We start from the raw sequence: 72,089 nt of genomic DNA, 5'->3' as shown, positions 1-72,089 counted from the left end.
GGAGAACATGCAAGGTCGAGGCTGGGAAATTACGGTTTAATGATAAAAGCCTCTGATAGCTGATGGGTTTTTTTTTTTCTACTTCTAAAACAACAAAGGGATTTTTCTGTGTTGTTTTCACTATTTTTGTGGGTCTCTTAATTTACAAACAAAACCCACAAAACCTCTGTTGTTTATGTCCTGTAGTTTATAATGTCAAGTTGACCAATTCTTTAACATTTCCCTTTGAGTTTGTGACATAGTAATTATTAGCACAAAACCCCAATCTGTTCTTTTAATTATATAAATTCTCAAAGAATTAATCCACCCATCCGTGGTCACTGTCTGGAAGTCGATGACTAGCATACTGAAATAAAGTAACTTGTCCAGTCACAATTACTAGGATATGATCATTTAAAAAAGACCAATTTAGCTGACAAGGAACAAAAATAAAACATTAAACATATTTTACAAAACAAAAGTGTTGTGATGACATAAATGAAAAAGAAAACTGTAAAGGTGAACTTTTTATGCTGGTTATTAGCTGAGGGCAGACTGTTTTATAAAAACTAGCTAAGTTGACTCAAATGTGAAGCAACAGAGCAGATTTGGGGGAAAATCAAATCCCTCTAACAATGTAAAGTAAATTGATCATAATATCATGTTATATAAATTGTAAGTGTATTGGGGTGGATGAGGTAAAATGTACAGTGTACATATGCTTATGGACAGAATAAGTTAATTTCATCATAACATCACCTTCTCAATTCTTCTTTTTTGTCCATCTAAAGACTGGCTGACTTGCAGGCTGAACAATCAATGCATATAAATGTCAATATTTCTGAAAAGTTTATTTATCTTAGTAACTCAATTCACTATTCACTTTTTATTCATTGCTTTCAGCCCAATTTATGTTCACAGCTATTTCACAGCTGTTGACTTCTTTTTTTGTTTTCACAATGAAAGCAACTGTCAGGTTGGGAAATGTGCTATGCAAATATGTTTGGGTGTATTGATTGATTCAATAAATTAGAATATTATCAAAATATTTATTCTTGTAACTTAATGCACTAAGTGAAACACAATTACACATATTGATAACACAAGATAATTAGTTCTGTCAATTATGGCTACTAAAAACAATGCCTAGAACATTACATATTGCAATATGGCAGATCAATAAATAAATCCTATTTAATACAAAAAACTCACAGAATAAACATGGATCCTATGATGAGTGAGAATGAAATCAGAGTAATGCATAAGTATTACATTCTCAGCACAAGAGGAAATTGGAGAACATTCAGAAGCTCATCAGCTGCCTTTTGCACATGAAAACCCAGTGGCCTTTTTGGCATCCTGTGTTGTCCTCTTAACAGCTGCTTAGTTTTTATTCTTTTAGCAGTAAATGCACTCACACAAATGTGATGAAAGTGTTAATTCCAGGAAATTATATGAATGAAATATGTCTTTAACACCACTACTGAAAGTAGGTGGGGAAGATGTTCAGCTGGTGAACTCAATAAAGACACAAGGAGAGTGTTTCACAGTTGGTGTGCAGTAAGTTGCTAATCTCAACTTGTTATATGATTGAGATTAAAGTGATGTTTGAGGAGCTGAGGCAATACATAACTGAACAGTGGCAGTGGCATAGTTTCAGACAAAAAAGGTTGTGCTTCCTAGGACATGACATATGTTTGTGATTCTGAAACAACCTAAAACTTAAAAGTTTGAAATGATTGATTGATAACAATTAATTTGGGATATACTCTGCAGGTCTAAAAATGCGTTTGAGTTGTTTGTATTTTTAACCACCTCTAAAAATACCCAATGAGACAGAACCATAAAGCCAGATACTCAGAAGAACTGACTGCATTTTATTGTTCAAATTTAGCAGCAAAACTATTTCTGTGGCATTATGTTTATCTAATGAGGCTTGCCTTTGGGCGCCACATGAGAACTGACCTTGGGGCGTTTTTCCTTAACCAAGCACTCACTGATCAGTAGAGATGAAAACAGTATCTTTTTTGTTATATTTTAAAATTAATGCTTCCAAATCCAGATAACTAGAATCGGGGTGGGAAAAGGACTGGAGCCACAGCCACTCTTATAGACAAAGGAAACCTTTATTATGCCTCTTATGCAAGGTTTCGGCCGGAGGTATTTCAAGGAACTGAAGACTAACTTTGGTTATTCTGAAAATCCTTTTTTTCTTTAAGATGATCACCAGGAACTCTTTTAAAGTCTGCTCTGTCTTCCTTTTGTTTCACTCCAGCATTTTCTTCTTCAATTCACAAAAACATAACAAAAAGAAAAGAAAAATTGTAAAGTACTAATGCATAAAAATGAGATTTAAAATTGTATGTCTAAAAACTAATCCACCCAGTTTAAATGATCTAATCTTTGCACTTTTGTAATTGTTGCTCATAGAATTTGGATCAGCAAGGAGTTACATGTGTTTAAATGGGAAGATCATGTTGTACGTGCAACAACCTTAAACAAAAAAATGTAGAAATTGTTAACAAATTTAATTGTTAAGAGAGAGATTCATTGTGTAGCTATTTTACAATTGTTATGCATGTATTAAAAATGCATAGCAATGTTACTTCTGACATGAGAACATGTGCTTACATCTACATCTGACACCAAATATTTACATGCAGTATATTTTACTTAAGTTACCAATTTCCAAAATGTTCTTTTTTCTGAGAACCAGATAAAACAATGGTACCAGTGCTACAATGGTCAAACAATGGAAAGACAATGCTGAGTTAACATTTTGCTATCTCTGGCAAACTCTGAAAATTACAAACAGTGGGGTTACTATTCCTTTAAAACAGTCTGGGAAAGTCCATATGACAACATCATGGCCTCATAAGCTTCTGGTGTGTAAAAGTGTGTAACATTTCCAGATGTCCATCTGTGGAAATATTATATAAATATAAACTTCTCCGAAAAATCCAGTAATTTTATTGCTTGGGATGGCTGGATTTTGTCATCACTGGTTTTGTCACCTGGTGATGAGCTGGTTTTGGTCCAAGTTATGTATATCAACTCTAGAACAGCACAGACCTTGTGAACACACTGGCTGAAGCTGATAAGAGAGTGTCACTATCCATAGTATTTCTGTAACAAGAGCACATATTGAAAAAGCAATATGAAACTTCACAGCATGGTTTGCAAATGAACACAGGATAAAGACATTAACTTTTGAGACATGTCATGTGATCTAATAAAAATGCATACAATTAAATAGTGAGTCCATAATAAAAAATGTGACATTTGCGAAGCTTGCAAGCCTGAAAAAAAGATCACCTATAAAGTATAGAAGTCAAAATTAGATTTGTATGTAGAGTTCATGTTTTCCAGGAGGAAGAGTTATTCTATTACTTCAACAAATAAATGCTGTGTGAGGAAAGAACATTGTGTGAAAACACTAAGGGAACATCAGCAGGAAGCTAAAGCTTCAACTTGGAAAATGACCCCTAACCGACCGCCAAATTATTTACAAAGTGGTTTAAAGACAACAGGCCAATGTCTTGGAGAGGCGGTCAGAAAGCCCTGATCTCAGCTTCATAGAAAAGTCTGCAGAGCTAGAAAAGTGACCCAGAAAAGACTGATTCAGTTACAGCAGTTCTGTGAGCAGGAAATTCAAGTGAATTTAAAAGGGTCTTATACTGATTACTTATGTAATGTATGCTAACATCTGTATTTTAATAAAGGTCTAGAAAATGGATGGATTGACTTACCCATGCCTCTTCTGTTCACATGGAGGTGGGGTGTCCATGTAAAAACATTACAATGTTTGCTAAATGGTCACTTCTACTTCAACAATTAAGTGTTCCCTGCTGGTAGGGGATATCACAAGGATTTCTCCATCATTAAGTTCGCATGTTCTCCCTGTGCATGTGAGGGTTCTTACCAAAAAAAAAGGACTGTCAGGTTAACTGGACTCTCTAAATTCTCATTAGGTATGGGTGTGTCCAGGGTGTACCCAGCCTCTGGCCATTGACCACTGGAGATAGGCACCATCATCCCTTCGACCCCACAAGTATAAATGAGTAGAAAATGAATGGATGGAAATATATGGATATACAGTTCTGGAAAAAAATAAAGAGACCCCTTAAAATGATCAGTTTCTCTGATTTTACTTTTTGTAGGTATGTTTGAGTAAAATAAACATTGTTCTTTTATTCTATGAACTACTGACAACATGTCTTCGAAATTCCAAGCAAAAGTTTAGTATTTATGTGCAAAAAATGAGAAATGGTCAAAATAAAAGTTGCGGTGCTTTCAGACCTCAAATAATGCAAAGAAAACAAGTTCATATTCATTTAGAAACAACAATACTAATGTTTTAACTCAGGAAAAGTTCAGAACATACATAATATTTGATGGAATAATCATGAGCTTTTCGATGGGATTCAGTGCAGTGATCTCTTCATTTTTTCCATATATTTACATAACATTACAATCTTTGTCAAAATCAAGAAAAAAAATACGTCAATGACATTTAGAGAATGCCAGCCAAGTATGCAAAGGACAAGCACGACTGATTTTATTGAGTCAGAGTCAGAGCAGTGAAGATGGGAAGACATATTTCTGCCTGGGGTTTACCTGTCCTTTGTGTAGTCATTGTACTGATGTGGGGGATGTAATTGTGCCATTTGTTGCCATCTGAGAGGCAGAAATTGCCTGAGGCGACGGGGGAACCTTGCCACCCACTCAACCACAGAAGACAGTGTGATGTCAGGCCTCTCCCACCAGTACCGATGACAAAGCCGGAAATTGCAATAAATGTGTAAATAAAACCAAACAAATATACATAATATTGCTTAACAAAGGGCACTTCTCTCAGAAAATGGTCACTGTACTTACAGCTGCCTTCTGACTTCCATCAGTGCCTTTTTCATTTAACTGCTATTACAAAAAGTACATAATTTTTGCTCCTTTAGATGTTTATTTCTTGACTTAATAATCCAGCTGACTCCCCTCTGATTGTGGTGTCTGGGAGAAAGTTATGAAATTGGATTTTAACATGTGATTGTTATTTTTCATTGTTCCCTTTAAGATATTCTTTCAGAAAGAAACCTCGGTTATTAATAGTATGGTTATTCTACACATTTTAATTTGCCATATTAAGGATTTAAAAACGAGTAGCAAAACTTGAGTTTAACATAAATGCTAAATTAGGAAACTCTGTACACATTTGGTACATAATACAAAACTATTGACAAAAAAAAACTTCAAAAAGAAAAATTGATTTATTTTCATCCTTCAAATTACAAAACAAATAAAAAAAATAGGAACGTTTAGAAGATGAAAAATTCAGTGAATCTAGAGTGACCTTTACGTGGAATAACGAGTTTCAGGCTAAAGGTCAGATCTCCCGCTAAGCTTATTTAATCATCTTTGGAACACAATTGTAGCTGGAGCCAATCAAGGACACTTAAAAGTCAGAGCCTTACTTTACTCACTGTCCACAGTATGTGCCAGCATGTTCACCTTATGTTACCTCATATGCTTGAGCATCTTAAGATTCGGGCTCACCTTTATCAGAATAAAAGGCTCATCTACAACACAGCGTGCTACTTTCGGAAATGAAGTTCATGTGGGTTCTGCTACGCAAAAGAGAGGGTGGGATTTGGATCATCCTCTCATCAGGTGGGTGATGATATGATGTCCTCCCAGCTACTGTTGCTTCTAAAGAGTAAAAAGATTAAATAGTTGCTCTGTTTCACCTATTTCCACCCCCATGTTGGAATCAGAGCAGTTGGGGACAAAAAGTAAAGCAGCATGCTGCATTTCCTATGCAGCACGCTGCTTTACTTTCCCTAATTCTGAACAGGAATATTTTTCACCATCAACAAGTCTTCTGACCCGAGGACTTTTTTAAAAACGGCAAAGGTCAATGCAAAAAATGATTTTCTATATAAAAGGATTATAAGAACAGTTTTGAGTCTGAGCTCTCTTCCTTTGTATTTGCAATGTGGAAAATGATATTATATTTACTTTGAAAAACATATGCATGTTCAATAAATGTTCACATTACTATATGCAATCATGATGTAAATTGAAAATTGTAACATAGAGCTGAACAGATGGCTATGCTCTTAAAAATGTTTTTGCACAGAATATTTCATTAAAGATGAAGTGAGGATTATTCATGTAGCCATTGTGGTTGTGATCCTTGCCCTGTTGCAGCTTAACACAGATTTAAAACCTAAGAACTGGTTGAATAGGATTCACCGTCCTTCAGTACCGTCTGATTTTAGTTCATGAAACTGTCAAATTATTTCACCAGTTTCTTGTTTTCAGTCAGGGCTTTCTGTGTACAAAATAAACACTATAGCTAAAACAGATTTAGAGTGTCGATGTCGCAAGACAATGCTAAATATTAGGAAAATCACACATCTGCCAGACCATCTGATCATGTTTGTCTGTCTATGCAGTGGTATTAGCCAGTCTCTACTCTCACATCTGTTCTACCCCTGACAGATGTCCACAAATGAGACCACAACTTGTTGGACTTGATTTTTTTTTCACTGGCTCTTTGTTTATTTTAGAAATAACATCCTGTTGTTTGTTTTTAAGGGCTTTAATGGGTTAACGACTTCTTATTGCACAGATATTCTGACTTTGCACTCTCCTACGAGGTCTCTGAGGTCAGGTGAGCAGATGCTCCTGGATCCATTAAGGAGCAGAAGATAGATAGTGATTTTTCTTTAACTGCACATGAAAAATCATCCAATTTCACATTAGAATGACAATTTGAAAAACATATTTACAAACTGTTCTTTATTCCTTACCATTTAATCGAGACAAAGTTGCAACACATCTTCATTCTTAGTTATTGTTCTTAATTTCTATCTGTGCATGTTTGCTTTTTATTAATATTTTTCTTGCATGTATTTCATAACTAACATTGACAATTGGCAAACAGCTTTTGTCTGGGATCTTCAATAGATTACTCAACAGTATAATTAAAAAGATCCCTCTTAACAATGTGGTCTAGATCTCAATGGGCTTTTACCTGGTTACATAAAAAAAGGAAAAGATAAAAATAGAAAATTTATGAAACATAAAAAGAGTGTAATATTACAAGTACAGTTCAGTATTTTAACAGTTTGCAGCAAAATGCTGTCTAACAGTCTGGTTGCTTTTCTTCCCTTGTGTGGGTGTAAGTCTGCAATTTTCAGCAAACTGTTCCTCTGGTGGCTCTGAGATGAATCTCGGACAGAAGGGACAGTCCAGTGACCTTCTCAATTTCTTCACTTTCCTCTGCTGGCTCTTCTTGTCTGCCACTTTGCAGATGGAGAGTCTTACTGATACTCAGTGTGTCTATAGACTCTCAGTTATACCCTTTCTTTATGAATGCTGTAATGATGGAGGTAAAGAGAGATATTTGTTTGTTTTATATTACCATGCAAGTTCTCTCTGACTATGAACTGTTACGTCCACCAGGCTCGTTTGATGGGGTAACATTAAAAGGAGACCACACAAGGATTTAGTAACTGAATGAAAATAGAATTTATTAAATTATATTAAAGTAATAACCCTGAAAAAAGAATACCTGAAATGAGAAACCAAAATAGATTAAAGCAGAACCTATAATTGACCAGAAATAAGCAAATGCTAAACAAACCTAACAAATCTCAACCAAAAAATATACAAACCAAACCAAATGGGGTTCTGAGGAGAGAGGAGGGAAAAGCCTCCTCACTGCTGCATGGCTGGCAGTTTTAAAGCTGCAGAACACCAATCAGGGCAACACGCATCACCTGCAGAGACCTGTCTGCAGAACCCTAAAAGGAAAAAAAAGGGCAGAGACCCACTGAAGCCGTAACAGAACATACAGTTTGTGCAACACAAGCTGAAAAGATGTAGTGGAAAAAATGTCACCAAACCACTTGCACAGATGTAAATGCTTGACATAAAGCACCCTGCAGACTTATTGGCAACTATAGCACAATGCACAAAAAGCTGTCAAACTAACTGATCTTGCACTAAAAAAAATAGCTGGTTAAGTCCAAGAATTTAGATTTTAGTTTTCATTTTTATATTGATCAGTGTGCCAAGAAGCTTTCAATTAGTCAATTCATGATGGACACAGTCTGGCAGTTATTTTATTCCCTATGCATGCTGTTGACTACTATGTGTCACAGGACTGGTATTTGTTAAACACTAGAAAGTGAGATAAAATCAACAACAAAAAATAACATCCTAGCCTGAGATCAGTGCCACAGGAAGTTTCTAAAAAGTTTTCCTGGCATTACATTTTCACGTTGTTGTTGTTGTTGGCGTGTGTGTGTGTGCGCATGGAGGTGTGTGTGTGTTTGTGTAGGTGTGTGTGCATCTCCTGTGTGTGTGCTTGTTTTGTTTTCAAAGGTCCTCCAAAGGAGTGACTCAGAAAAGAGCGGAAAGGGAGAGCTGAAAGCTCGTAAATTAAGAGAATGGGAAGTTCTTGGCAATGAATAAGCCTGACATTTTTTTTAAATAGAATAAAAAAACAAGGTAACAAGGTTATTTTGGGCTTGATACTTGGAACAAATTTGTTGACTTTGTAGATACTGCGCAGTGATTCTAAGCAACAGTCTTTAACTTTTCTTAGAAATGAATAGCTATTCAAGTCATTCAATTTACATTTATGTATAAATTATGAACTAATTGTTCTTTTTAACAACTGAACATTCAACATGTTATTTACAATTTTAGAATTAATAATCTCAATGATGCTATCATTTTGGTGTTTTAGTCTCTGTATTGTAATATAACATTTGGGAAAATGATTTATAAAAATGGGAAGGTAATAAACATTTCACATTGCTGAAGATTCTTAGAAATTTAAAGTGAGACAGGTTATTCCACAATAAAATAAAAAGTCAAACAGGGTCATTTGTCAGTTCAGTCACATGTAGGACACAATACAATAGCAGTTTGTCTATATTTAGGACCTTGACACAATTGAGCAAAAACATAAAGTGTAACATAATGTGGTGATCTGCAGTTTTATTATGCAAAGATGCAAGTAAAAAGGTTCCATGGATCACTGACATTGCTCTGCACAAAGTAAAGAGGGCAGTAAACCAGCTACATTACATAGCGTCGCATCGCTAAAGTTACATGAGCTATTTATAGCTGGAGCTACTGAGTCTAATAGACACTGTTTAGATTATTAGACCATTACTGGTTGACTCAAAGGGAATCAAGTATATATTTCTTTGTAATATACCTAACAGAATCTAGACCAACTCATCAGCTACTGTTGTAGTTGCTGGGAAAGCAGCCAGGCTGGGGAATCAGGAAGCTACTAATCAGCACATATCAGCGTTATCTACCAGATGTTAATAACATAGCAGCATGCAGAGTAAGGAGATAAACAAGTGTCATACCACTTTGTTGATTAGTGATATAACAACAATTCTGACCAATGCACAGATAAACAAATTATTAAATTTAAATGAAAATATGTCTGATTGTGTGATATGTGTGATTTTTATTTAGTCTTCTTCACTTAAGATTTTAATTTTTCAATATTTAATACTTTTTTCTTACCCATGGATGTACAAAAAACAAACAAACAATAAATGCCTGTATCTTCTGTAACTTCCCTTCTTTGATAATTATGAAGTAACACAAAAATAGATCACGTTTTGTTTGCGTTAGCCAATGTGTGTGCATCCTAATAGCTGCAAACTGTCCAAGCAGAACTCTACCAATCAAAGAGCTAGAATTTGTGCAAGGGCATTCAAACATTTGTGAAGTGGTCATGCTGGGTCTCTGTGGGACTTTGTCTGACAATGTGCATGAGTGAACCTCAGGTTGCTCATCTGTCTGATAATCCTCTGGGGCAGAGAAGTACAGCCTGCTGCAGGCCTGAGCCAGATGCTCACAGAGATTGTTAAATAATATCCACTGGAGTGTCTTGTCTTTCAGTAAAATTATCATCCACAGATATTCCCTTAAGGCTTTGCAGACAGTGCAGACCCGAGCCTAAAAATACAGAAGGTTCTGGGATTAAAATGATCCCCATTTGTAGCTGATTCATTTCATTGATTCATTTCATTTACTCCAAGAGCTGTTGTCTTCTTTGTGATCTCAGTCATTTGTTGTGCATTCAGTGTGTACAACAGAAAAAAAAATCAAACTCAAGTTATTTTTTATCTGAAAATTTAAGTTTCAGAGGCTTATTCAAAGCATTATTTCTGTTCAAATCTGGTTAATTTATAAACTCCAGAATGCTTATGCAAATCTCAAAAAGGTTTAAGCTGCACAACCTTCACATAATGACAATAAAAATACATGATTTTTCAAATTATTTGAATGTTGCATTTGTTTAACAAATACCGTAAGCATTCATTCATTCATTTCTCTCACAATGTCAACGTTAGCAGTCCAAAACAATTACTGTTTCTGCACTAAAACACTATCTCCCATCTGTTCAGCTTCCACAGAAGTGTTGTTAAGATCTGTCTTGCTCTCAAGTGCCTCTCAAGATTTCAAGTGATAGACTTTATCATCACACGAATGTAATTAGCATTTTTTTCCTTTTTTTGTTTTCTGCACAAAGACCGTCCTCTTACTGCTGACAAAATCATGCTAAAACAACTGTTGAATTGGTCTTTATCCAACTGACAGAAGATAGTCTATTCATCAGGAAGTAGGAGAGAAACAAATGACAATCTGAATTATTAAAAGCACTTTTGTGTAATGAAACAAATGTCAAACAAAGCTAAAATCAACTTGCTTCGTATCCAATTTCTCAAGAAATTTAGCCTTTTTAACACTGCTACCAAGCAATGTTACATTCTTCCTTATACTACTTAACTTTACTTCTTAAAACCACTTCATAATGTTTAACTGCTAATAAATGCAGAGTGCACCAAACTTTAATTTGAATTTACAGCGTACAGTCAGACTAAGAAAAACTATATCTTATGCGTGATGCAGTGCCTTGGAAATGTATTCATGTCCACAAAAGGTTTCCAATTTTTGTCATGGTACAGCCACCAAATTCTACTTCAATTCAAATCAACACAGCAGCACATCACAGTGCAATGAAATGAAAATGATCCATGGTTTTAAATTGTTCTTCCAAATAAAGCTGTAAGAAAACGTGTTGCAAGCTTTTGTACTCACTCTCTTAAGTCTTTATGGAAACACCTTGTGCTGAAATTATACACTTTTTTGGGATATGTCTCTAATTAACCCTTTGGAGTCTTGGGTCTAAATGGCCGTTTTGGTCTAATTTTGAATTTACCCTTATATTTTCACCATAAAAACTATTTACCTTACCTTGTTTGGTATCATTATTTTCAGAACATCCTAAACTTTGTGATTTTACAGTGTTTGTTTCATTTTGACAAAATTTATTATCACATTGGAGCAAAAAACACACACAGAAACATGACGTCATGCCCGCCACAGGGCGGGCGTCGACCTCAAAAGGCTAATTAAAAAATTGGACTAAAATATTTGCATTTTTTACAAAACAGCTCACGTTCAGCCATACCGGATGGAGATCATCTCTGGACACCAATTCATCACAGACTCTCAGTTAAATTTAGGTCCAGACTTCCTGACAAAGTTGAGCATCTGTATCTTTGATAGGTAGAGCGATCTAGTAGGGGCCTTGGACAGACTACTTCACATCTAAACAAAGGGAAATACCTTAAATTAACAAAAAACAAAAACACCAATCTATGGAAACAAGTCTAATGTACAAATGATCAAAATAATGAACCAACACATAGAGATAAACTAAAGTGGCAAGATCTAAGTAAATAAATAAGAAATGATCTAAATAGAAACTCGGATAATACCCAGAGTTGCAGATCAAAACAGGAAAATAGGGGAACCTACACAAGCATTTGTAGGTCACATTATGTTTTGACTAGACGTTGAGCATGCACACAGGTCTCTCCCTCTGACAATAGCTACATGGCTGACAGGCTTCTTCTTATGAGTACTGGTCTCCTGGCTGCATATTATGACCTCTGAATATTTTTACATAGCATATGTGGCCAGTCTCCAGCACTTGAAACTACCTTGAATATTTTTTGAAAAAGTACAGCAGTAAAATTTCAGGTCCAACAGGAGCAACAACCTGACAGAACATACCCATGGCACTACTGTACATGTGCCATATGCTAATGCTGAAATTATTTTTTTTTGTGTCACTGGAGTTGGTACAAATGCCCCTCTTTAGAAGTATTTTCCAGAACAGCAAGTTATTTTACTAGACTTAATTTGTGCTATGCAAGTCTCTAAGTCACGTGTGTTCTTTCATTTACCCAAATCAAAGTCATTATTGAGTTAATGATGAAACTTTGTGGAGCAACTACAAAAGACCTTATAAAATACGTTTGGGTGTGCATCTGTGAAACGCTGCATTTATGGTATGAAATGGAGGGGAGTGAGTTGAAGAGCAATCAGGCTGTGCTGAAGCAGATTAGAGTCATGAATAAAATATAACCATGCTGATATTCTGGACAAAAACACTTTCACACATTAAATGCGTGACAAAAACATAGAAGTTGTCCTTATATCAGCAGGACATGTTCCAGAGAAATTGCTCATACCCAAAAGGTGGAAATTTTCCGCTAAACGACACAACCGACATCAGACCCCTGGTGTCAGTTAATAGCGTTTATATGCTATTAATGTAACTATTGATTTAGAGATTTTGATCAAAAAAATATTGACATAAGACAGTTTTCAGTTTCCACGGTGTGTGATTGCAAATAGGATGATTCATCTGTCGTTGTGTGATGGAACAGAAATTGTGTCTTCTTTAAACACCTTATCAAAGATTATGCTAAACAAAGGATTAACAGTTACTTGTCTCAGTTAATGTCAGCCATTACACAGAAATAAAAAAGGTAACAGGGAAAAAAATTCTTTCAAAGCAAAGTTCAGAGGCTAAAACCACTGCGGAGCAAAATGAAAAATAAATCCCCTTTAAAATATATTAAAAAAAAGAAAGAAAAATATTTCTTTGAGATTAGTTGAAAGACTGACTGGTGTTGCAGTTTGTTTGTTTATTTGGTTTGGTTAGATACATTTTGATATATCAGGCAAGCAGAAGTAAGGATGAAGTAAATAGTTACATAACCCATTCTTACATTTGACAGGCCTTCACAATAGCACAAAAGCAAATCCATTTGTTCAAAAACATTTTCTAGAAAAAAAAAAAAAGATTTTGTTTTGACCTGAAAGAACAACTTGCGAGAAAAGGTGAACTTTCAAAGTAATAAGAAGTTTAGGGTTGTAAAAAATGTGAAGGGTAGAAAGTTTACTAAAATACAAAACAAGAAAGATGACCTTTCAGTGTATTGTGCTGGGAAAATACTACGTTTTCTTTAAAACAATAGTAAAACTAGTGTGCACATAAATTAGAACAACTTCACAATATTAAAACCTTCAACCAAACACCAAAATATAGTGCAGTGTTTATCAATGTAACCAGTTACCAATAAATCCTGCTGTGGATTTATCCAACAAAACCAAAACCAGAACCACTTTCCAGAATGAACTGTCATTTGTGCCAGTGTTCTTGAGTATGTATTTTTGGAGGTTTATCACAGCACACAACTGAGCTCAGCAATTATATTTGGAAGAACTTATGAAAAGAAACAATTGTTGATGGTGTAAATGAGTTGTTTGATTCAACTGGTTACTAATCAGACAATTCAATATTTTCTTGTATTTTCTCCACATCCTGCTTCTGTTGTTTGGCTCAGGACAGAACAGTAGGAGCAATCAAGTGTTCCCTCTGCAATGACTATGATCCATAGTCATTGCAGAGCTGCACAATAGGCATTGTGTTTACAATTGATTGAGACGCAGGGAAAAACAGAGAAATAACAAAATAGCAGCAATAATTGTAAAGCAACAGAAGCGAGATGGTGACATCCAGGAAAGATGAACAAGAAATACAGAGCCTTACAATTCATACCCATTGAATTTTGCCTCAAATTACATTGTTTCAAAATATTTGAAGCTTTTTAGTGTGATTTTTTTGTGTGGAGGTGTGCGTGTGTGTGTGACAGGCCAACAAAAAGTAACACACGATTATGAGATGAACGTTCTTTAGTTTGCTAAGGTTGCAGGCTCCTGTTTGATAGAAAATATAAGTGATCAAAAATCCTTGTAGAAACCCACCAGATAGCTAAATGGTGAAGCTGTGAAGAAATTTAAATCAGGTGAGACTTATAAAAACAGTGTAAAATAACTTTGAGGTCATTTGAGCTTTAATAGCTTATGCTTTATTTTAAACTGAACCCATAGACAAATCTGTGTCAGCTGTGTTTGCCGTCTCCTGGCCCAGATAGGCCTGTGTTGTGTCTACTCAGAGGATGTCCCACATTCACCCTGCTCTTTGTTTCCAGAATGACAAACACATTAAAACAGCAAAAATAATAGAAATGCTCTGGCATGTGGGCAACTTCATCCCACCAGTGCCTGATATATGCATATCTATATATGTAATGAGATGTGGCTTCTTTTTTTAATGATGGAAAGTAAAAATAGTGAAAGAAATAATACATTCAGATTTTATGATGTCCAGCATCAGGCAATGGTGGCTTAAAAATAAAAATCCAGTCATTACTTCCTTCAGTATGAGTCACTGCTTCTAAAACAGTGAACATAACAAAAGGCCATGCCAGGATGTGAAACAATGTTCTTTACAATCTACTTACATGTACTTTTTATTTCAATATTTTTTTTACCAGTAAACATACATTAAAAATTGGGGAAAAAATAAAATAAAACAAAAATGTATCTTTTAAATGTATGTGTCCTCTAACTGAAGACATAAAATGTCCCAGAAAATTAGGTCGGTATTCCAGTTTCCTAACAGTAATACCTCACTGACTTTATAAGGACAAAAACCCCCACTCTGATTTATGTATACTCTTATGATTTTTATTCATAAAATATACGGGGAGGTTACATTCATGTGAAACTCGGACACATACATCTTTAAACATGTTGGGGTATTTGGTACATATATTGTAAAGAAAGCAGTTTTAATCTGGTTATTTCAGGGGTAAGAATATAGTTTTTATAGCACAGTGCACGTAATGGAGCAAAGTCTCATCGACAACACTACTCTGGATTTATTTTTAAACTGTCATTTATTGTCTATCCATATGACAGCAAATATATATAATAAAAAAGAAATACATAAAAACTAAAGAGTATCCTCATGCTGTTACTAGATAACATCCATATTAAAAAGAGGTGAAAATACAAAAGACAAGGATTCTGATTTCTGAGTACACCTAGTAAGTCACCCACAACAAATGCAACACTTGAAAAAAAAATATATATATATACTGTTTTCCCTCAGTAGTTTACCATTTCTTTACTGACTGAAGTAACTCAAGATAAATTGGTTAACTCATCATTTTGTGCTCAGACATGACAACTTTCTTCAGACCCTTAACCCTCCTGTTGTCTTAAGAAATGGGGTCATTTGGACCTCACCAGCTTTTTACTCTGTGCGTGGTCCGGCGGGGTCACCCTGACACTTTTGCTAGATTTCTTTAGGTATGTTTTCAGGAACTACTGTCTTGTTTCCTGTCAAATTCTCTTAATGTCTTCAAGAAAACTTTAACCACTCTTTTACTATTGTGAGCTAAATGCCACAATTACTGAATGCAAATCACACTTTACAAATTTAGATTTTAAATCTACTGCATTTTTATTTGATTAGGGATTTCAGTAATATTTTTGTCAGTAATTATAATGTATTGACACTTAATGTTCCCATCAGTATTGACCAACCTAAATAAAAATAAAATATTTTCAATGACCATTGTTTGTGAGTCTGTGTCCTGCTGCTGCAAAAAGTAAAAGTTTTACAAAAATAACAAACCTCCACATTTTGGAATAACTACGCTTAAGAAAAATATCAATAAACTCTGCTCAATGTTCTCACTATTATACAATTGTTCCAGTTGAAAATACATGATTATCTAATATGAATTCATAAATAAGTAGTTTGGCATAACCACAGATAACAGGTGGTCATTTTGTTTATTTTGACTACAGAAACTACCAAAATTTGCATACAAGACTTTCTAGCTCACAAAGAAAGTGGGTTTACTTTAATTGGAATGTAAAGTACCTTGAGATGGCATGACTGTAAACTGAATCACAAAATTTATAAAACAAAAAACACTGATTTGAATAATTGGATGGTTTGAATAATGCATAAAATAAAATAAAAAATCAATAGAAAAACAATATCAATTTCAGTGATGTATTAAAGATGCTCCACTCTCTGTAGTAACCTGACACAGTGATCAGCTATTTTTCTTTTTGACAGCACCAGGAATAGTTTCCATAGTAGTAGCATGTAAATGAAAGGAGGAAGACAACATTTTCAAAACAAAAATACAGTTTAAAGTATTTTTTTGTCTTTTGATGAAACAAATGAAAAAGAAATATTCAATAGGTTCAATATAAAAATCTCACATTTTCTTTTCAATCTGACACTGCATGCATGCAGTAAGTACTCTTGGCACCATGCAGCATTGCACTAGTATTGCACAAATAAAAATATCCAAATTGAGACACAGTAACACCTTGACAAGAAGTGACAAAAAGGTAAGTGCTATTTCTCCTAGAACACATCCCAAAAGATGACACCAATTCATTTATCTCTATTCAGTTTCAATAAAATATTATTTGTCTATTTTATATCACCTTGACAATTTTTAAAATGACCTATACAGCAATAAATACGTATGTTGATGCAGATTTATATTAGGAAATGAGTTTTCTGACATGTCCCTCAGGAGTCTCCTCACTATATAATGCAATTCAGAGAGATACGAGTTTTCTATGGAAATTGCATGCTTGGAACAGGTGTACAGAAAACAGTCAAGCAGGTCATTTCATTCTTGCTTATTCACAGTATTGATATGGTGTCGAAGGGACAAAGATTGATATACCATATAGGTCCAGTTTTTGGTCCACTGTGGTCTGCAGTATTGGTCAAACAGACCTCCGCTGACCTTGCGCATGTGCCCTGTTGACAATATTCTGGTACATTTTGGACCTGAGAAATCGTGGGTAAGAGTCTTTCTCCATGAGACTGTAGATTTTACCCTGGACTTCATTGAGACTGGTTGGAGTTGGATCTGACAGACTCAGTTTGGTCTTCTCTCTTGTCCGGTAGTCAATGTTCACCTGTCAAGACAGTATGAGAAAAACGGATCGCTTACATCTGAATTTCAGAGAAGTAGCATTTCGAATAATAAAAAAAAAAGTTTCACAATGTTGTCAGGAATGAAAGAAACAGAACAGTTGTCAATGTTTTATGTGACCAGAAGCAACTAATTTTGTTTGCCTACCACCTTAATTTTTTTTTCTGTCCAGTGAAAAACCACAATTCAGCTTCACACACACACCCACACGCACACGCCTAGTGTGACAGTTAGGTGTGGCACCACTATGTGACCATGGACCAAAACAAAACAAAGCCATGGTTCAGCTCTTCAGAAACTGCACTTCAACTTTCCATCCTCTTTTAATGAAATATTTCAATAAGTTCAACAAACTACCAGGTCATTTTATATTAAAATATTTGTTCAAAGTTTCCTATTACAATTTGAAAAACCACTAACATTTCCTAAATACTGATATCAATGCAAGCCAATTTTATCTTTCTCAGCTTTTTATGATAATAAAACTTGCACACCAGGATTTTTTATGCTTCTGTGTAATATTATGTAAACTGCCAGAAAAGTAGTATATTATTATTTAAATGTTGCCAAATTTGTAAAGAAAATGCCTTAGAAAATTAAGCTGCAAAGCTGTACTTATTGATCGTCCATTAAAAACCTCTGTAATGCTCTTGATGTAACAACCATTAGGATTAAAGACAGCACACTTTTTTTTACCATCAAAATAAAACAGAGTGCTCAAGTTCTTAGGTTGACAGGTTGACATTTCTGAAATATAACTTTGTCTTGGCCGAAGGAAGACAGTTGTAATACAGTTTTAATGTTCTATCTATGAACATCAAAATGCAGACATAACACACCTCTCTTGGTGACTGAACCTCAATGAATTCCTTGAATATCTTGTTTGCTTTTGACACAAGTTTGGTTGAGCTCTTGATTTTTTTGTACTCCTCACAGGCCATCCAAAATTCGATGTTTTCATCGCTGAATTCAGACTTGAGGAATGTTCGAAATGCAGCAAGCCCATCTGCACATAACAAATAACACAGACAGAACAAAAAACATGTCATGAAACACATACAGTGATTAACAATCCTTTTATGTTTGTTTCTGAGGTACAGCAATAATGCTCCTGGGTCAATTTGACCCGTGGAGTGTTTAATTATGCAATAGTGTCAGAAACCAAAAAATTCCTCCAAAATATTTTTGTATCTGATTATTAACTCCAATACTAACCATTTCAGTCAATATTTGTACAATGATTTTTTTTATTTCTCACAAATAAAGGCTCAATAACGACAACTTACTCATTTACTCATTTGGACATAAAAAATTGAATTAATTTTTTTTATGTCCACTGAAAAAAACCTACAAACAACAAAACAATAATTTCCTTGAAATTAATCTTTTGTACATTTTTTTATATTACATTTAGATTTTTTTTTTCAATGGGTGATCTTTATAATTGAACTTGAGACACGTATACTCTTCAGGGTCAAATTGACCTGTTGATTAAAATCAAGAGAACTGAGTCATGCAGAGAGTATTTATGTTTTCCTCCACATATGCTGAGTGTCTACTCAGCGTGGGTGGAGTTTGCCCACGGGAACAGAAACGGTTCCCATCAAAAGTTGTATGAACACCTGCTTTCTAGCAGTTTTCTAGTGAAGTAAAGAGAATAGTGAGAAAGTGGGCTCGTGGGGGTGTGCATGTAGGGGTGTGGTGTGGTGTGTGTGGGTGTGTGTGGTGATATATGGTTCGTAGCTGCAAAGAAACATATAGAATTGGATATAATTTTTTAATCTTTTTTACTTGACTGCCAGGTCAAATTGACCCAAACAGTATCTATGTAAAAATTAGATACAAGGGGGGTTGCAAATGTGTAAAATGAATACATTTTCATTTTATATGTAGAGTACACTTATTAAGATAAATAGAAAAAGTTTCATGCACAAAAATACCTCCAACTATTTAAAAAAGAAAAAAAGTAAACTTTAAATCCGGTCAATTTGACCCGCAACATAACAGCAGGGTTAATAGATGGCTTCACTGTGATCCATAAAAAATGTAGCTTGTTTTTAGATTTTTTTTAACTGCATTTTCATGAGACAAAGTTGGTCATGCTTTAATTGTTAAAGCAGAAACAAAAAAAAAAACATGATTTGACATTTTAAATATAGTTATGTGATCAGTTAATGTTCTCACAGGTGATGCTGACAGAAGAGGAGCATGTTTTTCTACAGGCTTGTGTCATGTTGACCTTTAATTTCCACCCTGTTCATTTCTGTTGTTTGTCTGACAAAGCTAGTAAGCACAAAATGGGCTGTTTTGCTAATTGTACAGTAACACAAATGGGCATAGAAGGATAACATGAAACACGGTGTGGTCTGCTATTTAAAGTTCCACATGCGTTGTGTCAAAAGATCGTGTTTCTTCTTAGATTAGGACGACCCAACATCACATGTAAAGGTCATATTTTTAAATTAAACAAAGTGCAAAAGTGTAATCAAAAATTGCACAATACACAGAGACAGTAATGGTTTATGGCTGGTAATTTCCTGTCCTGAAAGTAAAGGTCATTACATGAGTTTGTGATCAAACGTCCAAAAGTGCTTATTTATGTCAAATCAACAGCTTGCTCTGTGTGTAGCAGTTTACTCAGAGATGCTGTCAAACTGTTACTATTGCCATTACGACCTAGTTCTCATATGATTTTAAAGTGTTCAGTAATATATTTCAGACAACAAAATCATAGTTAAATATTTAATTTCTCCACCTTAAGCCAAAGTGCCCAAGTTATTTGAGGTAAAATGCTTTTGTTAGCTAAGCATTGTATATGAACATGTTCTGATTATTTTTAAAGGTTAGATTGTAGAGCACTGATTTCACAGCTGAAGGCAGCTGAGCGGCTCAAAGGGACTAGAACAGTCAAGTTGACATAAGGACAGATGGAGAATGAGCTAAGATAGGAATACATAGCTTGTTAGAAACAGGTTATTTACTTTAAATGTGATAAAATAAACGACTGAGACTCTGCAGACACTCAATTTTATTGCAAATAAATCAAGAGTAATCATGAGCAGCTTTAAATAGAAAAGACAAAGAAAGCTCAGACAAGTACAAGAGATTCAGAAGAGACCGTTTGTTATTGTAAAGTATTCAGACAGCAACTTTGATGCAATGTGATTAAAAATGCCTGTTAACTTTGCAATGTTCTTGAGTCAAACAGGCCAGGAGTGAACTTTTTATTTATTTATTTATTTAATAAAATAAAGGCTTGCGTGATCACATTTATTATGAAACACATATGCATGTCTATGCACATGTTGTAGTGGACATCGCAAATGCTCAGTCAACTGTCCAGGACACGCAGGTGTGTCACATCATTCTGCGCCAGGGAAAATCTCTATTTTTGCCTCTGTAAAAAGTCCCATGCTTATTTTGTTTGTGTGTTAACCCAGTCTTGTGTTATGTCATAACCTCAGTCAAATGTAAATAGATTATGCCAATATAACACTTTTTTTGCTTTGGTAAGTCTGTAAACCCTTCCCAGGCACAGTCACTTTTATGAAAAGAATACAGTTGGTAAATTACATGAATTCTGTTAGCGAGGAGGATTTACAGAGGAACTCATGAGGCATAGCGAAAACAATTAAAAGTATTAAAAGTAATAAGAAAAGAAGTGATTCATCACCAGGCAGTTTGCACATAAATATATATAGGTTTCGTAGTTGGCTTGAAAAACAAAATTTTGTCACTGGTACTGCAATGCTGCACAAAAGTTGTATACAATGTATTTAGCATCAACATGCAACAATAGTTGGATATAGATTTGCCTCACAAAAAGCTGCTGGAATCAGAAAATACTAAGGTTTGTGGGTTATGGAAGCACAATTTTCTTGATGAGTTTCCAAGGAAGACATTTGGTCAATTTCATTAAATTACTTTTTTTAAAGATCTCAACTGGTTTGTTAAATTTCGACAATAAATTAATATCTATTAAGGTCCTTTTCTCACTAAAATGAAATTACACAATGTCTGTGAAAATAAGTCCTGATTCATACAGGAAACAGTTAAACTGATTGTGCTTAATCATTTATCAAATGTTTACTACAATTGATTTATTAAGTTGTAACAGATTGATCTTAGGTCTCTGATCATGTCCTTTTTCATTTGTCAGTTCAGCTGGTTTGAGGTCATGCATGCTACGTCACATTGCTTGTTAACTAAGAATAAACACATGACCTGTCAGTACAGAAGGAACTGAGATGATAAGTCTGTCCCAATTTGTGCTTGGTCCAATGGGGAAGGTCAGTGACAAGTATGACTCATTATGTAGTTAGGAGCCCTGACAACACAGAAATAAGACGCTTACATAAGAAGAGCTGGAAAGGGGGACGACTGGAGTTAACTCGTGTCAAGAGTAAACCTCACAAAGAAAAGGAGGGTATTTTAAGGTGGCCTTATTGTTATTATTATTTTTACTTTATATTTAACTTTCTTGTATGGTCAGAAATGATTCTAAGAAAAATCAATTAACAGAAACTTACATTTGTGAGCAAGAAGGTGATCAAATGACTCAGACCATCGAACAACTTCATCTGTTGATAGTCTGAAGGAGAAAAGGCCAAAGAGAACAGATTCATTAAGATGGTAACAAGGCATTATGCTTTGATTGATTTTTTGAACCAAACATGGGTCTTGACATTTTGATATAGGGATTATTACGTGATCTATCTGCTGCTCTAAATGAATCTTCCTCTCTACATGATGAAAGACCAAGACACAATAAATGACATTGAACTTTGTAGTTGAAATATAGCTGTCTTGAATACTCCTGAAACCATGTAACATTTTATGTCTACTACAATAGTTCACAGATTCTCTTTAAGTCAAGCATGGTATTTCACAAAAACAGTTCCAATACATAATCACAGAGGAACTCCAGAGACCAACAGCTCAGATGGGAAAATCTGTTGACAGGACAGTTGATGGGGAAAGAAATGAGATAAAATGAAATGAGAAACCCATTCACACTGTCAAACATGGTGGTGGCAGCATCCTCCCATGAGGATCAGTTTCCTTGACATTTAGACCAGTAGGTTGGTCAGAGCTGATTGTAAGATGAGGAGGAGAGCTAATACAAATATGAGAAGAAAATCATTTTAGTTTCCAACAAACTCAAGTAAATAAAACCTTATGCAAGGGCTTTATCTGTGGAAATACAGTATTTGGAACAAACAATTTAAAAAGTTGATGATGCAAATTGTTGGCCTAAAAAATTAGTAATCTACTCTAAACATCATACTGACATAGCAAAAACATATGTTATGTTTAAGTGGAACGGGTTTTCCTTCATTGGCCTGTAAAAGTATTTGACAAACACAGAAACAAAACGCTGTCTTTGGGGAGCGGACTCACTTCAGACATCTTGCTGTGGTCTCATGAGCAGGAGGCAGGAACTCCGAGAAGTCACTGTAGGAGTCCGACTTTTTGGAAAGACAGCCTAATCTGGTCTTCATTGTGATAAGCCTGGGGATGAAACATGTGGGTGGGTCACAAGTGACATGGAACATCATATTTCCAGTTTCCTCAAACTTATAAAATATTCCATAGGAAGCATTCAAAGTCATGGCATCTCTATATCTGGGAATTCGGGAAATAGTTTGACTGTAAAGAAAGTAAAGTAAAAAAAAAATATGTTTTCTTTCTTTCCTATTTTGTCATTTACAAAATAAGAAATCTACATCTACAGTCAGCTTAACCAAATGAGGGAATAAACAGAGCAGTTAAAAAACAAACACTAATTCATTTTTATACTAGCTGAAATAATTAATGCAATTTATTAATACGCAATTTACCTTTATGCATAACATTTTATGAAACTAACTATAGGTGTGTGAACCATTAAAAAAAAACAAAAAAACATTTATTTAAAAAATGAAATAAAAAACTATTCCCTCACTCCACCTGCGCTATAAATACACTAAGATAAACCATACCCCCTATTTCCTATAACAGCCTGCCTCAACTCATTTGTACACTGCTGCTGTCTTGTTCTGTTTGTCAGCGTTCTGCCTGTGGGACACATGGGTCACAACAGATGGGGCGTGACTATTAAGATGCTGCATCACAAGCCACAGACTTCTTTTAACACTAGGTTTATTTGAAACAAAATTAAGTCCCTTTTCTTTTTGCATTTTATTATGCCAGTTAATCTTTTTCAATTTCATCCTCATGAACTAATCTATGTTGATCTTTGTGCACACTAAATTCTCACCATATGTTTTTTGACTGCTTATCAAGGATATAAATGTCAGATACACGTAAATTTTAAAAAGACAATCTGAACATTTTAAATATATGTATCCATTTTGGACAAATTGTATTTTACTGCTTTCACAAACAGGGGTGCTTGTGAAGCTGATCAGGTTTATTTGTTTTTGCAGTCAAAAGATGTGTACTCAGAGAGACAGAAGGGAGGGTGGGCAAATTAACAGTTTGGTACATTGTGTGAACAGAAAAGAACATCAGGGTAGGCTTAAAACATAGAAATATACCAGCAGCTTGGGAAGAAATCATTGTTCAATCAAGACTGTGCTGTCAAATAAGAGTCCCTACACACCCAGCAGAGCAAAGAACTTAATAAATGATCAATTAATTTAGAGACTTAAATATGTTTTTTCTATAAGTAATACCAATGATTTAATATTTAAGAATATATGCATTTCTATTTGACTTCTACAAAGTGGTAATGGAAACTTCTTTAGAAACAGTCTTTAGAAATTAAATTGCTAAGAAACAGTAACGCTGAGCTACAATTTTGTTTGTATCAAGAATTTGACGATCAAGGCTTAGATTGTTGCTGGATCAATGCTAAATTAAAATTTAGTTAAATAAATTAGACATATTTGGGAATATATGGGAATTATTGAATACATGTCTGAATTACAATCATAAGAAAAAAATGCGTATATTTTGGCTAGGTATACTAGATCCTCAAAAATACAAAAAATACTCAAAGCAAAAACACGGGCAATCTTACTTTGCACAATGAAAAATATCTACAAACTCAGTCAAGTTGTTATTCTGCTATGTGAGAAATAGTCTTAGTTATTAGTAAAAATAAAAAAGTTGCAGCACAGTACTACAATACACACTAAAACACTACCCTTTTTTCATTTTTTTGTTGACAGATTGCAACATATTTTTAGAGAATAAACATTTTATAAAAAAGATAGTTAAAGCAATTTTCAGAGCTCAACACCAATAATGGCAATTGGTATCTTGGTTATGTGTTACTTTTAGATTGAAATCACCTATTTCTATCTAAATTATTACATCTGCCTATGATTCTTCCTGTTTTCATATTTTCAAGATCGTGTGAAGAGAGTGTTTTCATTATAGGAATAATGCCAATACTAAATTGTATGTCTTTTGCTTTATCCATCCGTGCATCTATCTTGTCACACTAAAAAAACCTGTATTTTATATATAGTTTATATGAAGTATTTATCCTTGATCATAATGCTGCTGCAGAAAAAAATGAAAGAAAGGACTACTTTGAAGCTTGGAACTTAAATTGGGAACATTGCATCAAATGTACATTTCATTACTCAGCTAAAAGCCATTTACTGAAACTAATGGGCTACACCTACCACCTAAATTCCAAAGCTTTTAAAAATTTCACTTTGTGTTCCCCACTCACTCATGAAAGAATGTTTTAATATACTTGTACATTTGACAAAACATGTGCATTTGCCTTCAGACTGGAACAACTGTACGTCGGGTTTTGGTATTAGCTAATAACATGAATTATTTGTCACCCTACTTTGTGGTCAGGATAACTGAGAGGCGTAAATATATTCCCACAAAGAACTTTAGTTTGCATCATGAAGAGTTAACCCCCTAGTTTTCCAAACTTTCCCTAACCTACTACATGTAGACCTCACAACACGCAAACCCACTGTAGTTTTTTTTTAAAATAAACCATAGCACTGATGCTGCCTGACCCAGAAACACTCATGTTATATATAATCTGTAATGGATAAAACAAGTGCAATGAACTAGAAAGGTAGGTTGCTTGCTCATCAGAATGTGTCATAATCTCAAGGCAGACTCACTTCACTGATGAATAGTTATTTTCAGAGTGCTGCAAAAACAATAGGCAGTGAATAAGTATAACAGACTATGTATAGAACATTCCCCATCAAAAATCATAGGAATGTCATGCAATGATTACAGAATAAACAAGCAACATAATAAAAATACTAGTGTATTGTGTAGTGTAAAGGGTTTTTGTTCTGAAACAAGGATGCGGAGGAGAAAAAATAGTGCTAAGTATTCCTGTTAGTAATATAATAGAAAGTGGCCATCATCAATTTAAGATGCAATTCATTTAATGTCGACATGATACAATTTTTTGAAATTCTCAGTTTTGCAAATTTGTATGAAAGTTACTTGTTTCACACCATTGCAGCTTAAAAATTAAATATTCCAGACATAAATAATATTGTGATCTAAAATATTTGTTGTCATTTTGATTTTTAGATCTACCTAATAATTAGGCAATAAACTAAGTAAAGTCCTATAAGAAACTTTTGCCTGTTTTAATAATTCTGTTTTCATGGCATGACCGTGTATATTTTCAAGACTGAAATTGTTGCACAATACCCAAATTTGCCTTGAAGAGCTTTCCATCTGCCACATAATCCACAGACAGCAGCTAGGGAAGGACAGCACAGTACTACTATTCATGTTTTCCAGCATGTTTTGAAAGAAGTCTAAACTATTGGAATGTTTTAATGGAAAGTTTTTGTAGGTTGAACATTAAAAAAAATTTTTTTTTAAATAAAATTCATATCTTGTTACCAGTAAACGGCCTAGAACGACTGCTAGCACATCTGGAAAATCATTCAAGTAAAATGACTGGTTCTACTAAACTTATGAATCCTATTTTTAAACATATTATAGGACAGTATGTGCTTTATTTAGAGGACAAGGACAGTCACAATATAGTTCATGCAGTTTAATATTTTTTATGTTTGTCAATCTCTCAATATCATAATGTGTCTCCTCTGCCTATTTTCTTGGCTTGTCTGTGTGCTAAAAAGTCAGGCTCCATCGCTCCTGAGTGTGCTGTATGCTGCAGACACGTGCTACTGAGCTATTTATAAAAATCCCTGACATATCCATGTAGTCAGGAGGAAACGGCGCATGTTCTATTCAACCATGCAGTAAGGCCGACTCCTGGAGGAAAAAATACAGTACATCTAAAAACAGCTCCAGCATTCTAATGTCTCAGACATTCACAAGCACGTGGAAAAGTATTGGTCAACATTGCCTTGTCCTCTAGTTTCTTTACATGCCCGATGAGTACACATTATGACATTATGTGTGTGTTTTAGCATCTCTCAACTTGTAGAGTCCATTTCTCCAACAAGTACTTACTTGTGAGGACCCACTGCCTATGAAGAAGGGATGTTTTTGTGTTGGGGGGGTTAGGTGTAGGAAAAAGGTGTGAATTGAGTTTAAGTTAGGTTTGAGGTTAGGCATATACTGGCAATGGTTAGGTCATTGAAATGAATAAAAAAAATGTAGTAAATGCAAAGTTCTCGTGTAGACAGGAAGACATGTGTGTGCATGTGTATGTAAGTTGGGTATTACCTAACTCAATGCAATACAGGTTTTTAGACCTCCATCCCTGTCCTCGTTTTTTAAATGCTAATGAGAAATATCCGCAAGTTCTGTTCAGTGGATGTGTATTTTTAGCTGGTATTTTGTTAAGAGTTCACAACAAATTCCCTCTGAATTCATTAGTGTGACCTAATTTAAGCAATATGCTAATTTACTCTGCAATATCTACAGCTGAAACTATTTTTTAACCAACAAGCTATATTTTCCCTCTGCAGTACAAAAGTAAGATTTATACCACAAATACAAAAGACATGACGCATGCAAGGATCCTTGAGTGCAAGTATTTCCAGTGATGTTAGTTCTCAGATATAAGGGTCTGGTTAAAAAAAAAGTGAAACAGACATGATGGAACGATTTCTCTGTCTGTGGCTGCATTAGTATTTGTACTATCAGAGTATGATCAGTGGAAATAGAGTATGATCTATTCATTGTAAATACTTTTGGGTTGTTATTGACATCCACTCAAGAAACGAGTAGAACATTAGTTTTTGTCTACCTGTCTGTCATAACCACAGCTGAAAAAGGTATGCATTTATTGATTGGTGGTTTATTTTGAAAGACTGTATTTGTTTTTCCACTTTTAGTTTGGATTCATTCTAGAATGCTCCGGGGCACAAGGTGTTCCCTAACAGTGTTGGCTAATCACTGTTCTGTCACACATACGGACATCCTCCTGAAAGATTCAAATGGAACTGAAGCGACTTGCTCGATCACTGATGAAAACCCACAGAACTGGGAAGTCTTTTCACACTGTGTGAAAACAACAGCCTATCTCTTCAACATTAGTAAAAATAAGGTGATGATTATAGACAGGAGGGGTCTCATCAAAACGCAGAGATGGAAAAAAATTAAACAAAAACGGAGTGTATTTTATTTTAAATTATGCAATATAAAATTTAAAGATGAACCATGTTTGGTGATCAAAAAAGATGAGAAAAAGCTTAAAATAAGTGATTTTTCACACTCGACATTACATTCACTGTCATATTTCCTGTTTTATTAAATGAATTTCTTTTTACACAGCAGCTTCCTGGGAGGTGCCTTTGTTTCACGATTTGCATCTCATCCACATTTTGTGGCAATTCTCCAACCATCCTAATGTCAATGTTCTCTCTTTGAATCCTATAGCTTACTCCTTTATCACCACCATTACAAATACCATTGCATCTAAAATCAAATAACAGTTGTGTGTCAGCTGTTTTTAGTGTTTTATTGAGTTAAGAGTGTGAAGACAGTTATACAGACCAATTAAAATTTATCTTCCAATTCATCATCTAAGCTTGCTTTATGTTAATTTTTAATCTATTGCTTGATAAAGGGGAGGAATTCTTTATCATTTGTGCTATTTGTGATTGTCTTTGATATACATTTATTATAAAATCATACTTGATGTCATACAAGAAAACTGAGGACATTTGTCCATTTGTCTGAATATGAGCTTGTTGCATAAGATAGAGTTGTCATTTTTCTTAACTACAACTTCCCACATCATCAGATATTAACTGTCATCTTTACATCTATTGATTAATCACTTGTTAGGCTTAGAAATTAACTCAGCTCCTCAGGACCTGTTTCTTTGCTCCCTTGCCAACCACGTGTCTCACTTTAATGTTTCTGCATGTGATTCAGATCTTTGGCTTCAGACATAATTAGCTTATTATTTTAACTATTGTGAATACGAAAAAATACATGTGATAAATGATTCTATCTACAGTAACTGCCTTGTAAAAACATTTTATAGGTTTTATGTGAACAAAAGTAATGAAAAACTATTAATATATTTAGCAAATTAATGTCCTTTTGAGAAGGCTAGGGCTGCTGCACACATGGACAGACACATACAATACTACATTCAAAATAGCTCAAAGTCTGTTAAATGTGGGATGCCAAATTTACGAAGCAGTGAATTTCACCTTAAGCTTTCAATCTATCTTCTTTCCACAAGTGAGTTTCTGCTGTTTCCAGACTAATTAAGATGCAGGGTGACTCAGATGAGAGTGACTGAGCAGTAGCTACGCATTTGTAAGACCTTGCATGTTTCTTTCCTCCCTGCTGCAAAGATGTCAGTTTTTAGACTTGAGTCACAGCACAACAACAGCGGTCTTGAACTTGCGTGTGTATATATATATGGTATGGTATATATATATACCATAAGCTTGACAGCCCACAAAAATATGAATCTAACCATCTGTTACCATCTTTAGTAACAACAAAATATGAAACAGTCTGACTGAGTTCATTTCCATTATCATAGATACTTCCATATCTTCCATGTCTGCAGAGATGGTTGAATAATGCCATTTGGGCTGCAGAGATGCTAGCTGATATTCTGGTCCATAATTGCTATTGCTTCCTAGAGAACTTACAATTAATTTCCTTTGTGCATGATTCAAATTGTTGAGTTCATTAAGTGGTTCCCACCACTTCTTGGGTTTAATCTGTATAAATCCCCCACTTGAATAGACAGTTTGCAGATTTTGCACTTGATTTCACTTAAGGACCAATAATTAATTCTTTCTTTTCTCTCTTTTACTTTGAAAATTGTTGAGGTAAACGTGTATGGCAGTATCCTGCTAGACTTACAATTGTGACATACTTTTTTTATATTTTAATTTGATAAAATGGATGTTTCTCTGTGAAATCTTTGAGGCTTGGAATATTGCTTTTATAACCATTCTTAAACTTGTCCACAACTCCATCTCTGACCTTTGTACTGTTTTTCTTGGTCTTCATAATACTGATTGTTCACTCAAGTTGTCTACCAAATCTAGATGTTCTTCACAGAACAGCTGCATTTAGAACTTCAATGAAATCACACAGGTTCTCTATTTAATAATTATGTCACTTCTTGTGACATTTGTTAGCACTTAATGTTATTTATTGGTATCTTAACAAAGTGGGCCTAACTGCAAATGCACATTAAAATGAGCTTCTTAGCTTATAACATAAATCCAAAGAATATATATAAGTGGCAGAAACAAAATTTGAGATGCAGGAAAATTAAATAGGTACATCAAAATAATGCAAATAAAAGAGCTGCATTACATGGATTTCTTGTAGTGCAATGCGGTATAGTATAGAGTAAGTAGGTATTTTTTATTTGCATACTTTTGAACTGCATAGAATGATTAATATCTCGACAATAAATCTGTTAAAAGTGTAGAGATATGTTATTTTTAACTCATGTTCTCTCTGACTCATACCATTTGCAAAATAGTGTAAGTTGCTGATTTCATCTGTCATCTCATTTTTTCCAGTGTCATGTGATAATGTGCATTGGTGTTTATAGTAAACACAGTTCTGTTGTGTTAATGTCAGCTCTGAAAAGGCTTCTGGGAATACCGACAAATTTGATGCAAAAGACTTGGGGTCAGATATGAATGAGGTTGTAATTCTAAGGTCAGATTATGGAGTTTATGTAATGTTCTTGAGGCACAATTCCTTTTTATTTTTGATACTTTGTTAACATGCTGTTTAGTTATTTTGTTGTTCGGTGAATGTATTAAAAATATCAGAGTGAAAATAGCAGTTGTGGTTGCTGGTAGGAAATAAAACTGCTGCTAAATATAGCGAGGGCAATGAGGAACAGGAGATTAAATTGGTTTTGACATTGCTGGGAACCTTGCTGATGTGGTAACAAAACTGCACCTCTGCTGTTTTCTTTTGTTAGTAAGGACATTAAAATAATGATGTTTTTTATTATTATTATTATAACTATTATTAATATTGCTAAGACTATAAAAGGTACAGCTATATAGAATGCTTAAAAAAAGATCAGACATTTTGTCAAAAATTTCAAAATAGGGTATACTGAAAGATATTATGGTATTTTCTCACCATTAATCCTTTCCTTTGACCACACCTGAACTCTTTGTCTATTCTAAAAGTCAACTTGGAATAAAACCAACTGAGGGATTTCAGCCACATAAAGACCTGATATCATTTCATCAAGTTCATTTGCAGAAAAGTTAACTCATCACATCTCACCACATCAATGTCACACTTCTGCCCCACTGGCCATTTAACTTTCTACTTACTGTACATCAGCATAATCATGCCTAGCTTAAAGCAATATATATATTATACCACTAAACCAGCACAACATTTTTCTTTGCTGCTACCAATGTCACAGTGTTGGTCATCATGCTTTTTCTGGTTTTGTTAGTAGCCTGCAGAGCTTTAAACCATCTGTTCCCTTAATGGTTTTAATTCTACATTTTGTTTATATTGGTGCAATTATTTTCCCAATTGGTTTTGTTTTCAGCTCTCACATGCCAGGTGAATTAATTACAACACTTATTGATATTTATTTTCTGTTTTGGATTCTTTTTGCATTTGCCGTTTGTCATGACAGGATATTATTCCTTCCATCTTCCTTTGACTGTAATTCTGCCATCAGTCTATCTTTCCATTTGTTCATTCCTTTACACATTTGTCTTCTATTCTTGTCCTGTTCAGAGTTTTAAAAAAGATGAAAGCGTTTTATGTAATGTAGCTCAAGATGACTTCACTATTGGTTTTTAGGAGTAGCTTCTATTTGCAGAAAAAGTCATGAATCTTTTAAGCTGTTTGGGATAATAGTTCCGTATTGGCCTTGTTAATATGAATGACTGACTGACTTTTTATTTTATTTTTTTATTCTGAGCCTTGCTAAAGTACCACCATGGGTACTTCAAATATAGCTTCAAAACCATTGCACTATTTAAATGTATTCTTAGAAAACCTTATGATAAAGCCAAGCTGTGCCAGTGGTAAAATAATATTGACCAGTCACCTGAATCTATTGTCTGCTGATAAGAAGTGTCAATATTTAAAGCAGTTCTAAGTATTGTAATCTATTGGCAGAACATTCATTATGGATTCATTATGTTGATAAGGTTTTGTTTTGGCAACCAGATGCCTGTTTCTATAATAGAGGTGGCTGCTCGTGGTAATAAATGTTTGTAGCTTTGCAGTTATGACTTGCTTCTTTTGGGCAAAAAGGTGAATGCTTTGACATGAATAGGTTTTGTCTGTCCGTGGCTTGATCAAACTATCAATAGCACTGCTAAGGCTGATGAGGGCAAGCCAATGTCTTGCTTTAACTGCTGGATAACATTTAGCTCCATGATAAAATTAGATCATGTCATTTACTGTGAGCTAAATCTGAACATGATCTGATTTAACTGGACAGAATGGGTTTTTGCATGAGCTTGCTAAATTTAACCTTAGAGGCACTGGAAGATTGGTTGGACAGCAGGGACTCAGTAGTGACAAATCACATTAATGTGTGACTATAACTGGCACAAAGATAAAGAGAGTTTAAGGTAAAGCTACATATATGTCTTAAAAATATTGAGGTCAGAACATATTATGGCACTTAATAAATTAATGCTCAGTAATTAGCAGAAACAGAAAACCACAGGTGTGCAGTGTTTTTCCAGTTAAATGGGTCTTTTGGCCAGGGTGCCAAAGTATGTTCTTATGTATGGCTTTAACTGTGCTACAAACTGAGGATAGGTCTCTTACCACTCATCCCGCCTTTAGCCATTTATGTAATCAGTTTGTGCCAGGGATTTATTTTAGATTGCAGACAGTGGCTTTACTCCAAGGGCTGCCACTAAAAGCATTTCTCTTCTAGGGGATTTACTAAGTTTGTCATGTTAATGTAAGCAGTACAGTCATTTAATATTATGTTGCCAAGCTTATGGTGCAGTTGCTCATTTACATTAACCACTGCGTTTGGTTTGAAAATTGGAACAGAACCCAAATCACAGATTTCTTGTTGGATTAACAAAACAGTCTGAATGACTGTTTTCTTAGTCATCAGTCATAGAAATAATTTTCTATATTATTTTTGGCTTTCAACACTGCTTGTCTTTGCCTATGAAGAGTTTTGACTTTTACTTTGCATATGCATAACAGTCTAGTTCATTTATAAAGTAATAATAAAGAGCCTGCGGAGAAAATGACTTTCTTTCCCTGGAAAATCTTCAGAGGTGACACAAACAGAGACTTACTTTGAAGTAAAGTTACAAATAAAAAATGTTTATCTGCACAACATTGATTATGAAGCACTTGGAAGCAGAATTAAACCAAAATGCTTATGCAACCACAAAACATTAGCAAATCATTTTTCAGGAATTTTGATACTGTTAGGATTATGAATTGCCTCTTTATTTTTAGATTTTCTTTGTTGTTAATGGGTGGGATGGGAGCTAAATGAGGGGACAGCAGTGAAATTGCATGCCAAAATAGGGCATTAATACCATTAACCTCAGCCATCAGCCATCAGAACCATCAGCCTCCTGGTTCACAGGGACACTCCTGGATTATGCCCTGCCAAATACTCAGCAAAAGTACAAAATGCACACTGAAAATATTATACAGAGAGACACTGTCATTAATTTATGACAGTTACATTTTAAGTACACAACTGCTAATACCAATTGCCGATTACAACAATTGGCACAAATAATTTGAAAATCACTTCAAAAAGTAGCATAATAGATGCAACAGCACCATAATGAGTATAGTTTCAATAAGACTTAGACAATAAGCGTTAGTTCAACATACATAGGTTTTCATTAAGGGATTGGGGTTTAAAGTAAAACATTTTCTAAACATGTCTGTTTTGGCCACTGACTTCAAATAATCATAAAAATATGCAATCTTATATCTGATCAAGCAAAATGACTTGCAAACCTATCAAACAAGCCCCTCTAACTCCACAAATATAAATTGCTTTTCCGATACCCAGACTGAAAACATATTGAGTTTATAAACTAAATTATATTGTTGTTCTTCACTTAACACAGGCCTATCATAAATTATTTGTAACAACCTTAATGAAGTACTTTTTGTTTCCCCAAATAGAATTGCTTAAATATATCATTGTACATCTCTTGACTCAATATTCTATTTACAAAAAGTAAAATGTTAATGAAACCAGTTTCCAACTTGCATGTTGTACCAAAGGCCCCACTTATACCAAATCATGTCCAGGACGAAGGCTTTAATCAACTTTAAAGCTGATTATTATGAACCACTCTATTGAAAAACAGAGTCTCTGCTCACAATATTTGCTCCTCATCAATGTCCTCCTTACTCTTTTACACACTCAAATACCAGGCTAGGATTCTTGAGTCTGTTTTAATTTGAACTACCATTTGGAAAAACTCAAAACTTACTACAGACAGTTTGGAGTTTGATGCACTAAAGAGCAGGACACAAGATTGTACCAGAACCACTGTGGGAATCAGCTGTTTTGCCAAGACAAATTACATTAGAATATTTGGAGCACTGTCAGGTTTGGTGAGGGCATGATTAGCTCTTGTCCCTGGTTAAAGGGACAGCTGGTGCATCCATTCTACACATCATGAATAAGTGACCATTGTTTTTTAACACTCAAATACATCAAACACGCCTTCCTGATTTGGGCGGTCTGTTTAAGCTTCACAACCTCTAGCTGCACTCTGTTTCATGAGATGCTCATGCCTACTGCAACCTGCTGTCTTCTTCTCCTCCTCCCAGTTTCTGCTTGATTCTCTTCTGCCTCTCCTCCACCCAACAACCCACCTTGGACTTCAGGATCAAGGGTAATCTCCTCTCTTCCTGGCATGTTAGCTTATGGGCTAGAGATGCACTCATCACTCTGAGACATTGAGTACCATGGCCTTGGGGTGATGAACTCTGACCAAACTCAAACTGATACTATATCAGTTATTGAAGAAGCATTTGAACTTTTACACAAGTTGTCTGAATTGAACTATAGTTATGTGTAGAGATGCATGTGGCCATCTCAATATTTAGTTTTTTAAAACAAGATGATATAGATTTCATCTAATTGTTTTTTTATTAAAGACTTCATTTTTAAAAAGATATTAAAACAGCATAAAACATTCCTAAGCCTTCCTGCCATTAATTGTTCACTGATAATTACTAAATAGTTTAGCGAGGAGGAGATATAATTCTCCAACAGGTGTAAGGGAGAGCTGTTAAAGTAAAACATGGTTTCTTCCATAGCATATTCGATGTGCAGGAATCTACAGAATAGCGACACTTACTTCAACTCTGAAATTTCCAGAATTTTACCAACATCTCCAGGTTCCATGCAAACAGGGCATGAAAGCTCAAAAACAGAATAACTTTGCTGTAGTTCATTCAGCTTTCCTGCTATACTCTGAAAGTCTTTTTGAAAACTGAGGCGTTTACTTTATAATAGAATTTATAATAGAGTTTACATACATGCTAGGATTTGAATAATTATTTGCATAGTTTTAACTTATTTTAAATAACATTTCTGCTGGTATCTGAATATCCCTGCTGTTGCATTTGTTATTGTTACTTATTGTAAGTCACGTGTCTTTAATCCCAAATACACATGCACAGTTTTGAATATTTTTAAAATAGCCTACCCAGCTGAATATTCCTTTGGACTGTAGTACACTATCTTTAAATAACTGCACAGTATTTATGTTGCAATTTTGCCTTTAAAATATTTTATTCTTTATTGTGTTTTTAAATATTTTATTTTTTATCTCTGTGTTAATCTTCTTGCTTTGATTGCTTGTCACTTTGCTGTAGTTTCATTGGAATTTCTCCATCGTGGGACAATAAAGTAATTTCTATTCTATTCCTGCATCTTCCTTCTTCTTTTTTTAAACACTTATTGACATGAAAAATAGGTAACTTTGAATCTTCTTCTCTCTACACCAGAGAGTGTTATTACACTCACACTGGGAGAGTAATAATGTGGAAATGTGCAATGTGGAACGTACTGTATGCATTGCAAACGATCTCTTCTTGACCATGTAGAGAACATTATAAAGCCAGTATCTTAGGTAAAAGACATGACTCACCACAATACTTTTTGAAGACGCAACTAAACAATTATCCCTAGCTGTCTAGGCTATAAGTACAGATAAGTTTCAGCCAAAATTGACTCGTGAAAAATAAAAAAAGAAACTAACATGTATGGGATTACAAGCAAACAGACTGGGGCATTACATGAGCTCTTGCAAATGTTTTGTTGACATTGCTGTGCATTTGGCTGCCTTGTTTTTTTTAAATCATATTCCTCATTTAAGTAGATATATTGTCAGGACAACTCACTCTTTTGATATCACAGGATATAAGAGTATAGAGATTCTGGTTGGAAATTAGAATCTAAATTTAATAAACTTCATCTTTGGTGGTATTTAGAAAGCATTTTATTATCTGTGCACACTCTGTCTAGCTTGCGTGTTCATCTACACTTGTTCATGCACTTGCAAGACGTTTTAATCCACCGCTAGAATATAAAAATGTAAATGTGTCTTTATGTGTACTCATATTTTCTGAAATGTTTGTACAGAAGCAGATAAAACAATAATCTCTTTCACTCATTGTTATTATTCCTGCAATATCGAAGCATTATGAAATTAAGCATCAGCACATTCTTTCTGGCATTTGTTTGTGGTCATTATACAGATTTAATTAACTGTGTGGTACATGTTAATACAATTATGAAAAAAATAAACCAGTCTTGATGTCGCCCCAAAATAGGCAAAATATATATTTAAATTGAGATGACATCGTATTGACATCTGTGTAAATTAGGTGTACCTCCAGTCTTGATATTGAAATCAGGTATGTCCCTTCATGGGTAGAAAAGTTTATTTTTTTAGATAACTTTAAGATCAAGTTGAATTATTCAAAATAATTGAATAATTCCATGTGTTGTTATTCTGCACATGGATAAACTCTACAAGAAATAAGCATTTGTTTTTGTAATTCTGATAAATATACCCCTTAGGAATTTTGCTGACAAAGAACAGGGATTAGGCAAGAATGACTGAACCATGTGGGTTCTATGTGGAGATTTAAAAACTCATTGCCCAGAGATGGCACTTGAGTAGGCTTCAAAGAATGGCCCAATCTTTATTTAACACAAAGTGAGTGATATTTATTAAACTGAAAGACCACAGAGTATTAGCAGCAAGTGAAGAAAGTAGGGGGGATTGAATTGATGATTAACTGTATTAACCAGAAATCACATAATATACAATACAGAATTTTGATTATGCGGCATGCACAGAGTAAGATGGATGAAATGTAATTGTGGGATATCAATAATAAATGTCTGCCATGCATTTATTTGGTTCATATTTCAATGTTAGCAGCAAAGACAACAAATTACTTTATTAAGTGTTTTCCTGCTTGAACAGTAAGCATGCATAATATATAAAGATAAACACGGTAATCACTCGTGAATTCTAAAGGTTAATCAAGCCCCAAACATTGCTCAGAGTTCAGTGTCAATAGAATAACTACATAACAGTGTCATACAATAAATTAACATGGATCATTTACCTTGAGCCTGATGTATGAGAGATCAGCTGCACTCTCTTCCCTTCCTGTTTTATCACTATCTATCTATCAATGTGCGTTTTGGCAGAACGCAAATTCTGTCTAGCCAATGCTGTTATTTGTATGAAATTGTGTAGCTCAAGACTAAAGATATCTCGTGTTTCTGATGCCAGTGAGTGGGAGCTACATGCTGCACTCTCATTGGTGTGAAATCGAAGGGAGAAGAGAGAGAGTGCGGACAGGCGAGATGGATGGAGGCAAGGGGGGGGAGTGTAGTCAGAGAGCGAAACAGAGTGGGGAGAAAGCTTTGTTTGCTTGGGGAAATCTCCAAGGACAACCCTGAACACATCTGTGAGGTGGAGAAGTGCCATTTGGTGATGCAGTGTTTGAAAAGGTGAAAATGTGAATATAAACGGGGGGTGGAGAGGGAGTAAATAGGTTGAATGTTTTTTCTCTGATGAAGCAATACCATCAGCATAAGCAATACATTTTTTGACAAACATTTTTCAAGTTTATTAATTGTTTTAGTCATGACTTATTTGCTTACCTACATTAATTTAAAAACAATCTGGTGATACACAAAAATCATTCCTGAAGATTTTCCTCCCATGATAATCTTTTGTGTTTATTTTATTTTCATCAATCAAACAAATTTTATTTGTAAAGCACATTTCAGCAGCAAGACATTTCAAAGTGTTTTACATCATAAAAAAACACAAAGTCATGCTACATAGAATCAACAATCAAAACATTACATTAAGTCAAATGCCATGGTTAAATGCGTAATTGACTATGTTTCAAATACAACTCTAAACAGGCGGGTTTCATCTTTCAAATGTGGCTAACATCTTTTTTATCTTCATCGTGTGCAGAGAAAAAAAATTAACTGCACACATTGCATAGGATTATTGTGGTAATTGCATATTCCTCTCACAGCCAAGACTTAGTTTTTTCTGTGCAACAACTGATTATACTTACTCAAAACTATGGTGTTAGGTCGCCACTTGGAAAAGTACCTTTCTCCCTGTAAACGCTTCTCTTGGGCCACCTCATGCCAAAATGTTGATGTGTTTCTTATCAATCCCATGACAGTGATGCATATTTCTACATATACCTAATAAGAAACTAGATGGATTTCAACCGTTTCTAATTAAATCAACTATATGTTGATTTAATCTGATTTGCTTTTGGTGTGTCCTAAACTGTACTTTACATGCTATTCCTGTACCTCTCTCTATGTTCATCCAGAAACAAAAGGTGGTGAAGTGAGAGAAGACAATTTCTGATGTCTTTAAAATGTGTCCAGTGCGCAAAAAAGTGCACACATTCTGTAGGATCAATTGCACTCTGAAAGAAAAATATACCGTATTTATAAGAATTGCCAAAATTAGACAACTATAGCTTACAGATGCCCATTATATGTAATAATAACTCAAGGAGGTTCGAGGAGGTTCCTTTCAGTTATGTTGATGAAAGATAAGGAATGAGAAAATCTCTGACTTTACATTCTAGTCTTGCCTGACTTTGTGTGACTAAAAATGTTACGGTAAAGTAAAAAAAAAAAAAGCCCTAAGGGACACAGTACGAATCAAGCTGCATGACAAACAAATTACAACAGTAGGATCACCGTATTTTAACATTACAGAGCTCCATGAGGTTGTAAATAGCCTACTTTAAAGACTTAGATTTGTTACTAATTCAGCAACAAATTTACTAAATTGGAAACACTGCCTTTGGAATGATTGAAGAGTATCCTGCAATGCCCTTTCCAAAGTCATAATAGGAAATATTTCTGCATCCCAAGAACCACCAGTTTCTATCCCTCATCTTAGTCATCTCCATTAGCAGCTGAAAGTTCTTGCAAAGTTGTTATTTTGGGATAAGTCCTTTACTGTATTGAATTAAATTGTGATATTGAGTGCTGAGCATGTTTTTTTTTTGTAATAGGTTTTTTTGTAATCTGATTAGAAGTCAAATGCTTGGTCTGTTGATTTGTGTCAATCTTGCCTAGCTTCCTCAAGAACATGCAAGGTTGTTACATCCTTGAAAGAGGGTGTGTAAAAGAATAAAATATTATACATTTTTACAATATTATAAACTTTTGATTTTGTCTATATAGTTATTATTGCATGCTTAGTTATTTACACACAGCATACCAATACAAATTCTAAATCTTATACAACTAAATACAGCAGATGGTAATTTATGCCTCAGTGCAAAAGATTTTATGCAATACAGTATCCATGATGTATTCATGCACAACTGGCTCTAAGTGATTGGTTACCAACAGCAACCAAATCATCTCACAGCATCATTCATCAGCCTTGGTGTCCAAGGCAATATTGCATATGCACAAAGAAAACAATCTTGTTTGCACCTTATTTGTTTGGTCCTAAAACAGATAAGGTGGCAAACGTCAAGCACTGGGCATATCACTGCGTAGATTGAAGAGACGGTGAACATTAATGTTATTGTGATGTAGAAAGATATGATCTGCAAAGAACTGTGAGGACTGCAGAGGAGGCACTCTGGCAGAAGAACGATGATTTCTACCAAGGAAGAGATAACCAAGTGTTATATAAAATTACATGCACACACACAGGCATACAGAAGAGCTGCCTACACACAAGCATCCTTGTCCATCAGCCACTCTCTCCCTCAGTTTCCAGACATGCACACACAGAGTTAGACTTTGGTGAAATGAACACAATAGCACAACTTATGTAATTTACAGTTGGACACATCTAAAAATGTGAGAGATATCAAAGGCATTAAAAAAAACAGAGGGTTGAAATAAAAAGATGAGGATAATTTAAAAAGTGTATTTTCCTCCAGGAACACACATTTAACTTGAGTGACATGTTTTCTCTGATTGCAGAATTCCTATATCTTAATTTCAAAGTCAGTTTGTTTTGGGGGGTTTTTTCAGCATTTGGGTCCAAGCTATTTGCTTTTTTTTCTTCTCACAAATCACAAAAACCAGTTCTGAAGGTGAATTAACAGTTAATTAAAGTGCTTGTTCTCTGTGTTCCAAAACCAAATCCACCTTAAGATGTGGATTTGGTTTAAACGCAAGAGAAAAAAAATTTCATCTAAATATCAATCATTGAAAGAAGCCTTACTGGTTCCCAGAAACATTTTTTTTTTAAATCCGTTAGGTTCAAGTTTATTTTTAAAAATGGGATTTTAAAATTCTGGCATGTGCTCAATGTTGAGATTTTTGCCTTTCTAAGAGTTTCCAGTTTTTAAGATGTTTCTTTTTTTTAAATCAGATGAGAAGTGAAAAGTCCCTAATATCTCGTTAAGGCTGAGAAGCACAATAGTAAAACATTATCCAAAAGCAGTTAGATAACAGAATTACAGATAAAACTTTTATGCAATATGGATTTAAAATAAACTGTGCTGTACATGTGAAAAGAGCATATCTGTATATTCAGAACTAATTTAAATTGTGAGAGGTTGTGGTTAAAATGTAAGGCTCTACACTACTTGAATAGTACATGCTGTTTCAAGCCATTTTAATTACTGTGGTGGCAAGTCATTCCTAAAACAAAAGAGCTGATTGAGGATTTGAGAAAAGGGCCATATTTAAACACCTTTGAGTTCTAGTGGCTAACATTTTTAATAAAATACAGCATTTTAAGTCCTGGGTTGTTTTGAGATTTGCTTATTCTGTAGTCTCTGTCTTTGTTTAGATCAGCCTTATTTTTGTTTTTACTTTATTTCAGCTGTTTCCCACCACTTTCTCCTTAGAATTAACCCAATGTTTTTTTTGTTGTTTTTTTTCCCTAGCAAAACAGTATTAAGTTTGACATATAAGACATGTAGAGTGGAATGCCCACCAGTACAAGATAAACAATGAATGATACAAATTCACATAGATTTCTTTTGTTACTCTTTGCTAAATAAAAAAAAGATGAAATCCAGAAATTATTTCTTTATACAGAAATCTAAAGCTGATAACATCAGATACTAAGTGTATACATTCCCATGGAACAGTTTTGTGCCTTTTAGAAATTTTCAGTCAGGGATAAAATCTGCTTAAGGAGGACATGTGTCTCAATGGATGAAGCAGCACTGTTTTTGCTGGTGGTATGTGTCATGGCACCAGTGATGTCATGACCTGTGTCACACTCACATTTACAACTTCACACCAAATTGGCTCATTATATTTTGACACTGCATTTAAGATCTATTTCCTTTCCAGGTACGTGATGAAGCAAAACGTGGCACTTCACGAGATCTGAAAGGAAATGTGATCCATGAGACCTATTTTCTTCTGACACATATGATACTTAGTTAAGGTAAGAATCTTGCAACGAGCATTTTGTGATTCGTTTTAATGACATTGTACTAGAATAATGCAACACCTCATTTTCTAATTTGTTGCTGTGTCTCTCATACTGCTGTGTTTCGTGACCCAGGTTTAGTCATGATGTATTCATGCACACTCAAAACTCTTCAGCCATTACACAGCTGTGTGGTCTTTTTTACATTTACTAACTTGTACAGTTTTAATGAAAGCTTCCTGCTTCTTTTGTAAAGCTTCATGGAAATCTTGTTTGCCTAGATAATATGTTTCAAACTTTGGATATGCTGCCATGTTCTTTATTTTAAGAAACTGCAACGTCATTCATACTTTAAACAGGTTTCTATATTTGATTAAGTTGTTTTGTTTGGGAACTCTCCACCACCAGTTACAAAGCACACATCCCAACAGAAGTGGAATTATTGGATTCCAATTTTGTTGCCAGATCAATGTTTATTACTTTGATCTGCATTGTGGTTTCCACAAGACCACACTATGGTACAGTGTCACATTATGTGCTGAGGTCAGTAACACCAATAGGAACCAAAAAGAAGGCATGTACATACCCCATATTTCAAGTACTGTTCCTTTTTCAAACTTTTCTAAGTGAATCAAGAAAAACAGTGATCAGAGATAATATGCCTTAAAATAACAAAACAACAATAGTTTGCTGCAAATACAGTACATGTATTAATGGACAAAGTAATATATTCTAAATAATTTAATGAGTATTTTATTGATATAAAATAAAATAAAACTGAACATTCTAATCTTAATGTAAAGATAAGTTTCCTATACAGAAAATGTCTATAATTTTGAAAAATCCAAGCAGTGCAATAATTGCACATTAATTTGACACATTAGAATCTATTAGTATGAATAAGTGTCCTAGTTGTCAAGGTTGAACAACCTATGACCCATATTCTCACGGATTTTCATCAGCAGACATTTCTGAAGCCTTGGGAAGAAAGCTGAACTGACAATGAGGTTCAGTGATAAAGAAAAGACACAGAGCAAAGTACCTGTATTATGCTTACTTCTTTTTCTTCTTGTAGATCCCATTAGAGTCATAATAAATGAAGTCAGATCCCTGGAAAACAGTAAATAGATCTTTAAGTAAACTATTCAATTTAATGAAATGGATATTGAATGACTGAAGAGAATTTCAGGGATTTCAGTTAAGAAAAACGCTTTCAGCATCTCAAGAAGTATAGTTATTCCAAGCATCACAGCATAATGCCAGAGAAAATTGGCTGCATTACAAAATGTGTGGGATAGAAAGTGGTCAAATTCTGTTACAAGAACTGTTTTTTCCAGCACTGTTTCTAAATAATATCAAAATTACTAACACTATTGCCATTTACAATTATTAATTTCTCCTAATCAAACATGTTACATCTAAAAGAACTTCTAAAGGAGTGTCAAAAAAATGAAATTAGGAAGTGGAATTTGATGCATTTAATCAAGATAACTTCTGATTATAGATAAGGCAAGTAGAAAAAAAGTCATGTTTCCAGTAATAACAGTGCTAAGAAAAAAAGATCTTATCCTGCACCATGCCTCCAGCTAGGCCCATGAGAAAATGTAAGGGCATGTAAACCCATGTGAGGGCGTCTAAACCTTGATAAACATGGATTTATTCGTAAGTAGCTTTTATCCAAAAAGTAGCTACTTTTTCACATCTTTTTCATTTCCCTCTGCAGTTTATTTCAATCCCCCCAAAGTAGCAAGTCTTTCTTTTCCCTTCATCAAGAGAGGAAATGATGTCTTTATGACCTACTAAGCAAAAGATAAGATGTCTGATGAGCTGGTGTTTATTTAGCAAATGGTTATCACCATTGTCAGCAGTAAATGCTATCAACTCATTTATTTTATCATTGAGCATTATATAGATTGACTTTTTTCCTCTCAGACTGATGACAACTAAATACTGCTAACATGTTAAAACAACAGTGCTGTAATGTGAAAGCTTAAATTCATACTTGTTGCAAAATTTGCTTGTATTGTGCTTGCAGGAAGTCTCAAGTGTTTCTATTATATCAGCTCATTTCAGAATTTACCATTTAAGCCCTTTAAGAATATGTGGCCAATAAATTAATTTTGTGATTTCACATTTAAATTAGTTACCTGCTCACATCTTATACGTACAAGTAAAAACACAAATGTAAAACAACCTGATTTTATTTCATTAACAAACAAAAGCAGACTGGGTTATTTTTGTGTTTTTTTTTTTTTTGTCAAATATACCAAACTAGGTAATATAAGATCTTGGATTATTTTGGTATAATCCCAAATCTCAACATGTACAATTTTACACAAAAAAAAAATCAGCAATGAACATCTTTTAGACAAGTTAGAAAAATTAAAAGATTATGCAATTTATAATTTTTTCTAACTTGTCTCACAGATGTTCATTGTTCATATATTCAGATGTTCATATATTCGTTGCATGGACATCAGTCACCCGGGCGCATGTGATTCTAGACCAGAACGACTGGACAACTTTGCTCAATTTCTCTGAATTTTTAGTTTTACTCCACTGCATGTCTTCCTCCCTTCTCTTTCTGCCTACTTCTGTCTTTGTTACACTGCTGAAAATGATGGACCAACTCATCTCTGGTACAACATTTTGCATAAACTGTAAAATAGAAAACACAGCAGGTCACAGAAGCTACTCGGTCTGTTGTCTCTGAAACTGCTTCATCAACCACTGGACAACTTCTTTTGCTTAACCATAACAATAGCACAATACAGTTGCACTGTAAAACTCAATAGTGAAACAGCAGTTTCTTATAACCAGCTACATTACTGTCTGTATATTTCTACAGTTTTATTTCCATATATATCCCATTCATTAACTGACTAAGTCACCAAAATATATCTTTCTTACATAAACTACTACCATAATAAATTCTGATTACCATTTTAATGCTTTGAATTGTTTAACCAGTTTTAAATAATTTTAAATCACTTATGAATTGTATTTAATTCCATTTTTTTTTTTTTTTTTACCCCTCCAGGGGTCTTTTGTGGGCTCTAGTGTCCCTTATATGACAGTAGGCTGATAGGAAACGGGGAAGGAAAGAGGGGAAGACATGCGGCAAATGTCATCGGGTCCGGGAGTCGAACTCGCGACGGCCGCGTCGAGGACACAAGGCCTCCAAATACGGGTCGCGCTAACCACTACGCCACCACGGCACGCCCCTAAATTCCATTTTAAATGAATTTCCTTAACATATTTCTATTATATTGCATCTTAATAAAATCAATAATTAAAAAAAAATAACTAGAAAAAATATATGGAAAATTTAGTGCAGCTTTAAACCAAAAATAGCTGAAGGGAAAATACAGGCTTTAATCACATCCGATTAACTGAGTTAGCACAAGAACTGAACCGCTGTGCACCATGGACCTTACCACAGGGGCCGCTTTTTATTGGTTGATGCCCATTCTACGTGGTCACATGCGTGGCCGTCTCACAAACACACGCTTCCCGTTAGCTAAGTACAGCATAATGGCAGCACTGATACAACTTTTACACCTTGAAGCCTGTCTGCTACACAGTCTTACGTTAGCTAAACAGATCAATATCCAATGTGTCTGTATCTGACATACACTAAAGATTTTATTTTAGCAGAAAAGGCTTAGGACTAAACTGTTACTCGTGTTAGCCACGTTAGCACCAAGTACAGCTAGTCAATCAACCATCGCTGTGTTCAGGGAAGCGCTGATTAATAATCGAGAAATAAATATCAAGCCTGGAAACTTGATATCGTAACGGGCTGAATGTTATGTTTTTAACGTAATCTTTGCTCATCTTGCGGGGAGCAGGCGGTTGTAACAAGTAACAGGTGTGCTTAAACTACAAAGAGAGAGAGAGAGTCACAAGGTAAGAGTGGTTTTGAGTTGATCACTTGTTTGGGTTATTTTACCTTTGTTTCCCTTTGTGAGTATACGTCATTCACAACAAACACCAGATAGAACAAATATATTTCATAAAATTTTAACAAACAAATGGCTTCTACCGTGATAATAATGTGAAATTAAATTAATTATATCCCACCCTCAGAAGATTTGCCTTTACCTTTACAGAGCTCTTTGGTTCCTGCTATCAGTCTGTAACTTCTCATATTGAGGTCATCAAACCAAATGTCAGATCTACCATAACTGACTGACACCTGCTGGCCTCAGATTTGCAACCAGCTTGTGACTGAGAAACCAGTAACCTCCTCCCAGATGATGACATAAACTTGTTAGTTCCTCTGTCTATTGTAGTAGCTGATATATTGTGAAAATCCGGTAGAAATGATGCACTAATCGAGTCATGTTTACATAGAAACAACTTGCCGCGAGGCTTTGTTTGTGAGACTTGCGGTCACGTGGGTCGGTTGTGGGCGAAGCTTGGTAAGGTCCATTGTCCTAGCCTAATGCTAAATTTGGCTTCAAATTTACCTCAGCAGTCTATTTTATACAATCACCTCATTACATAACACATTTACTCTATTTAAGGCAGGTTACAGTCATAAACTCGTGCTTTTACTGGTGCCACGAGCATTTCGATAGTTAGCTTCTGCCGTTTAGCTTACGAAAACATAAAACGTTTCTGCGGCCCGACACCGTGACTGCCTCGCACCACCAGGCCCACAGTTTCACCTCAGTGCAGCAAAACATCTTCATAAATTCTTCAACGTGTGATTTCACTCTAGCTTGTCCTCCTTCCTGCCACGAGGTACTTATGAGACATCGTTACAGTTATCTGTCATTTATATATTATTTACCACCCAGCTTACCTGTAAAACAGAAAACACAGAACGCTGCAATGGCTGCGTAGTGATGGCCAACTTCTTCTGCCGGCTAGATTGTCAGCAACTGGTGCATACGGCACTGAGCGCCCTCTGCTGGCATAACGTACTACACTTTTAAATAATAAAATAGACTAACAGTAGTTTATCAACAAACAAGTAAGCTTCTACAATAAAATGGGGAGCTTCTTTTTTATGTACCCATCTATCATAGTGCCATTTCTGCATTGCAAAGTTCAACTAGTCGCACAAAAATCTTGACAAGGAAATAGTCAGCAACAGAATATATTTTAAGCTACCATTACCTCCTGAAGTCTGTTGCTATACCTTGTTCTGTTATGAAGTTGCTTGCTTTTTAGCTACAGATACAATTGCAGATATGCACACAAACTCTATGTCCATATATGTATGGCATGTCTTTTCTTATACAACACCATGGCTGAAAAACAAAAATAAACATTTTGTTAAAAGTCATTATAAACCCTAACAGTCATATATGGAATTCTATACTCCTAACTCTCTCTCTTTTTTAACATTTTTTTTTACAAACAACAAAAGAAACTAGTCAAAGCGCCTCTAACCATAACACCGTTTTTTCATTTTCTCTTTTTTTTCAGCCTCACCTGTATTTGAAATATGCCATATGTTCAGATGGACACTGGGTGAGTTCAACATCTGTCATCTTGCAAGGACCTGAATGCACATTTAAAAACATAAATATACTGTACACTTTGTTCTGTATTAACAAAGTGTTAATACAGAATCTTCGTAGGCATCAAAGCATATCACTGCATGATGATTACCTGGATTTCTGATCAAAACTCTGACTCACTACACGCAGACTGAAAGTGCTGTATATGAAAATAGTTTTAAGCAATTTTTTAAGTCTTTTGGGTGATGAAAACACCCTCTTCAACATCCATATTATGTGGGTATCATTTGCAGCCCCATTCAAAACTACTGGACAACTAAGTGTTTGTTACTTAGTCTTCGTGACACATATGAAATGCCAACTCATTCCAAGTAATGGCAGCACCTGTTATTTATCAGGTAACGTAACATTTTGCAGTTATAAATTGTGGGTCAGACGTGACTGTACATGCATTATGAAGCTACTCACACTGGGTCATTTCAATTTCTTTAATTAGCCATTATAATTCCTGTGTGTTTCTTACAAATGACGTCAGAATTTGTTAACTAGCTATTTCCATGAACATGCAGGATTAGAGCATCAGGTTTAAACAACACCTGCTAAGAATCTCAGTGTGATACGGACATTAGTGCAGTCACTTTTCCTAGAATAGTGATTACATAACATGTTTTCTCACTTTTTGGGGATTTTTTTATTTGCAAAATTTAAAAACAAAAAAATACTTGTTGGTCAGCAGGTACCAAAAAAGCTAGAAACTTTGTAAATAAACTGACATGAATGGGTTGTATTTAGGTTTTTACCCCATTTATATTTATTGCTATGGATTTTGCAGTCAATCACAATCACTAGATTCATAATAATTAATAGTCTTTTTCTAAATAAATATATTTTAGAATTATTATAAATAACACTATGACCTAACAGAGCCAGAGCAAACTGTACATATGGAGAAATATTTTGTTCTAAAGCATTAAACATTTTTACATTTAAAAATATGTGACAAATAATTAGATCATATGCCATGTGCATTAAAAAGGAAATTATCATGTATTTGACATGTCTTTCATGAATTAATTTGGTGCCCATAAAATGTACTTTAACTTATTTGAAGTGATGCGTCTTTTTCACATTGAACTTCACAACCCTAATATTTATTGACAAGAAGCTGAAAAAAAGTCAGCAAAAGATTACAGATTAAGAATATCAGAGTACCCTAAATTAAAAAGTTGTAATCTATTGACTTTAAATGTCAACATTTCTAATATTGTTTTACACTTCTTTTCCCAAAAGAAAGTAGCACAATTGCGTCATGCAGATTTTTACTTGTTTTGTACTGTGCTTATACTGCCATCAGGTGGCTGAAAGTAGGTAAAGCATTTTTATAGTTTTGATCAGCTAAATCTTACTGCATACAGGCTAAAACATAATACAACCAGTGGCGGAGCTAAACTTTTAAAGTTGGGGGGCTAAGGGGGGGTTAGGGCTAACTCGAGGGGGGTCGGGGGGATGTGGCAAAAATGAGAATGTGTGTGTATATATATGCTGTCTTTGCTGTCTTCAAAGTCTGATGTTTCCTTTAAAGTCCTTAACATTTTGCAGTATTGCCTCTAAGCTGTAACACTTGGATCACATTTAAACTATAGTTTAGGTTTCCCTCAATAATTTGTGGCAAATTTTTTCAATTTCTCATGGCAGAACTGGTGTGACTGTGATAGGTTTGTAAACTGCTTTGCTCACACACACCCTTTTAGTTTTCTTCTAGTTTTTCTATTTTTCTCCTGTTACTCTCGGATCATGGCTTGGTAGAACAAATAGTCATGTATTTGTTTTTAAGTATTTTGAGCAGCCTACTTAAAGCAGTCTACTTAAAATTAAAATATTTTTATTTTCAAAGTCATTATTTTTTAGTTGTTTCTTCTAGGACATTCTTACTTATAATTCCAAATTAAAAGTCAACAGTTAAATTTCACACAATTACATGGAGGAAAAACATAATTTCACCCACTTAACCTTTTCATCTAATATCATGTTTTGCTAAGATCTTATCTTATTTGCTTGTCAGGGTACTTAAATTGAATAAGTAAAACCCATTTCCTTAGTATAATTTGCTAATAAATCCATTACACAGAGTATATTTCAAAATAAAAAAAACAGAACTGCAACACCATGCAGCTGAAGAAAAAGTCACAAAGCTATTTTGAAAATATGCACATAACTGAGAAGAATTGCATTTCAGTTTACTAAACTGAAATGCAGTTTAACCTTTATAACTAAAGGTTATAACTAAAGTTATAACCTTTAGTTATAAAATAATTAAAAGACATTAAATGTCACTGAGTTAGCATTTAAAAAAATATATTTCTATCAAAGTTTTCCATTCATCTTTACTGCCTGAATAGTTGAAATAAGCCCAAATATATATATTTTTAAAAAGAGATATTATTGACTTTTAAATGTGTAATATTGCTGACAACTCTTTTTTTTCCTGTGGGGTGCTAAAGTTCACCAAAATTCAAAGCTGAACAATGATTTGGGGTAGTGATGTTTTTCTTTTAGCCACAAGATGGCACAACAAAACCCTAAAATGTCCAAAGTTTTTTTTAACTAGATGCATTAAAAGATGTATGAGACCTTTATGTCTGGGTATGGACTTCAAACAACTGATCGTTAGAGCATTGATTATTTTAGGTCACCATTATCCTTTTTTATCTTCTGGCATTTTCCTCTGTTTTTTTCCCCTCTGTCTCTGTGCCTCCTTCTCACATTGATTAAACATCTTTTCAGTGCATTCTTCTTGTTTCCCTTAAACAACAGCAGCCTAGAAAAAAATTTCACTCTAATTGCTGGAAGTTAAATAAAAACAAACCTGAGTTACTATCAGTGACACCAATACATACAGTGAAGCTAGACTCCCAAAAGATAAAGATCCCATTGTGCTCCTTATTTGCTCAATTACAAACAGTCTATATGTTTTGATTTCTGGTTTGTTACTGATAAATCAGTGCTAACAGTTCAGCATAAACACCACCTGGGCCAATGCAATCATCTGAGAAGTTCCTAATCAATCCCCATGGTGCTGATTTTTGGTCTAAGGTCATATGTAGACTGAATAATTAGAGCAGTTTTCAAAGCTATGTCAGTTGGAGGCATAAGGGAGTCCGGAGGCACCATCTGTATGGGTTCACAGGGAGGAATCAATATAGCAAGGTTGTCCGATATGTTTGCACTGCAGGACTTCGTGTGTAATTGATAAACTTCTCATTTTAATTGGAGGTTTTTCAATACTGTAAATGATGCTGAATGTGGAAGAAGATACTGAGGCTCTTAAAAGGTGGAAAATTCTACAAAACCTTATCCCTTTAAAAGCTGCTACTAAACTTCATGTTTAATTGTGCTTTTGTTTTGAATTGATAAAGATTTGTTCTGGATTTAAATTACTCCACATTTTATGAATGATTGCATAGCAGATAAATTGTTTTGAGAGATTAGCCAAACAAATAAAAATCCTAATTAGGTTTAAAAATAGCAGAAGGCTTTAAATTAAATCATTATGTATATTGATTTTGAAAAACATAAGAATATTAGCATTTTTCAAATCGTCATTGTGGCAAGATCATGTAAGTTTTTCTTAAATCGATGAAAACTCAAAGTTATGTATAGCTGGTTAGCTCAGCTGGTCGGTGAGGTGCTTGTAATGCCAACTCATGGGTTCAATCCCAATACTGGCCAATTAAAATCTCTTTAAAATCAAATAAAATTTTATTTGTATAGCACATTTCAGCAGCAAGGCATTTCAAAGTGCTTTACATCATATCGAACACAGAAACACAATGCAACATAGAATCAACAATCAAAACATGACATTAAGTCAGGTTCCATCAATAAATTTGTAATTGATTACATTTCAAATACAATCCTAAACAAGTGGGTTTTCAGTCAAGTTTGTATCCATAGAAGGTTTACCTGTTACACTCCTACTGTGTTATATGGAACAAAATACCTATTGCTATTTTTATTCCCACTCACGCTCACAATCACACAGTTTAAAAACGATGTACAGTAGACAGCATTTTAATGGGCTCCTGGCACAAGGCTCCGTACACCTCTTTCACGGAATTTCGAGCAGGGACTCTGCCGTCCCTCACGGAGTTTTGTGCAATTCTATGGTACCTGTTAGTGTCTAGAATTTACAGGGTTTGTGTTACGCGCAGTGACCCTCAGTCACTCGCCGTTTTTCTTCCGGCACTAGGCTCCGTACACCTCTCACGGAATTTTGCTCTGGGACTCCGCCGTCCCTCACCGATTTTTGTGCAATTCTATGGTACCTGTTAGTGTCTAGAATTTACAGGGTTGGTGTTCTTTAGAAAATCAACACTTCAAAATAGCAGAAGGTTTTAAATTAAACCATCATGCATATTGATTTTGAAAAACATTAGAATATTAGCATTTTGTCAAATCTTCATTGTGGTAAGATCATATAAGTTTTTCATATATCGATGAAAAATCAACATTATGCATGTCCGGTTAGCTCAGCTGGTCTGAGTGCGGTGCTTATCATGGGTTCAATCCCCATACTGGCCAACTGAAACATAAAGTCTTTCAGAAAATCAACACTTCAAAATAGCAGGAGGCTTTAAATTAAACCATTGTGCATATTGATTTTGAAAAACATTAGAATATCACTGCTTTTGTGAAGTTCATGTAAGTTTTTCTTAAACGGATGAAAACTCAAAGTTATGTATGGCTGGTTAGCTCAGCTAGTCAGTGTGGTGACTGTAATGCCAAGCTCATGGGTTCAATACTAATACTGGCCAATTAAAATTTTAACTCTTTAGAAAATCAACACTTAAAAATAGCACAAGGCTTTAAAGTAAACCATTATGCATATGAATTTTGAATATTAACTCTTTTCTCAAATCTTCATTGTGGCAAGATCATGTAAGTTTTTCTTATATAGATGAAAACTCAACATTATGTATGGCTGGTTAGCTCAGCTGGTCAGAGCGTGGTTCTAATAAAGCCAAGGTCATGGGTTCAATCCCCATACTGGCCAATTAAAATATTAACTCAGAGTAGAGCTGCTGCTCCTTCACAAGAGCCAGTTGAGGTGACTCCCTCTTGAGGTGTTCCAGACGTGTCCCACCCTGGGGAAGACCCAGTACACGCTGGTCTGGGAATGCCTTGTGATTCCCCTGGAGGAGCTGGAACAAGTAGCTGGGGAGAGGGAAGTCTGGGCATCCCTTCTGAAGCTGCAACCTGACCCCGGGTTGCAGCTTCAGCGGAAGAAGATGGATGGGTTTTTTTATTGATCTTAAATTTATCACCTTTCTATGTGTAATAGAAGCCTAATGAGCCAGACAGATATGGGCTAAATGGGCAGTTACCCAGGGCAGCACTAGAGAGGAACAGAGTGCCCATGAACTACTAAAATGAAAAAAATATATATTTTCTGTCAGTTTTGCTCTGAGGAGGTCTGTTTCTTCTTGAATGAACGTAGAGTGGAGTAAGTTTCCCTTGCTTACCTCTAAGTGCTGGGAGACTACGTTACCTGCATTCTGCCAAAAAATAAAAACCATTATGTGGTTGGTTAAAGCATTCCAGAGCTAGTTCACATTTTCCTTGTGAAGTACACAATATGATGTTGAACACTGTGGTGATTATAAAAAAAAAGGGAATTGCAATCTTGTTACATTGCTATAAATATGTAAAAAGATAAATGTAGTCAATCAATGAATGATGCTAACAATTTAAATGTGAACAAATACATTTGAATGTTTAGTTCATAATCATGCTGAAATCTATAAAAAAAAATCCACAGAGCAATGGATATATTTCTAACCTGAAGTAATGAATGTTCTGCATGCATTATTTATGGTAACAGGTGTTTGATATGGAAAATCACTTGCAATTAATTCCAAAGACCCCAGATAATCAAAATGATCGAAGAAACTCAGCAAAAGCCTCTTCTGTATGAAAAACCGCACCATGAGAAAAATAACATTGCTCTGTGCTGCATACATATTTGGTTTTCTCCTAAAACTGATGAGATACCTAAAACATCTTTTCAAACTCTGGGGCATCCAGTCATTATTATGCTGAAAATAAACATAATAAATTTAACTGTTCTGCATTCATATTTTTTCATGTCTTCAATTCATTTTTTGTTCCCTATCAGTTTGCACCACTTACCCTCCTTGGGGATGTTTGTTAAATGTGGAATCTTGGAAAAACTGAACAGGAATCTTAAGGGAAATATCAGCCATGGGCCCTACAGCTAGACGGCATGTTGGGCAAAACCATTTACAAGTGAAAGGCATACAGCTGGATGTGGTTTACACAGAGTAATTGCCTTTGGTTTCAGGGGAATACAGAAATGTTTCTGTACTATAATCAATAAAAATGCACTGGCTGGATGTCAGCAGCTGTTCCACTCATATGGGGATAAGAATATTAAATAGATTAATTAATGCTCTTCCTATTGTCTGTGGTGCTTTGGGGGCTGTGAAACATACATTTCACAGGACTGTTCTTTAGTCGCTCTGTGTTTATTCAGTTCAAGTTATACAGTGAAATGTTTTTCACCGCCTATGCGTTCCAAAAAAAATTCTCCAGAGGTTTTTAAACAAAAAGTAAAAAGTTTGTGCACATTAATTATCGTGCACTCTAGTTAAATATCATGCACTATTTTTCATGCTGCTGACAAAAATATATAAATCATTAAGAATCTGAATACTGTTGCAAAAATACACTTTTTTGAAGTTAGAAACAAAGATTTTGTTTGAGGTGCTTTCTAGGTCTTACATATAATGACTGCTTCTATTGTCACTTTTATATAAATCCATTTTGTGATTACTTATTTTCTTGTGCTTATTCAATAAAAACAGTATACCATGACAATGGGTTAAAATTGATGTACTTCTATAGTAAAACTAAAGGTTTTCATTACTGTATTGTAGTGGCTATATACAGTATATATACATATATATATATATATATATATATATATATATATATATATATATATATATATATATATATATATATATATATATATATATATATATATATCCTTTCTTAGTTCAATAGTTTACCTTACTCGTTGGCTGAAGTCCTGAGGAAACTCAGCCATGGAGGCCTCTGTGGAGCTAATCATACAACAGAAACCATAGATCCGAGAGCACACTGGGGCCCACCCATCCGGCATTGCAGGACATATAATGGGCTGCCCAGAGAGACCTGTTGCCACACTCCCTGCTCCAGAGTAAAGCTAGTCGTTCCACTTCTACTCCCTGGGGAAGCCTGGCTGCAGCCAGTGAAGGCACAGTCTAATTTAAGCTGTTTAATCTGTTGAGATATAGAAGTTCCACATAAGGCCAAGGTGCGATAGACTTTGAGGACCAAGTCCCCTGCATTGCCATTATTATTTCTCTCCTCTGAAGATTTTCTGGCTGCAGCAAGATGGTACAAAAAAGATACAAGAGTGAAGATACATTATGACGAAATATGAATTATAATATGTGCCAGTTACCTGAGTGCTAGCACATTATAATAAGCACTTTGTCCAATTCTGTCATCTTGCAAAAACACACTAATTCCTACAGAAATTCTGAAACATCTGAAAGTCAAGCAGAGTAGTATGAGGGGGTGAATATGTGGCCTTGTAGAAAGTGGTGTTTTTTGTTGTTGTAGGGAGTCAACACATGCACTGAGCAGCTGACTTTATTAGGTATTCCAACAAGATTCAAATACAGACTAATTGGAAATAATAGTGAATATTTTAAATTAGGGCCAAAGCCACTGCTTGAACCAGTCATAATTATCTTAATATTTAGTATCTTATACATGTGACCTTAAACAAAGTTTCTATCTTAAAAGTGAGCTTACTTGTTGGACTGGTTCTGAATTCTTGACATTGTAGGGAAAAGAACAACCATAATGAGAATTACTGTTGCTCATAATTTAAAATATCCGGCAGTGAAATATGAGTCATCAGTAGGGTATCAACAAAAAGCTCCGCCTTGGCTTAAACTGTCAGACTGCCTCCAGGACATCACTCTCAATATTCAAGGTCAGCAGAGCAAAATGCAATTCATATTCATACATTTCTCATTCAATGTCATCATATTTATTTCTTCTGCTTATGCGACTACGGCTAAAAGTTGTAAATAAAATGTTGCAATTTATTATGTTATCTTTTATTATTTTCTGTTACTTGTTTTGGTCCAATTTTTTCGATAAACAGTTTTGTTCAAAATAATAGAAGACACACATCATAAACCAGATAAATCAGGTTTTAGGCAGATATCATTTTTGTGCACGTCAAATAGTTTTTTACTAGATTCCAAAATGCTTCCAATTTTGTTCAGAAGAATGAGATACTTTGCTTGAATAAAGGCAACACATTATAGGCTGCTGAGCAAATATAATCTCCAATTCTTTGAATTGAAAACCAAAAATCAGAAACATCTGGAAGAAAACAGAAAAGTACTATTAGCCATCCCAAGTGGCAATGTCTCCAAAGATCAGCTAACTATCAGTTTCAGGGTGATCAAACAGAATCCATAGTTATTTGTGAGTACTGTAACAAGAATTACATATTAGACTTTGTGAAGCCAGTTTATTGACTTGCACAGAAGAGGTTATAATTTGCCAAGCAACATATTAACTTTCTTAGAGAGAAATTGGAATGAGAAAAGCAAGATTTTCTTTCTGGGTCTAGTCAGTTTGCCAGACCCCAGGGTTGTTTTCTCTAACTTTATTTCTTTAGTACATAAACCTTGAATCCATGGACCTAAATTTAAATAAAAGAACCAAGATCCCACAATACCCTAATACCACCACAGTGTTCAAGCTCCTGCAACAATGACTTACAGGTATATTTAGCATTTAGTGGAACCCATTGTTCTATATCTGTAAGGCTTTTAATAATTTTGTTCCAGAAAATGTCAGTGGATACGGTGCCTATTGTCCCCAATCATACCCAGCGGTTCCTCTGATCACCCAGTTGTACCTTGCTCTAATCTGAGGACTCAAGAGAATTTTGTCACTGCTTTTCTAGCCCCCACATGATAAACTGGGCCCCTCTGGGAGACAGATTCAGCAGACTCCCCTTGGAGTTTTTTTTTTCCACCATAGTCACTAATGAGACCCTATTACTAGTCAAAGTGTTTCTGTGTTTGACTTAGAGGGGTCATGACTCTGCTTGTGTAGTTTTATAACTATTTGTTCATCACTTTTTTCTCTGCCTTTTATATTTATGAATTCTTTTGTTAGATATTTAGTAAAGGTGCTACAAATGTAGACCGAAACCTTTCCCCAAATCTATTTATCTTGTAAAGAAGAAAACTATATTAATTCACAGTGATGACACAGAATAGTAGGAAAGCTAATAACTTGATTGAAAATAATTTTAAAGTGACAGTATTATGTATTATCCAGTCACATAGTGCCATTTTATAGCACAATAAATTAACTATGTTACCTTTGCTTGGTATAAAAATGCTAGATATATCAAACATGGCAAAATATAGAAAATAACTTTGCAATTTAATCTGTCTCTTTAAGAAGCTCCTCTTCTTTCCGATGCTCCCCCTTCAGCATGTTGTCACAGCAATGATCCTCCTTTAAGCCTTTAGCATTGTTCTTAGGAGCATTTCACTGAGAAAAAGTTCACACAATAAGCTCATCAGATGCGCAGTTCCACCAGATGTTTGTCAATTGCTGCAGCCACTAGTCTCAATGAGAAGATTGGGGGAATCATGGAGGCCGGGTGCTCTGGGAGGCGGCAGCTTGGTTTTCAGACTGCAGCTCCAGGAAGGAGCTGTGTGGAAAAAACAGCGCTTGGTGAGACCAAGGGTTTTGCACTCCCGAATGGCTGCCATGGGAGTTTAAAGGGTTTCTCAAACATATTTGAAAGAATCAAATCAACACTCCAGGTATGCGTTTTACCTGGAGAGCTATTCCTTTTTATGAGGGAATGACATAACATGTAAAGCTCAAGAGTCTATTCACCTAACACAACCACTTAATATGTGCTAAATACTTGCCACTTAAAGTGGCAATACTTTTTTTCTAAAAGTATTGCCTGGACATTAGGTAGCTAAAAGAAAGCAATACAATTTGTTTTACTAATTTAAAAAGCCACATGGAAACCTCAATTATTCTACAAACATTTTAAGAATGGTTGTCAGGTTGTTGATCTCTCCTTACCAGACTGGATTTTGTGTTTAAACTATTTAAAAACTAAAATTTTTCTTGCAACTCAGTCAGTTTGAGTGGAGAGTAATTTTCACGTTTTGACTAGGATTTATGCCTGGACTTTGACTATACCATTCTAACATATGAAAATGGTTTGATCTATACCGCCCCAATGGTTGAAGTTGCTGTCTCGCTGAAATGTGTACCTCTTGCTGCAGCCCTAGTTTTATTTTTGCTACCGTTTACAAGTTTTACACCATTTGACAAATATTTAATTTTATCTAACGTCAGAAAAACTGACCAGCTCTGTATTCCCACAGCATAATTCTACAATTACTTTGTCTTATTGTGAGGATGTTGTAATTTGGGAAATGTGAACTGTTCAATAAGATATTTACTGTTGGTGTTAACTGACCATGTAGACCAATCTGGATTTTATTTTGGAGGAGCAGAGAAGAGGGGATGAATACAATGCCATGCAAACTTTCCTAATAAAAAAAGCATTTTGAAAACCATAAATCATTTTCATTTCACTTCACAACTGTGTGCTAATTTGTCTCAGCTCATCACAATAACAAACTGTCATGATGGGTCCTAGTTTCTTGAACCCACATACAGACCACCACCAGGAGAACAGATAATCAGGTGAATAAAGTTTATTTGAACAATGATGAAAAATGAGAATGTGTAGTTCTTGTTCTTGAGGACGGCAACCGGGGTAGTCTGTACTCTGAAGAGCAATGAGATAGAAATGGTGGAAGAATTAGACTGATCTTACTTGAAATGTAGATCATCTTCTGCCGGGGAGTTGGGGTGGGAGGGTAATACAGTGGTTTCCAGGGTTTTGGTCTCCTTGTGGAGACCAAACCCTGGTCTCCACTTCGAAGTGGTCTCGAAGTGGTCCGGGTTCCAGAGTGGAGTTTTGACGGAGTGAGTTCTTTGGTAGATGGTGGAGACTGCGGTGGAGGGCGGACAGGTAAGTTCAGGTGAGGAGGAACGGGGAGCAAACCGACTGCCAGCTGGGAATTCAGGAAGGATTTAAGGTTTATCTGGAGAGACGAAGATGGAACTCGGGCAACCAGTGGGTAACGATCCATGGCGTCACGATGGGAGTAAATCCAGGAAGCCAGGAACTCGGGTTTTACAGCGGCATTTCCAGAGCGTCACAAGGAAGCACCTGAGAGAGAGGCAATAAGAATATATTACTAGAAGCAACTTCAGAGAAAACATTGAACGCTAGCTCGGAAGGGCGCAGAGTACCATTACTGGCAGACACTCAGGCATCGAAGTGCTGGCAGCCTGCTTCTCATATACTCCTGGATGATTAGGTGATGAATCACAGGTGTGTAGGACCCAGTCACGCCCTCCAGGTGGAGCAGCCTCTTGGCACCATCTAGTGGAAGGAGGGGGAAGCAGCAGGCAACAGAAAACCCCCACAAAAGAGGACCAAAACCCCGGTTCTCAACACAAACATTACTGCATGTGAAAAAATTCAAGTGGTGTGAATACTTTGTAACACACTGTAATTTTCACTGACATAATGATGGACAGATGGACTTTTCTATCATTTTACAAAGCCTGGTTATTTACTCTTATTCTCTCCCTGTAAAAGTTGGGGTTGTTGCAAGAATGTCAAAGTTGCTGTCCAACTGCTTTCTCATATGTATCATAAGCTCATGGAGAAAAATGTGCTCTGGTGTTTCATAATGACTCTCACAGAGTCCAAACCATAGGAAGCGATGGTAGGTACGTAAATGCCTGAAAAGGCCTGCTGTGCACAGACAGGCCAAATGGAGCACAGCATGGCGAAGGACATCTAACGACTCACAGCACTGTATTCCTGTTTGTCTCTTGCACGTCTACTGAGAAAAATCCATAAAAGTGGCCATGCGAAACAGGATTTTCAGCCTGAACATAGTGTGTGACTGACACTTTATTGAGCAAGCTCTGAAATGCCCTGGTTGACATCTGTTAAGTTCGAGTTACCTAACAGACTTTATATTTTTTCAAATAAACTCAATGTAAAAGCACAGCACAGATATAGCGCAATTTGTCTTTGAAAGCTGCTCCTGTTAAAAGCTCATCTTCATCAAAGAAACCCCTTTCTCTGTTTCCTTTAGGATTGCACTCAGCTTATGTTGTTTCTTAGCAATGGCCTCAGTTAAAATTTCAATTAACCTATTTATCCTTTTGTGTTCAGCAGATGTTCAAAGCAACCCCAGAAACATTGATTGCCAATGCCTCCTGTGCCCAGGCCTTTTCCTACAATCTCATTTTTTCTCATAAGGTTGGTGCGGTATGACGCTCAACTTTGAAAATGATTATGCTTTCAGTAGGGATAGGGCTGAAGGAATATATATTAAAGTGTTTGTGAGGCAACGATAAGCTAATTTGAGCAGCATTAACCATAAAAAGAAAAACAGAAATCCCACTGTGTTGAGAAGTTAAGGTGTAGAAAAAACATTTTCCTCTATTTTTTGGAACATATTTTCCAAATTTATTGCAATGGACTAAATGTCCTCACACAATGGTAGGTGAACCAATTTTAGCTGTTTTTTTTTTTTTGTTTGAATCTTGGAAATTTCCCAAGATATGATTATATTTCTTTACTAATATATTTAATGTTTTTAAAGTCTCTTTTAAAGATAGAGGTCAGTCATAACGAGTATAGCACTAGATGGAGCTCTTGTATCATACTCCTGTGACATCCCTGCCCATCTTTGTGAGTTGGGGCGCTTGGGGCACATTAGTGACAGTTTTGACAGCTTCAAGCTGAGAAGAGCAGCTCATGATTGACATGCTGATGGACAGACAAACAGTGAAAACCTCAAAAACCAGCTGTCCTTGCCATGTGGCCATCTGTCGCTTCCTGTCTAATTGGAGGATGAGAGCTCTGCATGAAGTGCTGGCCCGCTTGCTTAAGAATTTATTCCCATATGTTTTAAGTAATGTGTTTTTTTGTTGTTGTTTCTATACAATGACAGGATATGAAGCAGAGTCGTTATTAGTGGTGTCAGTACAGGGAGAACCTGTCAATAGAGCCGTGCTTCAGCTGAAAATACCTACAATCTATTGACATGTCTGCGGTGAAGATATAACCTGGATCACAGAATCAGATAAAAAGCTGAGTTGCAAGCTTATAGATAAGCCCCTCTGACATTTGGTTCACATAACTACAGAATTCAGGATTTCACAGGATGCTGTGTTCACCTAGTGTAATGTTAAAAAAAAAAAAAAAGTAGGTTTTTTGCCCTTACTATGACCTGAATCCATAATATGATGAACACATCCATTTAGGCAGCTTGACTATGATCAATACCAGAAAAGACATGAATCAAGCTGTGCATCTTCTATATATACTGTATATAATCTTCCACCATATATAAACATTGATTGCCAATGTTATATATATATATACATACACACACAATGGAAAGGTAATGCGTTCCTTAAGTTTAAAAATGAGGTAAAAGACGGCAAACCGATAACAGTGGCAGTGAATCATTCTACTGTCGTGCACGCACAGCCACTACACAGAGCAAAATGATCTGCTAAAGTGGACTACAGGACCAGAGAATGAACCAAGGTAATGAGTGTGTGTGTGTGTGTGTATCTTTGTGTGTGTGCCTATATGGCAGGTATGTATTTTATACATACTTGCCATATACTGTAGATATGGCAAGTATGTATAAAATAAAAGATATGAATGGTCTGTTGCACTCGCTTAGCAAGTCATCAAAATAACCTGAATGCCTTCAGATGCCATATATAAATAGAAGCTCTCAGTTTTCAGCAGAGGCCCTTCTGTGCCAAAATCTGCTGTATAATTCTTTTTTACTGTGGACAAGCAAGTAAATCATGAAATGCAGTAGCATTATGTTACAGTGCATCAGGAATAAAAGCCACCAATCCAAATGGATATTGGTTAAACAGAAAAGAGAAATTTGTGGTATTCAAATGTCACTGAATCTTAATAAATCAAATGCACTATGGAGATTATGAGGACCTGCTTCCGGTCAGTACTTCACATTTAGGCTGAGTGGACCAATGTCTATGAGAGCTAAACCCCACTCCTTGACATTTTAAAAGAAAAATAAGAATGACAGTCTTTGTTACCCTCATAGCACAAAGATACAACATCCCCAATATGTACTTTTTGTTTAAAGAAAAACTCCCCTCATTTGCTTGTCTTCTGCTAAAAAGTTTTTGTTATGATCATAGCAGTTAAAATCAAAGGGAAAACAAACTTGGATCTCACAAGGGACACATTGTTTTATCATCGCCTAAGATCACATAGAATGAGGTCAGCTGGAGGGAAGTCCAAGAGAAATTTAAATGGGTCATCCTGGGATCTGGTTGTATAGCTTGCATTGTATGAAAGAGCTTCCTTGAGTTGTTTAAGTGCATTGGGAAAATTTGTGTAAGCAAAATAAAAGCCACTGACTTGCAAAGGTAACACTGGGTAATATGGAAGATATGCCTATCTTTTGAGATCAATTAGTTTATGGTTTGCAAGATATTTCAACCTTCAAAGAACATCTAACACATATCTTGCATTAAAAGTGAGGTGTGTGGATTGTATATTATGATATTCTGACATCCAACTGAGACAAAATTAAAGTAAACTGAAAGAACTTAGTATTGAGCTGTAATTTGTACATCAGAGATATGAAACATAACCCTGTGTTTGCAGATGATTCTTCTTCTACTACTACAACCACTATTCCTGTTACCCCTACTACTACTCCTAATAATTATAATAATAACATAAAATGTATGCTGAAGTTATTTTCCAGATAATTCTGCAAACCGTTATTATGAAATTAAATTTTCAGAGTGTTACTATTTTAAGAGTGTACTTAACCTGTGTACTGTTATTATTATTTCCCATTGAAAGGAGAATACTTTTTTTGTATGGACTAAACAGTTTTAGGACAGTGTGTAATATCAAGTATTAAATACGTAACTCTTAATAAGTAAATAATAAATGCCAAGTTTGCACAAACTGATCATAATTTCAGAAATGTCCTGTAGTTTGAAGGTTCTGTTACTCATTTATTTATTGTCAAGGCTTTGCTTTACAAAAGGATGTCAAAATAAAAGCTATCCATGGAGCAATCTTAGACAAATAGCTTTGTAGCTCTATAAAATCAGACATTACCTTTCAGTATACTCTAAAATAAAATGCATTATCTGAGTTAACATAATTTGATCTGGCACAATAACCACTGTAATATCTACTGTGACGTGTTCTGTTATATTACATTTGGTTTTACAAAAATACGTAATACCAAATAAGGAAAAGGACTACACAACTGGGTATGAATGGATGGATAGATGGGGTAGGTGTCGTGCTACAGCACTAGGGACAGTGATAGGATTTGGAAATAGTATTCAAAGTGTTGAACACTCTAAAATAAGACTGGACTGAAAGTTTAAGCAGAGGCGATCCTAGCCTGTTTGGCACCCTGGGGGAATAACCCCACTGGGGCGCCAATCACTGCACTCCAATGGTACTGGGGTTTGGGGCGTTGGTACTGGATACATGAAACACTGTCATAATATTCACATCCCGGGCATTGGTGGAGGACTGGGATGTCCCCCACAAGATTCCACTCTGGGCGGTTCCCCATGTTGCTCATAGCAGGTCTGCCATGGAGTTTAAGGCAATGTGAACATTTTGAAGCTGCCTTATAGGCAGATGATGGTAACATGTTGCAGAAAAGAAATTAAAAACAGAGGTGTAAAAGATCCCAAGATTAGTTTTCTATGAGGCATTGATGTGAATTTCCAAGTTCAAGGCACACAGACACTATCAGATTCAGAATGAGAAACAAATCATCATCAGGTAAAGTTCATCAATTAAAAAAACAGTGATTCTTAGTTGTGAGCTCTTTGTGTGAACAGAAAATTCATCTAACCTGTGCTTGGCAGCTGTACAAAGGCATCCACTAATGGTGGCAGAATGAAAAGGTTCTCAAAGCAGGTCACTAAGATTCTGATCTCTGCATTCACTAACAGCAAGAGACATCAACCTGTAAAGACCACCTCCATTGTCAGGAAGATGTCCACCCTGCAGATGAAATAAGTGACAAGACTTGTCACCTGGGGAGAATATTGGCAGAAAAATAAAAATATAAAGCTTACAGAAAAAGCCAGACAGTAGATCTAGTTGAAGATGAAGGCTCTGGAGCAAAATGTAGTTTATTGCACCTGCAATGCAAGCTGGGGACTCATCATCACCCGCTGAGTTGTCAGCAAAAAGGTGTGGGGGTGTTGAAAAAGTCACAGGCCCCAATGTTCCCCAGGATCAGTCAGTAGTGATGTTTCTAAGATCATCCCTACAGACTATTCCTGAATAAGAAATACCCTGCTTATCATTTACAGCAATGATAGAGGATTGAAATATAAAATGGCATCTGACATGATAGCAGATCTATCAAGCAGTGCTTACACACAGTGTTGCTTTGTGATAAAGATTATAAAATTTACAATGGTGAAACAACATAAGCATTTTTTAAAACAGCGTTTTTTAATATTTTTCGTGGCTCCACATTATAAGTAAGATTTAATTTAAAAGTTTGGTTAAAGGATACCATTTTTTGAAAATCAGTTAAAAGGAGTTAACAATGTAAGTAAAATGTTATAGTTATCCATTGTGTTTTTTTGTGAAGTTTGGAGGTATAAAACAACTTACACTGATGATAGTCTGTCTTGTCAGCAGATATCAATGAATAAATACTGTTGCATTAAAACTCATTAGAGCTCATTTTGAAAAGATGGGGAGTCTTTGGCACCAATCAATTAAGGTCAGTGCTAAGATAATGCCATGCCATAGCTGGAGGGCTCTTAAACTGATGAGTGTCAGCAGCTTTGGTGATCGCTGGAGGGCTAATGTTCACCAGCCCCACCCTTATTCCCCCACTCCTCTCGGATGAGTGCTGCTCTGACAGAAAGAGCTGGAGGAGAAAAAAAGGAAATAAAGGCTGACATATCAGCATGCTCTCTACATTTTGTCAGAAGTGTCCTCTTGTGCACCAATATCTAGAACCCCTTGTTCTCTCTTTTTTGTTCTGTCTAGTTCTCCTACTTTTAAGTTATTCAAACTAGTTTTGGTGACAATACACTTCATTAGATCAATGTGTGGAGGGTATAGGTACAAACTATGTACACACTTTTGAACGTTGTTCAGTAAAGAGCATATCTGTCTCTTTTTAGACGTTCTTGATCTCAACCAACCCCTTTTAATTCATTAGACCCAGTCAGAGTGACAAAAAGTGAATTGGATTAAGAGGAGGAGTTCAACAAGGGAGTACATAATATTATTTCAGTAGTTCATTTGGTTTATGGGATGTTTTTCTTTAGTTTCGTTTTGAGTCAGGCATCCTTTTCAGTCTGTTTTACTCCTCTTGTTCTTGTCCTTTGTTTAAAAGTTTGTATCCAGACCCTTCAGGGTACTTCCTTCGACAAATCAAGTAATATTTTTTCTCCCCCTTTTTATGCAGTAGTACTTTTGTAGGACTTTATCTTGGTGTTCACAGGTGAATGAGCTACACTGTTAAAGATCAGCGGGTTTATCTGAGAATCATACACACTTAAGCAGGGTTTGAACTCCAGTAATAATTTGCATCATTTCCGGCAGCAGAGTCTGCTCAGTTCTTACTAACACTAGATACCTCAAGCATCATATATTGCTAATATTCAGATTCCTTCTGCGTTCCCAGTAAATTTGTCACATTACTTTGTCTTTTCTCTGACAAGCAGTGTAATTTGCAGCCATCCCAATTAAGCCTTATATGTTAATCGGGAACAATAAAGACCACAGAAAAGAAAGTCCAGGAAAGCTAATCAACAGTACATTTCAGGAAGTTAACTATAAGTTCACTCCACTCTAGATTTAGGCATTAATTATTCTAATGAGAGCAGGGAGTGTATTTTAAGGTCAAACCGAGCTACTGGCAGATACGTTGGGACAAGAAGTCATACTGTATGTTAATTAATTCATTCGTCTAAGAGAGCTAATCGCTGCTTTCTGATGACCTTGCCGATTATGTTAGTTTTCACTCTTAACAAGAACGCTTTATTATGATTTGTTCTGTATCAGCCACCAGAAAAAGTAAATTGCTCATTCACTGTGAACATCAGTATTTAAATAAACCTAACTTTTATCATAAGAATAAAAAATGCTAAATTTATATTGCTTTTTTTCTGTTTCAGATATTCAGTTGTAACTGTACTGGTTTTCTTGGATTTTTTTGTAATGCTACTGACCCAATTTTATTCATCAGACAATACATTTTATTGCAATTTAGGTTATTTATATAGCAGTAATTCTCAAGCCACTTTACAAAGTAACTTGAGACGACAAAGTGGGATGTAACTTTGCATTTCATGTAAGGTCATCTGTGAGGTAACCACCCTTGGATATTTTTCAGTTCCCCTAACCTTATGATTTTCCTTTTATAAACTTGACCATACTAAGTGAGACCTGCAGAATCTGAGATGCAGTTTTTAAGAGGCTGAGGTTGAAGTTGATGGGAACCATTCATGTGAGGACTAGCAACTGTTCTGTACTTATAAATAATCTTTCTCACTGTACAGTAGAGTGCCAGATTTTAAAATGTAAAAATATGGAGTTGTAACTTTTCCCAGATTGAAGGAAAACAACAGTTGCTTTTGATTAGCAGCAGTGTGTGGCTACTTTCCCTCCAATAAAAGTACTCACTCAGTTTTTCTTACTATATAGGCAGTCATGGACATTCCTCAAACCCTGAACTAGAGTTCTATAGAAGAACTATTTCCAAGCTTGCTCGAGTGCAAAAAAAAAAAAAAATTAAAAAATCACATTACATGTCATGATCAAGGCAGCAACTGCTTCATTTTCTGAATGACTCACCACTCTGGTTTATGGTTTAATCCATGATTCACTGGCAGTGCTTCATCTTTGTTCTGACATATGACAAGCTGAAATATTTTTGATTTGAGAGCCCATGTTGGATTTCCCAAAGTAAAGTATTTTCATCTTTAACAAATAAAATGGGAATATTGTTTGTCAAATGAAAAATGATGTTAACGAGCAGATTAGTTCTCTTCTTACATGGTAAAAACAACATAAACTATTCTGTTATTTGTAGGAGTGGTTGGTTGTTTTTCCATTTGATTGATAAAAAGGTTTATTTTAGTTCAATATTGAAAAAGATTCCCCTTTCAGACAGTGAAATGATACACAGACACAAACTACTACTGTATAAACTGTGCATCTTCACTCTTTCCTCACACTTCACTTTAAAAATGCACATTATAACACATCTTTGGAACTTGTGAATGTGAATATCATCACCTCAGAGAGCACTAGGTTGCTTTTTTGGCAAAGGGAAGAAGTGTTGATGAACTTTGTGAACTTATAAAATGTTAATTTAGACCACTATACTGTTTACTTTGGTATAGGTCCTACTGTTTACTTCGGTAAGATCCTACGTTTGTGCACTTCTGCCACTTCTGATGGGATAAGACCAAGATCTTATCCCATCTTTTGTAATAATTCTCTCTGGAACTTTACATCTCAGAGGGTCAATAAATCCAATCCAATTTGCAAGAGACAATAAATCCTAGCCAATTTAGTTTCAAAACTAAGCTACACTGTTAGCCTTTGCTGTATTTTGTACAGTTAAATACCACAAAATGCCCAGTAAAACTAACATAAGACATCTTTACAAGTAGTTACTGTAATTTGCATTGCATTATGGGTATAGTACATAGTATTACAGTAACTTACTGTATGTTTGGAAGTTGCAGTAATTTACTGTTTACACATTGCAGTAGTGGTACTGTACTTATAATGTCTTTGCGCTGCCCATATAAGAATTCTATTTGATTTCCAACGGTCATCATAGCTGCTTCATCGTGGTTCCCTGTTTCTGTATTTTTACTCCTTTAGTGGTTAACATGTTTTTAAGGCAGAAAGAGAGCATGTACTTTTGTTTTTTTCACATCCTAACTAACATTAATATGCAGTTTATCTAGCTACGTCATCAAGGGTGGCTTCGCTCTATGGCAAGCCGTTTTAACATAAATTCGGTTTCGTCTGACTAACTATGGCAAGCCGTTTTAACATAAATTCGGTTGCCATAGCTTCCAACTTGTTTCTGGTGACGTTTGTTTTAAACTCCGAAGCTTTTTCTCTCCAAGTGTAAGTGCAACTCTGTCGCCGTGCTGTGGGCTCACACTGCTTCAGCTCTTCGCAAGACAGGTAAAAAAAACACTTCTTAGAAAACTTTTTGAAGCCAAAACCTAGTCTGGAAATGTACATTTTAGATGGAGTTAACGTAACTTATAGCATCAAGCTATAATGCTACACTTAGCATTATAGCATGAGCTCGTTTGTGCTGGTTAGCCTGGTAAAATAACGTTACCTTTACGTTACTAACTCTGGTGTATTATATAACTGGCATATTGCAACGTTATACAGTAAGTTACGTGTCTGTAAATGAGGTGAAAGATAGGAAAATATGTTATTTTTTGAGCTGGTTCGGAATTAACGTTAGCTAAGGTGCTAATTTTACCGTTGAAGGTTTTAGCTTGACTTTTGCCGCTTAATCTTCCTCGGGCGGCTATCTTTGGGTTGAGATAAGCTCAGTGCGTGAGTGTCTGTTAGCATTGTTGTTACATCCTTTGTGGAACAATATAACCTTAACTGATAATTGATCACCCCCCCCCGTCCCCCCTTTTTTTTTTTTTTTTTTTTACATCTAATGACTGTTCATTTGTTTAAACCATGACCTTGCAAATGTTAAAAGTGCAGATTAGCTACGTAGGTCAGCAAGGATGAATTTCTAACATTGTTCTTTTTTTTTTCTTTTCTTCAGATGACTTTTTTTTTCACTGCCAAGCTTTTTCCCTCCAAGTGGCTGTGCAGTTCTGTCCTGCTGACTGCTAACATAGCTTCAACTCTTCAAAAGACAAGACAACAGGTAAAAAGCTCTTCAAACATATTTGAAGCCACAAAATAGTCTGGAAATGTAGAGGAGCAGCTAACCTAATCTATAACTTGAACCTAATCTATAACTGTAACCTAATCTATAACTCTATAATCTATAACAATAATTGCTGTCTTTTTTGGGTCATATTATGTCTTCAATAGGAGTATCAGGAGTCAGCATCCACCACGCTGGAGATGATACAACGGTAAGTACTCTACACCAAGCCATTTATGAATTAAATTTAATGACAGTTTGACTGATGATGAAGAACCATAGCTGATTGCTGTATTGTACGTCTTCATTTTAAAAAATGCAATTAATATATTTTATTTCTGTTAAAAGATTCTTTGTGAAGATCAATTCAGATTGCACATATGCTGCACATTGCACATATGCTGAACAGTGACAAGACCATAAAATTATCAGCAGAACGCAAACAAAGAACTAAATAAAACCAGCTAGCACAGTATGATATGAGGCTGAGCACCAAAACATCAGACTGGTCATTAAAGAACATGTGACTAGAGGAGCAGGCTTTTGAAAACATGACACATTATTTTTTTAGGTTTAAAATAAAAGCAGTGCAGTGTGTCCAACAATTATGTTAAATGAACAATATTTGTACCATTATGAGTCACAGGATGACCGTTCCAAATAAACTCCGGTAGATTTTAGAATCCAGTAGCACAAAGATGTAACTGAAAAAGCAACTTAATGAGAACAGTGAACCAAGTAATACATCACAGATGCAACCCAACATTGACACATTATAGCAATGTTCTGTTAGAAGAGATTAGGACAGCAGCCTATTGATCCATACCGTACTGAATTATAGAAACAAGCTAGTTTTAAGTTGATGTTAAATATTACACAATGTGGCTAGGAATAATTTCAAATTAACTCAAAGATCAACTAAAAATCTGCAAAAGGAACACAACAAAAGGAATTCTGTTTGACCAAATTACTCTTTCATGATGGCAGCAACACTAAAGGTCATCACCCTCAAGTAAAACTGTAGCTTTCACAAACATGAGCAGTTTTGAATGACGCTGACTTCAGGCTAACTTCACATGAAAAGTCTTGTTTTATAAGTATCTTTCTAAATACTACTACTCAATTAAAAACATCTGACATGAAAAACCTGGGAACGTTACAGGTCTGTTTACGTTTATAAACAGACCTGTAACCTCACCTCACCTGGTAGACATTTTGTATGCTTTGGAATTTTTCACTTGGGTGGGGGGAGGGCTGAATCGTGCATTCAGGAGTACGGAGATAAACTGAGCTTCTAGTGATTTAGAATCAGATATGCAATTGTTATTATGGAAATTACTATACAAGATATTGTAATTTTAAAGATTCCCTGTTTGGACACAGCACACTGTATCATTGTATATGCATAATATTCAATATACCAGCCTGTTGCAATTTATCCTATAACTGTTAGTATTTTACAAACTCATTTAGTTTAGTGACACTTTGACCAGTTGAAGTAAGACTGTATTTGTAAGAATAGTTATTTCTCATGGACAAAGCAACCTTAATATATTTTACATTGTCATTTAAATTAATAATGCTCCAATTTTACATCCTGAGAGTAAATAAGATAAAAGCTTAATCTTTTCTGACTCTTGTATAAGAATAAGTTGTGCTCACTTTGGGTCTATCTGAGCAAACAGTCAACCTCAAATTCACCTCTAGCACTGCTGTTGCAATTGAGGATAAGTGCTCACACCTTTTGATAGTCTAGAGCATCACGTCTGCAAAAAATAAATAAATAAATCCTCAAAACAGATGTGTGTTTTGCTGGAGAGGATTTCTTGTTGTGGTGTAATGTGTGTGGGTAAAATCAGTTTTCAGAAAACATTTTTGCCAGTGTGGTGGGTTGACCCAGAACAACTGGAACCAACATCTAGTTTTATACTTACTAATAGCAACCCTGAACAAGAATCAAATATGGCGAACCAACATTGAATTTATACATCAAGAAACTCTTGTTAGTTTATAAATTGTGGAGTACTTATTACTTAAGACCAACATTTAGCTTTGTATTTTTAATATCGGAGCAAGACCTGAAGAAGCTCCTGTTAGTTTATAAATTGTGGAGTGCCTATCAACCCAGAACAAGAATCAAACAAGGAGAACTTACATGTAGCTTTTTTTTTGTTGTTGTTATCCTTACCCGTTTGTCTTTCTTTTGGTTCTGTTCTTTTGTTTGTAAAATGTGATGTATAAATAAAATTGCCTTTTACCTTTTTTACCTTTTCAGCCCTAATTCTGGCATTTTACTAATCTAGATACCAGAATTGTTTGGTAGTCCAAATTTGTAGATGATATCTCAAATTTAGTTGAGATTTTATGTGAAAAATTTGCAAAAAGGTTTTACACTGAAGAAAATGCGTACAATGTAGAGTGTTGTAGTTTGATTTTTCACATCTCTCCGTTTTGTTTTATTTGATTTCTTACAATGCCAGTAAAGACACAGATACAAACTAATCCCATATTGTCCAATGAAGGACATGAACATTCTCACTTAGGTGTTCTCACTTACTCTGGCTCATATGAAGCTGTTCTCCTGCCACTTTGTTATGTCTTGGACAAACTCCTCAGAAATTAAAATGAAGCTGCCAACATTTTAAGATACTTTGCCCTTAAAATTTCATCCCTTCAAATTGTTGGATGAAGATGCCAAGTTGGCTGCTCCTGTGGCTGGCATATAGTTGTTTCTGACTAGAGGGTTAAGAGCACAGCCAACAGACTGGGTTATTTTACATGATGATCTCAGGGTTCCATTTCCTCAGATAAAAGGGTATGAAATATAGAGGCAGAGCCAAAGAAGACATCTATTAATAATTAGTCACTCAAATAATTTCACTGCGTTGCAATGAAATATCCTGGTTAAGGACCAGTGATAAACAAACAGTAGCTTATATTCATTTTGGCTATACCCCACTTTCTGACATTCATCTAAACACTAGTTTGAAATTTCCTCGTAAGTCTTATGCACTGGGCAAGTCCATTAGGAAGGCACCAGAGTGGAACATAACATTTTCAGTTTCAATTAAGTCTATGAGGGCATACCTAATGCACAGCAGAGGTTTAGTCTCTTTGGAATGCTGAATCTATGAACTTGTGGAGAAATTATGCCACGGTGGTCCAAGGAGCTGGCCTGCGTTGACTGTTTTACTTGCATTAAGCTGTTAGATTTGTCAACCTTAAGTGAATTAGTATGTGCTCATTGGAATGTGAAGATAAATCTGAAGTGGACATTAGTGTGAGTGTGTGCTCGTTTGAGAGAAGGAAGAGCAGGGAGCAACAAAAGAAGGAAAACTGCACCAGACGGAACAAACTGAATTATACTAAAGCTCATCAGGCTAAAGTTGCCTTGCACTGATTTTCAGTGTATGTCACATAATGCTTACCTCACTCCTATTGAATTTTATTATTAGAATTATTGATATTTGTCTTTTTTCCAATTTAGTCAGAGGATCTGTGACATTAAAGTTTGTATATTGGCATCAGTGCTTGAATCAATACAGGGCACATACCATTTACTTTACAATTAAAAACTCGAAAAAGCTAGAAAGATCAGCATTTGTTTTTCACATGGGTGTTGGTATTTAAAGAGACACAGCTTTCTGTACTGGGAAATTTCTCTTCCAAGGCATCAATATATATTTGCAAGTGGAGAAAAACAACTTCTAATCATAACAAAGACGCCAAGGTTTTTATACGCCCCCTAAATTACTCCAGACCTCAAAGGATTCACTACTAATCAGACACCTGCATAATTTTAGGCAGGTGGCTTTCTTGCTGTTGATTAATATATTGATGGTGGAAAATACATATTCAAAACTTCATGAAAAGAGTCTAAGAAAAGGTACCTTCTGGTAGTAGCAAGTGTGACTTTACCTCTAGTACTTGAATCTCTATGTTTATTTGTTTAAG

General features: G+C 35.3%; 1 protein-coding gene and 1 non-coding gene across 3 annotated transcripts; one reads left to right on the top strand and one right to left on the bottom strand.

Annotated features, from left to right (window-relative positions):
- Positions 1–14,885: 14,885 nt before the first annotated feature.
- Positions 14,886–37,369, bottom strand: LOC102222522 (regulator of G-protein signaling 8-like). 2 transcript variants are annotated; one of them, XM_005802289.2, is made up of 5 exons: positions 37,206–37,369; positions 22,599–22,709; positions 21,728–21,789; positions 18,038–18,204; positions 14,886–17,181 (listed from the first exon to the last, which is right to left on the bottom strand). In XM_005802289.2, the coding sequence occupies exons 2-5, from the start codon at positions 22,697–22,699 to the stop codon at positions 16,987–16,989; spliced, it is 525 nt and encodes a 174-aa protein (XP_005802346.1). In that variant the 5' UTR covers positions 22,700–22,709; positions 37,206–37,369; the 3' UTR covers positions 14,886–16,986. The 2 variants fall into 2 exon arrangements, with proteins under 2 accessions (XP_005802346.1, XP_023194941.1); XM_023339173.1 differs by lacking the exon at positions 37,206–37,369 and adding an exon at positions 33,122–33,206.
- A 14,575-nt stretch (positions 37,370–51,944) lies between these two features.
- Positions 51,945–52,018, top strand: trnai-aau. The gene has a single exon. It is a non-coding gene; the product is annotated as a tRNA-Ile (tRNA).
- The last annotated feature ends 20,071 nt before the right edge of the window (positions 52,019–72,089 follow it).

Source organism: Xiphophorus maculatus, chromosome 9, assembly GCF_002775205.1.
Source record: "Xiphophorus maculatus strain JP 163 A chromosome 9, X_maculatus-5.0-male, whole genome shotgun sequence".
Taxonomy (NCBI): Eukaryota; Metazoa; Chordata; class Actinopteri; order Cyprinodontiformes; family Poeciliidae; genus Xiphophorus; species Xiphophorus maculatus.
Note: the sequence above shows the minus strand (reverse complement) of the source record. Positions and strands in the feature narration are given on the sequence as shown.

Excerpts from the sequence above, each read along its gene's own strand:
- LOC102222522 (XM_005802289.2), bottom strand. The coding sequence starts at position 22,699 with ATGAAGACCAGATTAGGCTGTCTTTCCAAAAAGTCGGACTCCTACAGT. Across the intron at positions 21,790-22,598 it reads ACCACAGCAAGATGTCTGAA|ACTATCAACAGATGAAGTTG; the intron begins GTGAGTCCGCTC and ends TTTCTCCTTCAG. Across the intron at positions 17,182-18,037 it reads AGGTTCAGTCACCAAGAGAG|GTGAACATTGACTACCGGAC; the intron begins GTGTGTTATGTC and ends CTGTCTTGACAG.